The sequence below is a fragment of the Sphaerodactylus townsendi genome, linkage group LG14 (genome assembly GCF_021028975.2).
Source record: "Sphaerodactylus townsendi isolate TG3544 linkage group LG14, MPM_Stown_v2.3, whole genome shotgun sequence".
NCBI lineage: Eukaryota > Metazoa > Chordata > Lepidosauria > Squamata > Sphaerodactylidae > Sphaerodactylus > Sphaerodactylus townsendi.
In genome coordinates, this window is record NC_059438.1 from 20,592,686 (window position 1) to 20,654,806 (window position 62,121).

The 62,121-nt window shown below is 46.4% G+C and overlaps 5 protein-coding genes across 8 annotated transcripts in view; 2 read left to right on the forward strand and 3 right to left on the reverse strand.

Annotated features, from left to right (window-relative positions):
- Positions 1–496: 496 nt before the first annotated feature.
- LOC125443777 (RNA-binding Raly-like protein) lies at positions 497–17,549 on the forward strand. Its single transcript, XM_048516087.1, has 7 exons — positions 497–829; positions 2,588–2,666; positions 13,019–13,063; positions 13,249–13,397; positions 14,538–14,651; positions 16,161–16,315; positions 17,181–17,549. The coding sequence occupies exons 1-7, from the start codon at positions 793–795 to the stop codon at positions 17,217–17,219; spliced, it is 618 nt and encodes a 205-aa protein (XP_048372044.1). The 5' UTR covers positions 497–792; the 3' UTR covers positions 17,220–17,549.
- Positions 17,550–19,956: 2,407 nt separating this feature from the next.
- EXOSC6 (exosome component 6) lies at positions 19,957–21,505 on the reverse strand. Its single transcript, XM_048515233.1, has one exon. It carries the CDS (start codon positions 21,465–21,467, stop codon positions 20,607–20,609), a length of 861 nt encoding a protein of 286 aa, XP_048371190.1. The 5' UTR covers positions 21,468–21,505; the 3' UTR covers positions 19,957–20,606.
- Positions 21,506–23,144: 1,639 nt separating this feature from the next.
- On the reverse strand, positions 23,145–44,824 carry AARS1 (alanyl-tRNA synthetase 1). Of its 2 annotated transcripts, none has more exons than XM_048515861.1 (21): positions 44,748–44,824; positions 42,198–42,358; positions 40,748–40,936; positions 39,638–39,783; positions 38,976–39,167; positions 37,806–37,950; positions 36,885–37,030; positions 35,996–36,104; positions 35,741–35,891; positions 35,446–35,570; positions 33,477–33,621; positions 32,351–32,529; positions 31,508–31,621; positions 30,677–30,883; positions 29,138–29,322; positions 27,746–27,854; positions 26,904–27,017; positions 25,950–26,069; positions 25,348–25,434; positions 24,778–24,891; positions 23,145–23,886 (listed from the first exon to the last, which is right to left on the reverse strand). In XM_048515861.1, exons 2-21 carry the CDS (start codon positions 42,336–42,338, stop codon positions 23,701–23,703), a joined length of 2,904 nt encoding a protein of 967 aa, XP_048371818.1. In that variant the 5' UTR covers positions 42,339–42,358; positions 44,748–44,824; the 3' UTR covers positions 23,145–23,700. The 2 variants fall into 2 exon arrangements, with proteins under 2 accessions (XP_048371818.1, XP_048371819.1); XM_048515862.1 differs by lacking the exon at positions 44,748–44,824 and adding an exon at positions 44,625–44,698.
- A 4,358-nt stretch (positions 44,825–49,182) lies between these two features.
- Positions 49,183–55,293, forward strand: LOC125443231 (C-factor-like). The gene is made up of 6 exons (XM_048515198.1): positions 49,183–49,492; positions 51,315–51,366; positions 52,404–52,591; positions 53,052–53,210; positions 53,385–53,495; positions 54,890–55,293. Exons 1-6 carry the CDS (start codon positions 49,349–49,351, stop codon positions 55,001–55,003), a joined length of 768 nt encoding a protein of 255 aa, XP_048371155.1. The 5' UTR covers positions 49,183–49,348; the 3' UTR covers positions 55,004–55,293.
- A 5,730-nt stretch (positions 55,294–61,023) lies between these two features.
- LOC125443246 (C-factor-like) overlaps positions 61,024–62,121 on the reverse strand; it is a 9,775-nt gene continuing 8,677 nt past the window's right edge. Inside the window, exons 6-7 of one of the 3 annotated variants that reach the window (XM_048515229.1) lie at positions 62,043–62,121; positions 61,024–61,240 (exon numbers count right to left, since the gene is read on the reverse strand). In XM_048515229.1, the coding sequence (XP_048371186.1) occupies positions 61,121–61,240; positions 62,043–62,121 (199 nt within the window). In that variant the 3' untranslated portion in view covers positions 61,024–61,120. Of the gene's footprint in view, positions 61,244–62,028 lie in introns of all 3 variants that reach the window. The other 2 variants (XM_048515227.1, XM_048515231.1) reach the window with 2 other exon arrangements.

Here is a 62,121-nt window from a genome sequence, read left to right on the forward strand (position 1 = left end):
CCCCTCCTACCCTTACGGTTTGTCATCCTTACCTGCCTTGGAATCATAACCTTCCCTCTTTTTTTTTAAAAAAAATCAGTGTTTCATCTCACAGTGGCCCTGGCTGCAGCCTGCAGGTATTAATAAACTGCACCAAATCATACCCATTCTGCAAAATGTAGTCTGCACCAAGATAGGTACGGAGAAGGACAGATAGAAAACACAGTGGTGCATGCATTGGACTCAAGCTACATCTCCTCTCAATAATAAGGTCTCAGGGACGACCAAAGCCAGAGGAACTCAAGGGCACATGACTGACAACATTTGCAAACTTCTGCCCCAAGACAGAAACAGTGGTTGTTTTTTTTAAACAGGGCAGATCAGAACACAGGAAGGATCAGAGCATAGAGTGAGTGAGCTTTGTCCACATCTGCCTTTAATTTGCTTCTTCCCTCCCTCCGAAAAGAGAGGCAGTCACACTTCCAGCATCCTGTCCAAACCCCTCCTCTTCTCTCCCCTGAACCAATGACACTGAGATCACCATTACAGAAATACTTTGCTATTCTGGCTCCGCGCACCCCTGTGCAAGTGCCGGAGACGGTTTGCTGGGCCTTCTCATCCTCCATTTTCTCCCCCCCACCTTCAAAGGACAGATGGTACATTCCTCTGGTACAGCATTCAGACTAGAGATCCATTCTCTAGTAAAGAGCTGCTGGCAACCCAGCGTCTGCTCGCAGAGAGATCCCCTCCGGCTGGGCAGAAGCGATTCCAGAGCCTGGCACCGACCCCTCCCCCATCTCACTCCAGGGTGGCATGACACTTTTTGGCAGCAGAGAAGCGTGCTGGAGATGTAAGTACCGACTGTGCTCCCCTGATCCCATTGTGTGTGTTCTGCATGCATTTTTTCTTGCTGCCTTTCAACCCCCCAAAAAAACAAGATGGCAAAGATGCTGTCTCCAGAAGGCAAAATGAGTGGGGGGTCTCAGAACTGGTGACGCCCCCCCATCCCCCACAGTCCTCGCTTGAACGCTATGCACACGGAGATGTTGTTCCCAAGGGTTAAAAAAATGGGGGTTATTTCATTGCATTTTGATTGGAGTGTGAAGGGTTTTTTGTTGTTGTTGTTCCGGCTTGCAAATGGAAGCTAGCAATTCTGCAGAAAATGTCCCTCACTTGCTGGAAGAAAGTTAGATTGGAAGGGGAATGAGAATGTGGAAGGTCTGACTGCCCTGGAGCCGTTCCAGAGATGGTTAAGGCCACTGGGGTAGTGTGTTTTGCACCGTGGGCTACCAAAAACAAACCAGAAGGGATCCTCTTGGAGGTTTGTATTTGAAACTCAAAATAAATTGACACAGGATGCTGATCCATAGGGACGTTCAATTAAATTTTTTTGTTCTTCCATTCGGGGCATTCTTAGCCTATATCATGAAGATCTCTCTTCCCTATATATATGGGGAAATGATCTGTATACCATAAATTTGTATGCCAAATAAAGCATCTTCGGAACTGAATGGAAAAAGAGAAGCTAAATCAAATGGGGCTCAAGGCAGAGGGATATTGTTTGTAGTTCTGCCACTAACTCACCATAGGGCCTTGGGCAAATCCCTTAATGTCAGATTTCTAAGTATGCCTTTTTTAGATTTTAGATGCCTGAGCCCAAGTTGCAGAAGTGCTGGAAGAATTTAGTATCAATGACAGTAGCAACTACCCCACATTTCTGGCAGTCACGAAAAAACTGTCTCAGGCAGACAGGAATCCCATTGATGTGGGCTCTGGTGTCTAGAGGGGACGTGGGGGAGGAGCATTTGTCTGGGCAAATGAGGGCTGAAGTCGGAGAAAGCAAACTTCATTATACCTATTAAATGTTTCCAAATGGCAACCCCTATTCTCCTGTGTTACATTAATTCTCTGGTCCTAAGTGTATTTACCAGAGATAACTTATGCTGACTTCAAAGTGATTATTTGCACCAGAGTAAAATATGTTCAAGCTTTGCTACTGTAATTAAAATTTTAATTGAAGGTGATATTCTGTTCATTTAAAACAGCTGCAAGAACTAGGAGCTGGTGTTTTTTTTGAACGAAGAATTATTCTTATTTTTATATGGCAACTTTAACATGCACGGGGCTTTTCAGAGTAACAAGACAAAAAAGCCCCTGCCCCAAAGAGCTTACAATCTACTATTTGCATCAGGGGAGGCAAGAGAAGGTGGGGTAAAAGACAGAAGCAAGAGTAAACAGGAATCTTTCCTGGTCTTTCTAATAGGTTTTGCCATTAATTTGAGCCATGGGGATGAGTGGATTTTTTTGTGGGTGAGTCAGCATTATGAGTGAGCAGCGGTCTCCTTGCTGTCCCCTTTGGCACCCCCTACACTGGTATAAGTGCCATCTCCCGGAATACCACCCAGATTTTTTTTCATGAGCCTGAAAAGATGAATTCTCCTACCTGTGAAGCTGCAGACAACTGCATGACCTTTGAGACAGGCCTTGCAAGTTTGTTGGCATCATTTTGCCTGCTTCGTGGAGAGCCATCCTGAGCAGTGCCTTCCTCACCATCCCCACCTCTCCTCTGCTGTTTCTCCCTCTTTGTCACATTTTCCTTTTTTCCTAGATCCAGACATGGCCCAAGAACCTAAGCTGAGCCATACCCGGTCTGGTCAGAAGAGGCAACATAGTGGAGGCCTGTACCAGTGAGTTAACGTAACAATTCTTCATGTGGGGAAGGATGGTGAATAAGGATGGGTCCGTTTTTGGAAACTGGAGATGCTCCGCAATTGATGGTCAAAAGGCTAGAGATGAATGAAGAATTTGTTCATAATTAGTTTCAGGAAGGTATACTCTGTTTCAGATAAAGTTGTTAGTACGGTCAGTTGAGATGCAGCCGTCAAGAAAATGGTATGTTTTCACATTAGAATATAGTCCCGAATGCATGAGTATTTATAGTTCATTGAACGACTATCGTAAAACTTTCAAACGGATAGGGGGGAGCAAGGCTAGGTAGGCACTAGGACCCAGGGAGAGCATTCTACAACAAAGAAGGTCCGGCATATTGAGTTCTGTGGCGGAGGAATATGCAATCTACTAACATCTTTTTGTGAGACAGTCTATAGCCATGTTGGTCATCTGTTAGGGTTTCCTGGTCCCCTCTAGCCTCCAGCTGGGGCCTAGGATTGGCAGCTCCAAGTTGGGGAACTCCAGGAGATTTGGGGGTGGAACCTGCGGAAGACAGGGACCTCAGCGGGGTACAATACAGCAGAGTCTACCCTCTAAACCAGAGGCGTTCCTCCCATTGGGCAAAGTGGGCAGTTGCCCAGGGCGCCAGCTTGTGGGGGGGCGCCAAAAATGCAGGTGGGATTTTTTTAAATTTTCAGTGTTTTTTTCTGTTTTTGGCCTGCAGGGGGTGCAGTTTTTAGGCTAGCAGCACCAAAATTTCAGGGATTTTTCGGGAGACTATCCTAATGATATCACCCAGGTTTGGTGAGGTTTGGTTTAAGGAGTCCAAAGTTATGGACTCCCATAGGGAGTGTCCCCATCCCCCATTGTTTCCAATGGGAGCTAATAGGAGATGGGGGCTACACCTTTGAGGGTCCATAACATTGGACCCCCCGAACCAAACTTCACCAAACCTGGGTGGTATCATCAGTAGGGGCTCATGAAGATACTCTGAAATTTTGGTGCTGCTATCTTAATAATTGCACCCCTGACAGCAGGCACACCCTAAATTGCCCCAGATTCTCCTTTTAAATCCACCCCCTTCCTGCCAATGCTTGTTTTCTTTCTTTCTTTCATTCTTTCAATGCCTACTAAAGGTTGTTGTTGTTGTTGTTGGGGGGGCATCAAACGCAGGTTTTGCCCAGGGCTCCAGTTTGCCTAGGTACGCCACTGCTCTAAACCATTCATTTCCAGGAGATTTGATCACTGTGGTTTGGAGATGAGCTGCAATTCTGGGAGATCCCCACATCCCCATCTAGAGGCTGGCATCCCTATCTGCAGTAGCTTTGAGTCCCAGCTTATACTCTGCAAATATTGTTGATCTCCAATGTACTACTGAACTCAGATGTAGATCTTCACAATTAGGAAAAGGAGGGATTTTGGTGGCTAGAGTTGGACCTGCTCAGAATAACTGGGACGCTCCTGTCTTTTCAAATCAGCATACCAACACATGAGCTTTTCAGGAGTGTGTGTAAATAACCAGGATAGGAACAGGGAGTGTCATGGCCTCAGCGTGGAACATCCAGTTCCCAGGTTCAGGCTCCACGACTTTCTTCAACAGCAGTGAGGCCCATTTCATGCAGAGATGGAAATATATCCTCCCCCCCATCCTCATAAAGATCCAAGAGCCAGTTTTTTGTTGATGCGTCTGAAGATCAATGGGTATCTTTTGAAACAAAGGAATTTGGGTCTTGCAGGCTCAGCAGTCATAGATCTGTGCATAAAATCAGAATAGGCAGAATGTCAGATGGGTCTGGCCAGATGTTTGTCTGTCACAACAAAATAAAGTAACAGTCCAGTGCCAACTCCAAGGCTAACAATATTTATTACAGCACATATGATAAAGTGAACTCTGACTCACAAAAAGGTATACTGGAATAAATGCACTCCTGCCCGGGTCCCTGTGTGCGCCCCCCCGTGCCCCACTTATGGGAGCCAATATGGAGGCCGGGGATTGGGGGGGCAGTTCAGATTGGTGCCATGGGGCTGCCCGCTGCTGAGCCCCGCCTGCCGTCCTCCCTACAGGCCAGCGCAGGAGCCAGCCTGCAGGGGGGGCGGAAGGGCGAGGTTCGGCAGTGGGCGGCTCGGGTGCACACCGCTTTGTCACGTGGCAAAATGGTGTGCGCCTGGCAACATGGGATACCCCATGTCCCCATTAGCAGTACACTACTGAATATATTTTAAGTTGCCACTGGCCTTGTGAAGAAAAGGAAGAGTTTTCATACCCCTCTTTTTCTCTAACTTGAAGTCTCAAAGTGGCTTATAATCGCTTTCCCCATCCTGCAACAGACACTTTGTGAGGTAGGTGGACTGATAAAGAGTTTGGAGAGAATTGTGACTAGTCCAAAGTCACCCAGCAGGCTCCATGTGTAAGAGTAGGGAAACAAACCTGGTTCACCAGAGTCTGCCACTCATGTGGAAAAGTAGGGAATTAAACCTGGTTTCATTCCAGATTGGAACCCACTACTATTAACCACTGCACCAGGGGTGGGCAATTATTTTTTCCATGGGGCTGCATAAGAAACAGAAAATATTGTGGAGGGCCGGGCCAAAAGGCTGAACTCAATTCTGCATAATAGGGGCTGATAAGTGACAGACAGGTGCACAGATCAACTTGGAATCAGTGGCAACAGTTCTGCATACAACACTATTTGGCACAAAGAATCACAGGCTTAACCTACCTGCATAGTTGTCCACTGTGACAAGCAAGCAAGTGGGGAGACTTAAGTCCCTTGACCTACCTTTTTCATCGACTGGTGCTTTTGAAAGCCCCGCAGAAGCCAGTTGCCTTGGTTGCCAGCTTCTGCGGGGCTTTCAAAGGCGCCTCGCTCCCCAGCAAGGCAGGGGGGCGAGGCGCTTTTGAAAGCTCCACAGAAGCCGGCAGCCAAGGCAACCGGTTTCTGCGGGGCTTTCAAAGGAGGGGAATGCCCCAGAAGCCACTGTGCAAGGGGAGTGGCCTTTCTCAGAGGCCGTTTCCGGCGCAGTGGCAAGGTGAGGGGGGAAGGGGGAGGGTTAGCGGAAGAATGAGCGGCGCGGTTCTAAACAGGTCCTCTTAGGCCAGGGCCAGGTCTGTCATACGGGCCAGTCAGGGTCATCCAGCGGGCCGGATGTGGCCCCCGGGCCGTATAATGCCCAGGTCTGCACTACACCATACTGGCTCTCCTGTCTTAACAACCAGAAAAAAAGAAAGCAGAGATTAAAGAAATTGCCGTTTCACCAATAGTTCTGGCTGTGATCGTACATGGCCATTGTACCCCTATAGTAGTTACAGGAACCACATGTGAAAATCCTACAACCCTTGGTTCTCAGCCCCTGGCTGGCTGACCTTGGAATTTAGAATAGAAAGCTAATTTTAGTCCAGATATGCTGATAACAACTGCAAGGGTTTGTGCCTTGAGTCTTTCTTGCTCTTTCCGTATTTCGCCCATGCGAAGAAAATTCCCAGGGCTAGTCTTGATTTAGCATGTGACATATTTCAGCCCAGTGTGGCTTAAAAACTAAGCTATCTACTACGCTATGAGGTAGGCTTTGCTGTTCTAATTCACAAGCAGAAAGAACCGCAACTGCTAATCACCAAACTACTGTGCTTACTGAGAGATTCATGCGTGACTTCAATGTGAATATCTGCTTGACAAAACCTAAACAAAGACATCTCCCCGAAAGCAACCTGAGAAATGTAATTCTGTAAGCTTAGGGAACACTCAGCATAAAATCCCTGTGATCTTAACCCTGGTTATGGCATTGGAAGCACATCTGTAATATAAATGTGCGCATTATTAGGCATGTTTGACACTTATTCCAGTCTCTGTCTTGGCTGCACATATGTTTAAGTGTCATAGGTTAGTGCAGAAAGCAAAGCACTTTTAGTTCAATTCAATTCAATAAGCCTTTATTGGCATATACACGATAGTATAAAAATACAGTTCCAGTTAAAAAGTGAATAGTAAAAAACTTCGCGTTTGTCATACATTCAGTTTACAAACTTCTGACAAAAACTTTGCCACTATAAGGCAACAATGAAAATCCTGACAATTTAAAAGCATAACTACTTTATCTGATTCAGTATAATCAATCATAGGGTCTATAGCTTGGGATAGCAGGCTGGATTGGAGTTCTTGGTATAATAAGCAGTTCAGGAGAATGTGTGGGATAGAATCCAGCTGTCCTATGCTACAGGTACAGAAACACTTTTAGTTCTAGGCTTGCTCCAGTGTCTTGAAGCAGCAGCTGAACACCCAGAAATTTAGAAGGTGAAACATTTATGAGCATGGTGACAACCTGATAAAACTTCACCCTGTTTCATTTTTTCATTGGTATGCTTCTATTTAAGACACAGGAGCTGTAGGCTAAGGGAGAGGGAATGACTGTCCCATATACTCAATGGCAGGGAAGGATTTGATCTGGATCCCTCCAGTCCTAATCCAGTCTCCCTATTCCACAATTCTTTATTGCAAAGAAGAAGAAGAGTTTGGATTTATATCCCCCCTTTCTCTCCTGTAGGAGACTCAAAGGGGCTTACAATCTCCTTTCCCTTCCCCCCTCACAGCAAACACCCTGTGAGGTAGGTGGGGCTGAGAGAGCTCTGAAGAACTGTGACTAGCCCAAGGTCACCCAGCTGGCATGTGTGGGAGTGCACAGGCTAATTTGAATTCTCCAGATAAGCCTCTGCAGCTCAAGCAGCAGAGCGGGGAATCAAACCCGTTTCCTCCAGATTAGAATGCACCTGCTCTTAACCACTATGCCACTGCTGCTCCGGCATATGTGTGCTTTAACAAATGCTGACACAGAATCTTCAAAGCCTTGTTTGTTTGTTTGTTTGTTTGTTTGTTTGTTTGTTTGTTTGTTTGTTTGTTTGTTTGTTTGTTTGTTTGTTTGTTTGTTGTGGTCTGCTGACCCACACAAGTAAAACAATTATGTACAAATCGTGGAAAACAATGACAGTTGAACTGAGCGGCAAATAAATTCTGTAAACCTGCTCTAGAAACAAACTATTAGTCAAAGTCTTGTTAGCAGCAAATGTATCTAGTATTACTATTTTTAACCTATTTAACTATTTTTAATATGCCAAATGCTGACCTCTCAGCAGCAAGGTAGGGAGAAAAGAGCCAGTTGCTTCTCTGGAATATCTTGTTCCCCCATTTTTTCAGAAAAGGACAAACTGAGTCCTGTTTTATCACAGCTTTACAGTTTGGCTCCCACTCAATTGGGGTTTCTTCCGTTGCCAATACAGCAGATTAGTACCCTGGGATTAAGGGGGTTTGTTGCATGTATTTATTTATATAGCTGGTAATGAAAATTATTTGGCTGCAGCTGTTTCAGTCATGAAGGCAATAGGCTGCTTTTCCATCTCCTAGGTGGAATATGGGAGTAACCAGCCAACAGTAACCACAGTCTAATCTTTCCTTGTGTCAAGAGCTGGCCACAGTTTGAACATCATTGAAAAGATCAGGTGAAGAATAGAACTGGAGCTGTAGTACAGGCAAGACAGGACAGGGTACAGAAAACAAAGACCCTACAGAAAGTAAGAGAACAGGAAAGATCAGGAATGGGGACTGGGAATGAAACACATAACCCAGGTAAGGGTCTTAGAAAGAGAGTTCACACAGTTGTCAAAAAGAACAAGAAAAGGGAGTTGGAAGCCACCTATGCTGCTCTTTATGAGCTTCATGGAGAAAGGGATGAGACAAATGAAGTTATGAATTAAAAGTTCCATGCCTCAAACAGTTTGTTTAGCCAGCCATCCTTATTGTTTCCTGAAGAGTACAAAACCCTGATTTGGGTGGCCCAGGCTAGTTTGATCTCATCAGGTCCCAGAAGATAAGCAGGGTTGACATCCATTGCAATGGCGTACTTAGGAGGGGAGAAAGGGGGCAGATGCCCCAGGCTCCACTTTCAGGTGTGACGTGGGGGGCACAGATCAGCCAGTTCTCCCTCCCCCATATCACTGTGGGGGTGGGGACAATTTTACTGTTTGCCTCCAGGTACTATTTGCTATACATACGTCACTGGCTGGTACTTGGATGGGAGATCACCAAGGAATATGAGGGCTGTTATGCAGAGGAAGGCAATGGCAGACCACTTCAGTTAGTAGTTGGTGGCCTTGAAAACTCTGTAGGGTTGCCATTCGTTGGTTGTGAGTTGCTGGCACTTTACACATCCACACAAGATTAGGGGTGGTCTTTAAGTCATGTTTCTACCAAGCAACTGTTTTGGTTATGTTCTAGATTTTCCTCTCCCTTTCCATTCTCAAGGGAACATCTGTATTCTATACATTCATATCAGTTTTATATGATCTGTCTGTCCCAGCTCCCCCCCCCCCAAAGGATCCTGGGAACTGTAGTTCACTGAGGGTGATGAGAATTCTTTGTCGGAGATATTCCATACACAACTGTGTTTCTCAGGGTTTCCTAGACATAGGGAAAGACTGTCAAAACAAAATAAGAGCATAATGTGACCACACCTAAAGCAGTGTGATGAGGGGAGGGTAAAATGATTGCTGAAAAATGCTTAAATGCTCAGGTGCCGAACAGCTGCCTTACAGTTCTAAATGGTCCTGCTGACAAGCTAAGAGATGGGACCAGCGGCCTAACAGATGGAAACTTGGAAAACAAAAGGACTGAACAAAGAGTCCCAAAATAACTTCCAGGGGAAAACAATAGCCACCGCACAACAGCTTTTCCCAGATTCCTGGCTTCAGCTCTTCCTGTGCCTGCCAGTATGCCGCCTAAACGTGCCTTTAAAAGGAGGAGTGTTGCTATTGCCGGCCGGCGTGACCCATTGTTAAATCCCTCGGACATACCACAGGTATCTTTGTCCTGGAATCCACAGCTACCCATCTGGGGAGGTAACTCATCAAACATTCCCAAGCTTTCAGATCTCCCTTTCCATTTGGGCGCAGCGTGGATTTGGCACTTCTGAAGTGTTGGGCTCTTCCCAGACATACAATAAAGCCTGTGAAAGAGGAATAGGAAAAATATAATTCATTCTGGCCGGATCATTCACAAGCAGCCCCCTCCCTACTGCTGCCTCGTGTGTCTAATGCCATGCTTTCTCTCTGAGGCTGTTGTTTACAAGAGCTTACGCTGCAATAATTTGTGACCATGAGCGTTGCTGCTATTGGGTGCTATCTGCTAAATGCAGCTGCTCTCTTAGAAGTGGCCCTTGAATTCTTTGGTCTGCTGGGGCAGAGGAGCAAGGATGTGACTCAGAGGAAAACATGCCGAAGCACAGCTGCATGTGTGTTCTGCTCCCAAAATAATCACGAGCGCACACAGACCTGTGTGCGTATATTTGGCAGAATTTATCCTGCTTTTGCTGAGGGCAAAGAGGTCTGCCCACTCACTGGAAATCCTACAAGAGCCTCCATTCAAGTTTTTGAAACTTTGCCAGGCGTTTCCAATGCACTTTCAAAACCTGTTCATGTGGTTATCAGGATTAAAAACCTGCTTTGCTATTTTGCTTTTTGTGGTAGCTGAATACTCAGAATGATGAATTTTGCACACATTTTTGATACCAAAAATCACCGTGACCTGCATAAACCCACAGAGGAATTGAACACAGGAGATGCGATATACTGAGACAGAACACTTGCCCATCTATTTCACTCAGCCAAGTTACTCTCATAGTTAGTAGCTCTCCCATACAAGAGAAACTCCTCAAGGAGTGCTCTAAGAAGCTCATGTGCATACGGAGTCCCCTCCCCCAGCCATTCAAGATGTACAAATGAAACTCTGTTTGAAGTTCCATCTTATATGGAGGTTTCTGCACAAGAAGCAGGGCCTCTTCTGTGGTAGCCCCAGAATTCTGGAATGTTCTTCTGCAGCAGTTACATTTGCTCCCCACCCTTGTTGTCTTTTGGAAGCAAATTAAGACCTTTGTGTTTCACCATCTTTGGTTATCTTTTTTGCTCTGCTGTTTTTGTTTTAGTTTTAAGCTATACTATTTTTAAAAAATATTGTGTTTTGGTTGCTTTTAATTTACTTTGGAACTTTGCACTGGAAAATGGTAAGAAAAATCTTGTAGAATAGGATAGGATTATCCCATAGCCTCTTTTACCTTTCCAAATACAGCCATTGGCTTCAAAGAGCCAGGAGGTGCCTCGTTTGAACAAAATTGTCCTTAAATGTCACCTCAGGATCATTTTGACTTTGTAAGGCTGAGACAAAGAAGAAAGTGCAGAAAAAGGACTTGACAACTCTCCGAACTACAGATTTGTCAGCACGGTTCCCTGATTTAAATGACAATCGAGGGAGCCACTATAGGGAGGACAAAGGCACAATCCAAAGAGCGCACTGCACGGTGGCAGGGGCATTTCACCGCAACAATTGCTGAGTAGAAAAAGCTAGGCAAACTCTTCTCTTTTGCCGTCAGCACATAAGCTGCTGAGATTGATGGCAAAATCATACCGAGGGGGAGAGGCTTCTAGGAGGAAGTGAAGCTGAAAAAAATTTCAATTATTCTGCAAAACATTCCAAGCATATGTCTGGCAACTCGGCTCCCACGCACTCCCTTGTGGGTTGACAATCACTTTCCAGCTACATGGATAGAATTTTTAAAGAAAACTTAACTTGAATATGTGACCCAACAAAAGATGGCAGGAATGCAGCTTCCTCAAAAGAACCCCTGCCCCTCAAATTCTGGGCATATTTCTGGGTGATGAAGTGGCTTTCCCCCCTTTTTTTGTGTAATCTGTTGTGTGGTGGAAGGAATTGCAGGGAAGAAAAGACTGTCACATGCAGAATTCAAGCTTATTCCAAGACAGGGCCCAAACCAGCTTATTTCCTAGGGAATCAAATTAAGCTGTTAAATCAAACGAAGAGGGGAAGCCTGTATCCTCAAATAATTGTGTAGAAAAGGGAATGTTAGCAGGTTCTCTTTGCTGCATTGCACCTGTCAAAACCTCCTCTTCTACAAGGATATTAAAGCCCCATTCTTTCCCCATTGTCAGCTATCACTGCCCAGTACCAAGTTGGCCCACAAGTATTTCTCCAGAACCTTCCTTCTTCCCCCAAAGTGTGACAGGCATGTCAGCTTCCTTCAGGCAGGTATTCTTGCAGATAGCTTCTTCATTCGGATCTGAGGGGCAGACACTTTGTGAGGCAGAACTACCGACCGTGAAATTTAACTTCGAAAATCTCTAACTGAAGATCTGCAGAGTGACAGGGCCCGTTCCGCTCCTGCAGGGACGAGATTCTTCATTGAAACCCAAAGCAGCTTCACCCCAGAGTCTCAAAGAAGATGCTAAGGCATCCCGGGTGTGAGATCTAGGGAACCCTGAAAAACCCCTTTCTTCACACACAATTCTTGTAGATTAGCCCCCTTAAAGAACTCCAGGATTTACCTTCTCATCTCTTCAATCTTCTCTGGTATTCCAGGGCAGATTTTACTTCAAAAACAAACTGAATCAGATAAGAACACACAAATGCCCCAAATCTGAATTGTGGAGGTTGATTGATCTGATATCACTTTGTTCGCTGTACACAATATTCTGTCACATACCCACAAGGTTTACCCGTTCCAAAAGGCGAAGTATTCTTTCTTCTTTTGTAATCTTCCCTTGATTTTACAAAAAGAAAAAAAGAGTCCTAGTGGTTTCTGTGGTCCAGAAGTTAAAAAGCTGTGATATGTGTGAAGAATTTGCACTGAGGTTGTAACTTGAGGTCCATTTGAGAAAAGAAAGGGAACATGTAAACTGCAAAAGACTAGCAAAACTTACACAGGTTGAACACACGAAGTTCACAGGTTGAGCATGTCTTTGCATGTGGAACACCCCCACCCACCCCCCAAATTCAAGCTGTGGCATCTCCAGCTAAAAGCCTCAAGGATAGCAGATTCAGGGAAAGACCCTTCTACCGAAGACCCTGAGCGGTCCCGCCAGTCAGAGCAGACAACATGAAACAGGATGAACTAATGATTTGACATGGTATAATAGTGGGTGGGTGGACTGCACATTAGTCAACCAATCCACTCAGCATCCAAGGCTAACACACTTGTATAAATACAAGGTTTCTTTCAACCATTTTTTAATAATGTGAAAATATTTTAAGTTTGTTTACAAAATGTGGAAATTAATTTCCACATTTTGTAAACAAACTGAAATATTTTCATATTGTAAAAAAAATAATTAAAACAAACTTTGTATTTATACAAGCGTGTTTGCCTTGGGTGCCAACTGGATTGGTTGACTAATGGACATGGTGTAAGGCAGCGTCACGTGCAAGTTCTTACTATATAAGATGGTACCATTTGAGAAGTGACAGGGTGACTAGTTTTGGAAAACTTGAAAGTGGTTTGCATTGAATTACCTGCATTCTTTCTCCTTTTGCAACAGCTGTGATCTGGACTATGAAGTATACAAAGAGGATTTTCCATACAGGTAGGTTTAGTCCTTTGGCCTCCCCCCCTTCAGTATCTACTCTTCCTATTCTTTGGGTATCATCACAGTGAAAGATAACACAATTTTAACCAATTACAGGCCTTAATATCTACCCTCCTTTAATACGAGCTGCTATATTTGAAGAATTGTCAAAATGGGCTTTCTCCCCATCTTCTCCTCTGTAGGGTCTATGAATACCAGAAGATCCCTCCTCTTATCAGTCATATCCCTGTCAAGACCAAGCGAAGCCACCTAGGGTCTGGGGGCAAGAGCGCTCTGGGCCCTCACACAGGGTTGAGGAGCAGCAGCAACTCCATGGCAGGCCGTACAAAGTGTGAGTGTTTTGACAAAAAGACTATGGAAAGGGTTTTTGATGTCAAGGTCCCTTGGGTCATCTTTACTGTTAGCCTATTTGGCATGGTGGTCCTTCATTTTATCCTATCCTACCACCTCTATGCTATATTTGTCTTGTAACAGCAAAGCCGCTGGCATAGATTAGGCTGAGTGAGTGAAATAACATAGAATATTCACTAACATTCCAATTGCTTGCTGGACAAAACGGTGAGTATGCAGTTCAGCTTCTCTGAGGTAGGGGGAAGCCTTCAAAAATCGAAAGGAAACCCAGTAAGAAACAAGATGTGGATTGCTGCAAGCTCCATATTGAAGTTTTACAGGTCCTGCAGAATTGAGATAGATCCCTCAGGGCCCAGGTCTCATTTGAAAAAGTGTTTCGCCAGGCTGGGGCCAAAGTTGAAAAGGCTCTGGTTCTGATTGAGAACACCCAGACACTTTTCGAGCCAGGCAACGCCAATAAGATGTTATTGGCTGAGCATAATGCCCTTGGAGGTATACTGGGTCCTCTGCCACCTCATAGGACCCACCCCCTCATTCAAACTTGCCACCTCATGACTTCTGGGGGAGATGGTGCTTCGGTTGCTTTGAGCTCTCTAGAGCTCCCTGCCACACATTACTGAAAAGGGCAATTATGCCTGCATAACAGCAGACAGGTTTGACTATAGCCTCCCTAGGAGCTCTGGGGACCTTTAGTTTGACAGGGGAATTAGTCAATAGAGCCACTAGTTCTGGAAACATCCAGGATCAGTAGGTATGAGCTTTCGGCTTTCAGAAGTAGACTCCCCGACCTTTCCACTCATTAGTTCCGTTTTCCCTGTGGTTTTTTTTAAATTTTCATTTGTTTCTAATCTTTTATTCTTAAATCCTTTTTAGGTTTTTGTAACTCTTTGTGAAAAATAATTTTTTTTAAAAAAACCCTTGCAGCCTAATTAGCCTGCTTTTGGCCTTTTTAAAGAAGTCAGTTTTATGACTTCCTAACACACGTGCCAGTGATTTATGATTTTCCTTTCCATGACAGACAAATGAACTGCAGTCACAATTCTGTAGCTCCACCCCTCTCCCTGGGCATTTGAGAAGTAGTGATAGTATAACTTAACCCAGCCATGCCATATCTTTGCAGTACGAGCAGAAGAGCTACACTCCATCAAAGGGGAACTAAGTCAGATCAAAGCCCAGGTGGACAGTTTACTGGAGAGCCTGGATCGGATGGACCAAAGGCGGGAGCATCCGACAGGTGAGGAGATTTGCATGTGTTTAAGAAGCCAGCATTGTCTTATTGCAGAATTCAGTGTATGAATTAACACCTCCTCCCCCACCCCTCAGCCTCAAAGCAATTGGGCGTCTTCCACCTTGGTAATACTCTCTGGTATGTTTTTCATTTGCATTGTTTTCCAGTTCATCAGTCCCAGTCTCCACTTCGAGATCTTCACTTTGATAGAATTGTTTTTAGTTATATTTCATAGTCTGCCTCAAATCTCCATGAGAAAGGCAGGTTATAAATGAAGTTCATCAATATTATATTTAGCACCATCGTTATGCCTGACACTTTATAGTGTAACATATGAAAAATAATAATAATTAAAGAGAGTCCCTGCCCCAAAGAGATTACAGTCTATTTACAGCATGGGAATAGCAACAGAAGGTGAAAAAGGAGAGAAAACTATGCATTTACCGGTATGTAGTGGTGAAAAGGAAGCAGTGTTGCCCAAAAAAGAGCTTGCAAAACAAATAGGTTTTAAGGACACAAATACAGCAGGTACTCATAACCGTTTCAACATGCAAGAAAGTTGTGGCGCTTAGAAGAAGAAGAAGAAGAAGAGTTTGGATTTATATCCCCCCTTTCTCTCCTGCAGGAGACTCAAAGGGGCTGACAATCTCCTTGCCCTTCCCCCCTCACAAAAAACACCCTGTGAAGTAGGTGGGGCTGAGAGAGCTCTGAGAAGCTGTGACTAGCCCAAGGTCACCCAGCTGGCACATGTGGGAGTGCACAGGCCAATCTGAATTCCCCAGATAAGCCTCCACAGCTCAAGCGGCAGAGCTTGAAAAATATCCAGTTCAAGTCAACATTTGGGGCAATTCTATAGTGGCAAAATGCTGCATTTTGGCAGTGTAACATCTTTGCAAACACAGACCATAGATAATATCTTTTATGTTCTTATCAACATTTTATTTATCTATTTGAATATTTTTAGTCTTCCTCCCCCGCCCCCTGCCCCATAGGGCCTCAAGGCCTACCCTGCAGGATTACAGATAATTTTAGCCAGCTTCACAACAGATTTGTGAGGCAGGCTAGGATGAGAGACAGACTGGCCCAGTCATCCAGTGAATTTGAAGACATGATCAGCTATATTGAGTCTCTTCAACTTCAGTACTGCCTGGTCTTTTCAACTGGAAATGCTGAGGATTGGACCAAGGACTTTCTGCATGCCAAGCAAATGCTGTACCACTGAGCCACAGCCCCTCCCTTAGCCAGCTTCATGACTGCGGGGAGATTTGAACCAGAATGTGCCCAGGGCCAGCACAACACTGTATTACACCACACTCATTATATAGACGTGGTCTTCGGGAAGATGTCTTAGAAGCTTAGGGGGGTTTGGAGGCTCTTCAGCACTTTTCATGCACCCAACATAACTTTGCAGGCCTGAGCACCCTTCTCAAGTGCTCGCACACAACTTCACTAGGCCTAGGAAACTTATCTGGTGCTACCACCCACCTCTGAATCACCCTCCTCCTCCTCCCGCAGGTTCCAAAGAAGGCAAGAAGAAAAACCTCTCCAGTGGGGAGTCTTCGTATTCACCTAGTGATACATCCCAGAAGAAGGAGAGCGCAACCAACGACAGACACACTGCTACACAGGAGGTCGACAGTGCCGACGAGAGCACAGATACCGAAGAAGCGGTAAGGAGATCACACCGAGCTTTGCCCTGCCAGAGTGAAATCTCAAAGATAAAATAGGCAGAAAGAAATGTTGTTTCCCTCTCTCGTGGAAATTCAAGTGTACTGAACCATGAACAGTGATGATATTCCATGTTCTACCAGGCAAAGAGACAACAGACCGCATCCAGTGGTAGGATCCAAAAATGTTAATAACAGGTTCCAATGGTGGTGGGATTCAAACAGTGGCGCCGCCGCACACACGCACCTCCAGTCCCTATTGGGCAGGGAGGTTGCTTTAGTAACCCCTTCTCGGCACTCAGAAAAAATTAGTAACCACTTCTAGAGAAGTGGTGAGAACTGGTTGGATCCCACCTCTGACCGCATCTACCATATAGTCACCAGATCTAGCCGTGACCTGACTGAATCAGACCTTCCATGGCTGTGATATTCCTACACCAAACAGAATTGCCCACCTATCCAGAATGCTTGCCATCCTTCTAAATAGATGTTGCAGGACAGAGTGAATAGTCCCAGCACACACCCCACCGTTGCACCTGAAATTTTGAGATTATTTATGTCCATCCCACCTTTCTCTCCAATGGGGACTCAACTTCTCACTTCCATTTTATCCTCACCAAAGCCCTGTTAGGCTAAGAGTGCGTGACCGCTCCCAAGGTCACCCAGCAAGCTTCCTTGACGGTGTGCGTGTGTGGGGGGGGGGGGGGGGGTTTCCCAGTTTCTAGTCTGATACTTTTAACAGCTACACCACGTTGACTCCTGTATCTCCCCACCCCAAACAATCCCATCTGCAAACTGTGGTTTTAAAAATCCCAGAGTTGTGACTTCTGAAGAGAAGGGTGGATAAAAGCATCTTGTTTCTTTGCAGGCAAGAAATCACAGGTTGGATCCCGAGAGCAGCCAGTAAGTCCTTCAGAGCACCGTAATCCCTTGCCCTGCATTCCCTTACCTGTGTTTTGTATTTCTTTCAATGCGTCGAAGTTAAACAGTGCTTTAGTTACGTCAGCAATCGGTTCTGGTGCGGAGAAGAGCAAGGATTGAGCCCCGATCAACCAGCTCCTTTCTCCGGTCTGGAAGAGAGGCGAGAGATTCGTAGGACGTGCAGGAGAGGAAGCAACGTGTTCTTTGTTGTGAAAACTTAAATATGCCAACCTGGGAGGAGGGTGGGAAAAGCAGGCAATAAGAGGGCCCAACTGAACCTGCCCACCATGAAACAGAAATAAAAACAGTAGCAGTCTCCTATGGCTATTATGTGTTGTTTAGGTGTGTGGCTTCGTAAATATCCTGGGCAGCCATTAACTTTCCTGTCTTATGTCACATCAGAGATGCTTGCATTCTACTCTCACATCTTATTAAAACATTTTTACCTTGCCTTTCCTCGTGGTTCAAGGAGGCGTACAATACTAGTGGAAAACATTTTTAGTTTTCAGTCTCCCACACGGACCTTGTGATCGGCTACTTCCTAAGATCCGTGTCTCGAAAACGACCGGATAAATGACTAAGCAGAGCACTTAGCTGAGGCGTGAGACTGTCGATTATTTGATCGCAGTCCATGAAACCAAGAATACCCTCATGTAGGAGTCGGCCTACCTTTTAAAAAATCACCTTATAGCATCGTCCAACAACAAATGGAGGCATCTGTTATCTGACTGCACTGCGGAAGTATTTTGGATCAAAGGCTCATTATTGAGAGCTCAGGATGTGGTGGGCTGCCCCTCTCCCTCCAGCAGAAGAGCCTCTCCCAGGTAGCCACATACCCCATCCAGAATCTTCCCAGCAAGGCCGCTCTGTGGTTGGGAAACCATCTTTTAAAGACGGTCTCCTCCTCAAATAATGAGTCTAGACCAGTGTTTCCCAACCTTTTCGAGGTCAGAGTACCCTTGACCTCACTCTTCATATCTCACGGTACCCCTGCCGCCACCCTCCACCTTCTCCTCCCATTGCCCCTGCTTGCCACACACCCCACCTTTCCCTCCCAGGGTGAAGGGTAGCACTGGGGGTGGTGGTGGCTGCTGACCTTGTGGCAGGCCCTGCCCCATGGGCCAGCTCCATGTCCTTGCTGGCGCCGGTGGAAGACACCACAAAAATGAGGGGGGGGGGAGGTAGTGTTGCCACAGTACCCCTGGGACATGCTCACGGCACCCCAGGGAACCCTGGTTGAGAATGGCTGGTCTAGACAGTGTTCCCCTTTGTGCTTCTGTAGCAGTTTCCAGGAGCGTACTTCAGCCACACAGACTGTTTTAAAATATTTTAAAATGCCAAAAACCTTTAACCACCCTTTAGGAATATCTAAAAATCCCTCAGTGGAGGTGCCTTCTCTTCTAGCCTGGCTGATACACATGAGAACAGTGTCCTTTTAGTCTAGTCTAAATTCAGTGTGCCAGGGATTTTATTCATTACTGACCCATGTGGTGACATCATATCATGATGTTTACTAAGCAGACTCTGTTTATGGGGTTGTTTGCCATTGCCTTTCCCAGTTGTCTACACTTTACCCCAGCAAGCTGGGTTCTCATTTAATGACCTGGGAAGGATGGAAGGCTGAGTCAACCTTGAGCTACCTGAAACCCACTTCCGTCCGGATCAAACTCAGGTCGTGAGCAGAGCTTTGATTTCAGTACTGCAGCTTATCGCTCTGTGCTGCAAGGCTCCTACTTTAAGGTTTTACAGGATATTTACTGGTGTTTTTTCCTTCTCACATGAAAATAATTGTTTTCCTCCATACATGGAGTCCCCACCAATTTTTCAGCTTCATACAAACCTTTACACTACAGTGAAATGTAAAAACCAGAGCCAGAAAATTGTGAAATAGATTACCAGTGATTAGGCCTCTTATCAAAGTCCGCCCACAACCACTCTAAGTCTGTCTTCTAACTGTTACTAAGTCTAGCTATTTATATTTCCCTGAACATCCCCTGCTTTCTTGGTTCCTTTACTAAGTGCCAGTCTTTGGGCTGGGATGTAGCACACATTCTGAAAAATGTTGCGTATACTGATATTAGATCAATTGTTATCTAATATCCAGTATGCTTTTCCTTCCAGGATAGATTCTCAAAACATGGTTATGAGATCCACTGATCCCAGGAAAACAGGCCTGAGTCAGTACACTTACTACACATTTAACATGAAGCTAATTACTAACCTCTGCTATAACATGACTCTGTATCATTTACTGTATATACATTTTCCGATGCATATCCCACTTCTTCAGGAAGGAGCCCAATTTTATTTTAAGTATCCTACTGGTGGTGAGCTTTCTAGCTGTAAAATTTAATTTGTCTACCAACCCCCCCCCCCAAAAAAAACCCCCCCTGCTGCACAGAGCTGTTCGTAATAACAAAAATTCCCTTTTTAAGGAAAAAAAGAAACTCAAGGGGATTTGCAAATGCAAATTTGTTTTAACTGCCCAGAAGCTTGAGAAGAAATTCCCCAAGAGGCAAAAGTGTTTTCCTTTGATTTTAGCAAAGTGTTAAAAAAATTTAAATTAACATAAACCATCTGGAAAACATTTAAACAAATTTACTGGCACCGTAACTCGAAGCATATCTCCCTGGGGAAAAACACCTTTGAAACTACTGGTACTTTGGCTGAAGTAAGAGGAAAAACACATACAGACGCCAGGCTTTGAGTCAATGCATTTTTTAAAAAAAACATGTTTAATGTGTGACATTTTAAAGACCTCCACAACCAGGCGAAAATGCAGCTTTTCAGGGTCAGTCCATGGAATGTGCCTTCCAGAACCAAAAGCTCAGTCAACAAATCCAGAAGTCCGTCTGCCACAAACCACTAATTCTGTTTCCTCTTCACTGAAATAATAACAGCAATTCAAAAGCTCTTCCCAGTTTCCCCTAAATCTCTCTGAGCAAACTACAAAAATAATAGGGATTCAGCAGTCTTTCAACAGAAGGCTGGAGATGCTGTTCCTGGGTTTCAAAAGCGTCTCCTGCAACTGTTCTCGAATGTCCTTTAATGCAGCCTCCCTCTGGAGTTTCCTGGCATCGACAGCTCTGCTCTGAAAGGCTGATGCCAGTTGCTTCGGTGATGACCAGCAGAGGAAATATACAGCTGGTCCCTCACGAAGGAAGGAGTCGCGCGCTGGGCACAGGGTGGTGCGCCAGGGAGCTTCAGGCGGATTAGTGGCATTGCCCCAACCCTGCTCCAGGTCTTTGGATTTCGGAGTCCTTGCCAGAGCAGATTCCCGGGGAGAGCGAGAGAGATGGCCGGGCGGTGGACCCCAGCAGCGCCTCGTCTAGTGGTGACCACCGGGTGCCAAGGATGCCCAGATGCCTCTGGTTCAAGCGGTGGGCGCAGCAGGGGGCTCCCCCGTCTCCCCCTCGGACGGCTCTTGGGTCGTCTGGGCGCTTTTGCGCTTGGCGGCGCGCAGGAGGCTTTGGCGCAGCAGCGGGTAGAGGCGCTGGCAGCCGTCGAGGCCGAGGCGCACGGCCTGAGCCCAGCTCTCCGGCTCCCCGCCCTGCCCGCTGCCCAGCAAGCCCGAGACCTGCCCCAGCGCCGGCAGGAGCGCCACGGTGAGGCTGGCGGCGGCGCCGCGCTCCTCGGCCTCGCCCGGCTGCAGCAGCCACTCGCCCCCCGAGGGCGGCCGGCAGAGCGCGCAGGCGGCCACCAGGTCGTACAGCTCCACGCCGGCGTCGGCCAGCGCCAGCCCCGCGGCGCACAAGGCGGCCGCCAACGCGGAGCCGCCGTCCTGCAGGAGCAGCGCGCTCACGTCCAGCTGCGCTCGCGGGTAGCGCGCCAGGCGCACGGCCGGCTCCAGCGCCTCCTGCAGCGCCAGGCTCAGCTCCGGCTCCCGGTCGCTCGGCCGCCCGCGGGCCCCGCGCCCGGAGAACGGCGCCCGGCGGAACTCGCACGCCAGCCGCCCCCGAGGCTCGCCGCCGCTCGGCCCGCCGCCCCCGCCGCCCCCCGCTTCGCGCGGCCCGGCCACGGCGCACAGCACTTTGGTGCCGCCGTCCAGCTCCACGTAGGCCGAGCCTTTCGCCTGGCTCAGCAGCCCCACGCGGGCGAACAGCGGCTGCAGCGCCGTCGGGTCCCGGCGCGCGTCTCCCGGCGGAGGCTCTGCATCCTGGGCTGCCGCGGGCACGAACAGCAGCGGCGCCTGCGACTCCTCCGGGCCGGGCACCCGCCTGTGGTCCAGCGGCATGGTCTCTCCGCGAACCGCGCTCCGGAAGGGACGCAGCGGGGAACCTCCCACCGGCCGGCCCGCGCGCGCCCTCTGGCGGCTCCCGCGTGTACTTTCAGAGAGCGAATCGTAACCGGAACCACTGGGCGCTGCTGGGGAGACTCACAACGTTGGTGCCAGCCTAAAGCGATCTGGCTCAGAGCAGCCTTTGTCAAACGAGTAGTTTCCACGGGCAAATCCACAAAATGGTTGGAATAAATGCTGTTAGCCTTTGACGTGCCCCTGGACTCTTGTTTCAGATTACCCACAGTGCAATTTTGTGCTTGCTTTCTGGGGGTTTTTTTGCTGGCAAATTGACCCTGGACTTCCTTGGGTGGACTCCCACCCAAATGCGTACCAGGGCCAAACCTGCTTCTTGGCTTCTGAAATTGGATGAGAGTATGCTAGCCTGGGCCATTCAGGTCACGGCACTGATATTTGATCCCACAGACTTCAGTCTGTTTAGACTAGTGCAGCTTTAAATAGAATTGTACCATAACAGGACTATGCCTCTGGGTGATGCTTGTAAGGGGAAGAAAAAAATCTCCCTTGTATGTGACGGAACTGCCTTGGAACTGCTATGTTTTGGAAAAAACTAACAAAAGCCACAGTCTCCCAATTCAATTTTTATACCACTTTCATGGGTCATTAAAGAACCCCCCCCCCCCAATAATATCACAAACAGACTGCACCAGCAGTAATAGTCTTGCAGCTTGGGCTTCCTGGATAGGCTTCACTCGTACCTTTCCCTCTCTTCTGTGGCTGGGCCCTGAACAGGCTGGTGACTAAATGGCACGAGATCTGCTTTGCAAGGAGCTTGTCCAGATTCAGGCATCTCCATCTGCAAGACCTTACAGAGCTGCTGCCAGTGAGCAGGCAATACTGACCTCAGTGGACCAATAGACTGCCTCGGTACAAGGAAGCTCCATGTGTGGGTTATTATGGGATGATGCTATGGCTCAGCGATAGAACATCACCTTTGCACGCACCATGTCTCACGTTCAGTCCTCAGCATGTGATGCCACAAACCTCTACTTGAGACTCTGAAGAGCTGTGACTAATCAGAACAGACAATGCTCAGACCCTAAAGAAGGATATTTGACAAGCTGGAATGTGTCCAGAGGAGGGCAACCAAAATGGTAAAAGGTCTGGAATCCATGCCCTACGAAGAGAGACTAAGGGAGCTGGGGATGTCAAGTCTGAGAAAGCAAAGGTTAAGGGGGGACATGGTAACTATGTTTAAATATTTGAAGGGATGCCATGTCAAAGAGGGAGCAAGCTTGTTTTCTGCTGCTCCAGAGACTAGGACACGAAGTAATGGATTCAAGGTGCAGGAAAAGAGATTCCACCTAAACATTAGGAAGAACTTTCTGACTGTCAGGGCTGTTCGATAGTGGAATTCGCTGCCTCGGAGAGTGATGGAGTCTCCTTCTTTGGAGGTTTTTAAACGGAGGCTGGATGAACATATGTCGGGAGTGCTTTGATTGTGTGTTCCTGCATGGGGGGGGATTGGACTTGACGGCCCTTCCAACTTTATCATTCTATGATTCTAAAGCATCACCTTTTTTAGTTTACAACACTATAAAAGTCACATCCTTTATCAAGCAACTGCTCGCACAGACACTTTGTTTTGATAGCCACAAATGCCCAAAGACACACTTGCATCTTTACTTTTATTTAGCAGTCAACCTAGTGGCCACAGTTCCCCATGACGAAGAGAATGAGCCCACCTAAGGCTTTGCTACAAACAACACAGGTTAATACTACGATTAGCAGCCAGAGCAGCCACAGTTACAGAGACGAGAGCAGCCTTGAAGTTCACACCTCCGTCTCATCACGTGACAGCAACCGTCTCAAGTGCCAAAGCACGGACGAAAGTTGGGAGTTCAGAATCTTGGACACGATTCTTTAAACTGCGCTGGGGTTGGGCAGCACTTCAGAGCACTGAACTTAACCATCTCAGGAAGCAAATGACAAACATTTGGGCACAAAAAAAATATCTGAGGGAGGTAACTGATGGCTGGCTTCACAGGGCGGGTCAGTTAGTACCACAAGACTAGATTAGAATCTGTGCAGTGCTGGCATTTTGTGCTACATCTGGGTCACTGTCTGAGCTGGCGTATTCAGAAGGGCAGCAACCCCGTAGCCTACATTCTCCACTAAAAGTCAGCTCCGAACCTTACAATTCCCTTCTTCGGTGGGTGCCAGATTGAGGTCAGTTCTTCAGCTCTCCCAGCTTCAGGTTAGCAAAGTCCGTGGCCACCTGCAGGGCTTCCTCAAGGCAGTCGACGTTTTTGCCGGTGGCCTGAGCGGAGATGTCTTTGCCGCCTCCTTTGCCGTCCATCAGCCCCGACACCTGCTGCACCCACTCGCTGGCTTTCAGCCCGTTGCTGGCCACCTTCTGCAAGACGAAGGGAGAAAAGTGTGCAAGAGAACATGTTGGTGATGATGGAAATTGCCATCAAGTCGCAGGAATTTATTGGTTTTTTAGTTTGGATTTATACCCCACCTTTCTCTCCTGTAAGGCAGCCTACAAACTCCTTTCCCTTCCTCTCCCCACAACAGACACCTTGTGAGGTTGCTGGGGCTGAGAGAACTCCGAAGAACTGTGACTAGCCCAAGGATCCTCTGAAGGTGCCAGCCACAGATGCAGGCAAAACGTCAGGAGAAAATGCTACTGGAACACGGCCATAAAATCCGGAAAACCCACAACACCCTGCTGTTCTTTAATTCCACAAAGCTCCTACCAAGCAGAGTCATGCGTCCTGACTCTCCCCAACCCACGGGCCAACTTAATCAGCATTGATTTTTTCTTCCACTGGGCAGCTATGCTACTGTCACAAGATGTACTATTCTCAACTGTAGGACCCACATTGTGGAACGATCTTCTGGAGGAAATCCAGAGATTACCCTCTGAGACAGTTTTTTCAAACCGCATAGCATAGGTGTCAAACTCGTGGCCCTCCAGATGTTATGGACTACAGTTCCCATCATCCCCTGCCAGTTGGAGGGCCGCGAGTTTAACACCTATGCTGCATAGCAAGTCCTTTCTCACTGGGAAGGCATTTAACGATTAACTGGTCTTTAAGCCTTCCTGTTGGATATCTATAGTCTGTTGCCCGATTGGTTTTTAATTGATTTATTGTTATTCATCAGCATTTACAGAGTAGTTTTTCTCAAGGTGTGTCACAATTAAAACATTTAACCTAAAAGCATCTGTGAAACAATATGTTTTGAAAAGCACCCCGGTTTACAAAGAAGCCCTTCTGAAAAATCTAAAAGTCCACTTTACCTGAGGAACTTGGCATAAGCAGATGATCTTGCCGGCTTCGTTATCCACTGTGAAAAGCATGGCGGCTGTCTCGGGCGAGTGAGTCTTAAACAGCTTCAAGGATTCATTCAGGGCCTGCAGTAAGACATACTGTCTGGTTGGGTAACAAGCATGCTTCTGGAATGGGCGCTTGCTGTGTGAATTCATACCTCTTAAGGGGGCTGCATTCCGCACTTGATCCTCTAATTTACAAACCAGGTACCAGTTCTCATAGTTCCCCATGATTGCCAGAAACTCCTTGACAAGGGAAGAGGTGTCCCAGGCAAATGAGATGTCTGCCTTTGCTTTGGACAATTTTTGTCAAAAACCTGCCATCAGGTGGCATACCTGTATATCTTTGGACTAGGGTAACTTCTGATTTTACTGCACTGGAAAGGCACTGGATACTCCCAAATGACCCCCAGGGAATGTCTTGTGCTACTGTCACCCTTCCAGGCCTACATCATGTTTGCAAGCAAGAAAAATAAACCAGGCTTCTTTATGCTTGTGGAGGCAGGGAAAAGGGCTGGTGTGGCCATTCAACTGGATTACCTTTGCAGAAGCGCCACTTTCCATTTCCAGTATGACCAGCGGCTGGTTGGGGTGAGACTCTATGAGTTGTTTCGTCTTGTCCAGAACCTGGACGATAATAAGGAAACATTTAGACACAGGCTGGGTTGTCTGTAGATATGATCACTGCTTATTAACAGGAATGGACCCCCTCCTGGATTTTATCAGACACCCAAAAGAAGCACCTTGAATGACTGCCTTCTAGTTTACAACATAGATATCCTGCTCTTCTTCTGTGGAACTCAAGATGATGCACATGAAGCGTTCTCCCTGTGGTCTCCCATCTGGGCACTGATAATATCCAGAACTGCTTAGCCTCAAACAGGGTGCATCATGTGACTTCAAGACAATTTTACTGTGTTGTCAGCAAGAATGAGGTGCACACCAGACACACAATAGGAGCTAGTAGTGCAGAAACTGGTACGTTTCCTTTTAAAGTAATAAAAATGGAGGCACAGGCCCTTCCGGCTCACTCTCTGTGTGTTACAGCAATTTCTGTTTGTTTGCAGTTTTCATATATGACACAGCTGGGGAAAGAGATGAGAAAGGGGTGGGTGGGAGGGGCACAGAAAGGACAAACTCACTCGCTTCTGGACGTCCGCTTTGCTGGAACGATCCAGATCATCCATCACCTTCTTCAGTGCTTTGAGGGCCTCTCTCAGCTCATCCTTCTGCCACTGAGGAACGACCGCGGTGGCCAGGGTCTGCAAATGGAAGAAGGAACTTGGAAGTCCTGCTCTGACTTCACAAGACAGCCAATCGTATTGTATTCTTATTGCAACAGGCAGGACTTTTGTGCATCTGAGCCAGACCAAGTAGGTTGATGAGAATCAAGCACTCCCCAGTGAGTTTGGAATTCCCAGAATCTCAGCTCCCATTTCAAAACGAACAAGCATCTCAGTCCTATGACTTTTTTGGATAAGATAAAAAGCTGCTGGGTAAAGTAAATCTCAGTAAAGCCCTACGAAGGAGAGTGAGACCCTATTTCAGTGTCGGACATGCCTTCTTGTTCATCTCTCATGGCTTCTAACCACATAATTTCGCAGGGCTGACTTATGAAAACATATTCCTTAGCATAAATGCATGACACTCTAGCTTTTCTGGGAAGGGCAGGTCCAGTGGGTTGTACAACACTTTGGTTCACAGCTTCCAGGAATGTAATTATGCAATTATGGAAAATATATTACTTTGCATACTGAATTGCAGGTGTTAGAATCGGTTTCCCTGGGAAGGACCTTCAGAGCGTGATACGGTTCTTTACATAAAAACCTGCTCTTTCGAGGAACATAAACGATGCAGCATAGTGTTATGACAATATCTTATTCTGTATACTGAACTTGGCTTCCCTGCCTACAGATCCAGGGTTATAGATGGTGCATTGCATTGCATAGCCTTGCTTATAAGTCTGTGCCGCACAACCAGCAGTCTCTCCGGTTCAGCCTTCAGCAAAACAGCACTGACTTCAGTGGCCAGAGAATTCTGGAGTAGGTGCAGCAATTGCCTTTCCCCCACCAAGAGTATCTAAGCCTGTCTCGTACCTCGCTGAAGTCTGCAATCTCACGCTGGACTTCTTTATTGGGAGCGGTCTGCACCTTCACCTTAGCTTCCAGGTCGGAGAGCAGTTTCTTAAGGCTGTCTGCTTTTCTCAGCGCCTTGGGAAGAGAAGTTCAGCAAAATGAATCTTTTGCTTACAGATAAGTACTTCAGGAGTAGCTCCGACTGCTGCTCTCAGCCTCACAGCTAAATGGGGCCTGTGCCCATGAGCATAATGCATGCACACACAAGCTTTGAAGGAAAGCAGTTTTTTTTCAACTTGATCTTGACATACGGAGCTACCTGGTCACTGTTCAACCAAGCCACAAATTGGCTAGAGGGGTGCCCAATCTTTTTGAGCCCGCAGGCACAGATGGAATTCTGACACAGCACTGTGGGTGGAGCAACAAAATGGCCTCCACAAAATGGCCACCGTAGGAGCCAGCCACAAAATGGCTGCCACAGCTTTACTTCAGCAACACAGTGCAGATCCTTGTGCTGTGGTGGCAGCTGCTGCTAAAGCAGCATTTATTAAAAGTCTGCCCAGCTAATCAAATCTCCAATAGGCACAAGCCCTACCTGGCCCCACCTGCTTTCTAAAAACATTTCATGGGCATCAGAAGAGATATCAACAGGCAGCGTAGCACCAACGGGCACAGTGCCGGGGATGCCTGGCCTACACTGTGTGCTAGCAACTCTCTGAGGTTTCCAGGCACATGTCTTACCCAAGATCCAGGGATCAAACTTGAACACTTTCCACACCAATGCAGATGCTCGCTGGCCAAGGTATTACCTACGTGAGCAAGCCCCCCCCCTCCCGATGCCCCCCCCCCCACTTTCCACTCACTTTCTGGGCTTCTGCTCCAGTTATGGCCACTATCCTCCGAATACCTTTGGCAATCGCTTCCTCTGATACAATCACAAATGAACCAGCATGGCAGGAATTCTGCAAGTGCCTGTGGAAACATCAGGAGGGGGGGGGGGGGAAGGTATTGTTTTCTTTCACCCTCTTTCTGTTCTAGTAAATTCATTTAGAAACTCTAGTGAGAGACCCATTGAGAATAGGCAGATCTTAGCTTTGCTGCAAATTCTTTCATTGACAGAAAGGCATAATGCCTGCATTACTTTGGCCTCTTCCGCACTGCACCGGGACAGTGGGTTGCAGGTGGAATAAAGTAACCCGCTCTCCTGCTGTCCTGTGTGCATCCCTACGAGCAGGCAGTGAACAGAGCCTGTGGAAGCAGTGTGGGCTGCCATTGTGCCTTCACACGGAAGTGCATCTTTTTTAAAAAAAAAAAACTCACCTCCCATGCTGCGTAGCTGCACAGGGAGGACCTTCAAAAACCAGGAAGCAATTGCTTCCCATGGCAGCCATTCACTCATGAGCGGCTGCAATTTGTGTTACAACTAAAGAATTGCAGAAAGTGTGATTTCTTGAAAAACCTGGCTTGGGGTGGAAAACGCAGAGCAGACTCACACTAGGAGTGGGATCCATGCGAAGTTCCCCCCCAATATGGGTTTTGTCTTGTGGTTAGCCTGGGTTTATTGGCCCGTGCGGAAAGGGCCTTTGTTTGATGCCTTATGGCTTTGAATGCAGAAGCAAGCTCCCAAGGTTGCCACTGCTTCAACTGAAATAAATTAATAAGCTGCCCTATAGAATACATGGTAACAGTAGTGCCATGATCTCTGCCCCACGGGGCTTTCAACCAAGATGAGGAGGATAGAGAGACTTTGAAACAGGCAGAGCCTGGCAAAGATAGGATGTAGGGGTGAGCCAGCGATCCCAGCAGAGTCTCAGAAAGTGCACAGGAATGCCTGCGTCATCTGTTCCCTTCTGGGCGCACACGCACACCCATCACAAGACCCCTCTGACTCACAGGTCACAAGATACCCCAGACAAAGGGTCTCAATACCCCCAGGTATGGATTAGCCCAGACAGGAACGTTTCGTCCCTCACGTACGAAGCCCCAATGAGTCATGAATTGTGCAACCTTCTCCCGCTCTCCCGCCTTCCCAAACCCTTAATAAAAGGTGCCAGGGACCCCAGCTCAGCAGATTAGCCTGCTGCTGGCTTCTCTCCACCGGATGTTATCGCTGCGTCTCGTCTCTTCATTGCATCGCCCGTAACGACTTCAATAGCTAAACTAGATTTTAAGCCTCTCCCTTCTACAGGAAACCCCACATTTGCACAACCCCTCTTCCTGCGGATCTGAACCCCTCTTAATTCTGCAGTACTTACGTTCCACCACAGAACTCGACAGATGTGACCGCGCCAGCAGCACTGGACGGGTCAGCCAACATGTCCTCCACAGGGATGCCAATTGAGACGACACGCACAGGGTCAGGGTACGTCTCGTCAAACACAGCTCGCAGACCCTGGATGGCTTTTGCTGCTGCCAGAGGGCAGTCTTTGGCATAGACCACCTGGAAAATGGACCACAAGAAGGTGAGAGCCCTGTTCACTTGTCACCGTGAAGGAATGCACATCCTGCATGTATACATCTGTTTGTAAGAAAGAGTCAAAGTATCGTTGCTTTACGAATTAAACTGAAGATTGGTACTTGGATAAATGTGTGGTTCGTATCACAAGTCCAGTTGCACATGCATTACATAAAACATGAAAATGACTCTGCACCTTTAAGTGTACACTGTATATGTGTTCAGTGTAACCCGTGAAATGCAGTAACTCTGTCCAACATAACAGAACATTTCCATGCCATGGGGGTGTTTCTAGAGAATCTTAACAGGAAAAGGGGGTAGGCTTTTAAAAACACCCCAACGCTGGCAGACTCCAAAGCAAGCCCTCCAACATTTTTGACCTCGTGGACACCTTTGAAATTCAATCTAGGGTTGTGGGCACATCCCCGAAATGTCTGCCAAACAATGTGGAGCCACATACACCTAAGAAGCCCAAGTGAAGGGGAGAAGAGGAGTAATTCAAAGAATATACTGAAAAGAGGAGTGAAAGAGAATAAAACGACACTGTGCCAACAGCAACACCAGACACATTATTTTAATCTGCACAGCCAATCAGATCTCTAGTGGCCAATCAGAAGCACTGCTAGGCAAGAGCCCCTCCCACTTTCTAAAAATGTGATGAATGCCAGGAAAGGTATTGGTACCCCTGCTCCAAAGCCAAGAAGTTAAAAAAAAACCCACGTTAAGGATCTGAGAACAGGCCTTTCACACAAGCAGAGTGCAGGAAAGTTGCTGAATACCCTAAGGAAGTGGTTCTCAACCTTCCGCAACCCTTTAATACAGTTGGAGCAGCAGTGGCGTAGGAGGTTAAGAGCTCGTGTATCTAATCTGGAGGAACCGGGTTTGATTCCCCGCTCTGCCGCCTGAGCTGTGGAGGCTTATCTGGGGGATTCAGATTAGCCTGTGCACTCCCACACACGCCAGCTGGGTGACCTTGGGCTAGTCACAGCTTCTCAGAGCTCTCTCAGCCCCACCTACCTCACAGAGTGTTTGTTGTGAGGGGGGAAGGGCAAGGAGATTGTAAGCCCATTTGAGTCTTCTGCAGGAGAGAAAGGGGGGATATAAATCCAAACTACTATTCCTCCTACTCCTCCTCATGATGTTGTGGTGACCCCCAACCTTAACATTTATCCATTTTACAGATGGAGAACACTGATGCAGAGAGTCTTAGGCGACCCCTGTGAAAGAGTTGTTCGACCCCCAAAAGGGGTTGCGACCCACAGGTTGAGAACTGCTGCCCTAAGGATTTACAACACTAAACATAACTCAGCCCTGACAATCAAGTCACTACGCACCATACCTTGGCTTCCTGAATCATCTGATTGGCAATCTTTTCTGTCTTCTTGATTTCCTTGGTTGACATGGCTCCCTTGGCGGTGAAGTCAAACCGTAGCCGATCCGGGGCAACCAGGGACCCTCGCTGGTCGGCCTCCCCCAGTACAGCACGTAAAGCAAAGTTGAGGATGTGGGTGGATGTATGGTTGCTCATGATGGGTCTTCGCTTTGACTGAAAAGCAAGGATGGTTATGAAGGAGGGAGGTAGGAACTGGGGTCCTGCAACCAAGTGGCCTAAATCACACTAAATCGAACTCCAGAGGCGATTTTATTTAACTCTTTGTGGTCTTGCCAAATTTTAACCACGATTTGATACGAAGGTTTCACCAAAAAGTGATCATGTTTTCAGAAATCCAGGAAGGTTAAAGGCCAGTTCAAATATGCATCAGTTAACTGTACATCACTTAAATGTGCATCTCTTCATTTTTCTCACGCTTCATAGCTCAATACTGCATCTCCCCTTGAGGTTCATATGTCATGTCCCAGCTGTGCTCGCGGTGCCTGCACTCCACAACAGTAGAGTCCTTAAATTTACTAGACAGATTGGCCACTCGTGATTGGTGACTGGATGGAACAATCCATCTCCGGACTCCAAGCCGCTCAGCCCACAGATGTGTTTGTTTACAAAATTTTATATCACACCATTTTGCTTTCAAACCAATTCACAAAAGATAAGGTCCAGCCAAAGACTTGCCAGTATTCCCAGTTCAAAATAGGAAGGGAACTTAGGTGAAAACAACTAATGTGGGAATCCAGGAGAATGTTCACGGGATCCCCGCCTCAGTGATCTGCTCACCTCATCCACATACAGCCGAACGGTGTCTCCTACTTTGAGATTGCCGTAGACTGTGCCTATGTGAAGCACGTAGCCTCCGCGCACTTGGACGTTCTTCACCGTGAATTCTGTCTTCTGCAGATACCAAAAACAGACAGTAAAAGTCTACACTGGCAAAGGCAGGAACAGAGGGAGGCAGTGGGACTCCTACAACTGCCCACCCAATCACAGAAGCAAAAACCTTGAGAAGGACCCAGATTTCAGGACCCAACATTATCTGGGGGGGACAGATTTTATTTATTTATAAACATCTAGATATATACCCCGCCCATCCCCAAAGGGCTCAGGGCAGCAACAAGATCAAACCAATACAATAACATAGAATAAATATTTAAAATACAACTGTATAACAAATCAACATTTCATCGGCAACTTAATCCCCGCTATCCCATGGGAGGCCAGTAATAGTAAATCTCAGCCTGGCTGGTCCCTAAGAAACGCCCGGCAGAAGAGTTCTGTCTTGCAGGCCCTGCGGAAAGAACTCAAATCCCGCAGGGCCCTGATCTCACTCGGGAGCTCATTCCACTAGGTGGGGGCCAGGACCGAAAAGGCGCTGGCCCTTGTTGAGGCCAGCTGGATATCCTTTGGGCAGGGATTACCAGCAGGTTCTCCTCCGAGGAGTGGAGGGACCTGATTGGGCGATCTGGGTAAAAGCGGTCCCCAAGATATGTGGATCCAAGTCAGCTCACAGCCTTATGTAGGTGTCACAATCAGCAACATTAAGCCAACAATGGAATAAGTGTTCAGTGATTCCCTCCGACAAGACCGCCCTCCCACAGTGCCAAAGTCACAGCAGCAACCTACATCCTCACTGCCTTCGTCTTCCTTCACAAGATAACCCTCGTCGTAGATCTGTCCTCCCTGCTCGGCATAAAAGCAAGTCTGATCCAGGATGACCCCGCACTCCTGGCCAGTGGACACTTCCTCCACAAACGTCTTGTCCCGGCGGAGGGCTTTCACCGTAGCCACAGGACTGTCAAACTCTGCACGTTGGGGGCAAAAAAGAGGGGTGGAGTTGGAGAGGAACAGAACTCTCTGTATTTAAACAAACCAGGCAGCAAAGAGGGCAAAGTAAGAAGCTGGCAATTGGAGGTCATCAGGCCTTTTCAACAGGCTTAGAAGGGTGCGACTTGTTTATTTATTAGATTTGTAGACTGCTCTACCACATGGAGACGGGCACAGAGTGGTTGTTATTATTATTAATTATTTTATTATATTTATACTCCACACTTCCCGGCCTAAGCCATACTCAGGATGGCTTACATATAAGTTAAAACATTAAACATTCCAATATTATAATATAAAATCCCACTAAAAATTCCAATATTATAAGATAAAAACCTAAAATCCACACAGGTGGCGACCTATTAGGAGTCCTAGGATCCCAAGCCTAACAATCTATTTGCTGGTTGGCAAGCGGGAAGGAGGGGAAAAATTAGGATCTGGGGATTGGTAGATATAGGGGTAAACAAGGTGCCTCATTCAAGTCCTTGCAGGCTCCCCATTGTGTAACCGGGCCTGGCCTGGCAGCCAGGACTATGCAACTGGGTTACAGTTCCTATGGGTAGAGGATGCCACAGGAGAGAAAGCTGAAGATGGGAGGGCAGAAAAAGGTTAATGGGCTGTTGGGTGGGAATGGGAGAAGGAAGCAGGGAAAGGAAAAAGACTACGGGGCCTGCCAGGGGAGGGAAAGAGGAAACAGTGAAGGACGGGGAAGTGAGATGCCCCCACAAATCATTGTGGGTTCTCGCTTGTAATCTATTAATTCAATAAACCGTTAAAGTTCCCAACGGCAGAGGCTTTTGGAAGTAGTGTAGAGGAAAGAAGGCACAGAAAACTAGAGAAAACCCCTTGTTATCACTGCCAAAACACTGTGCCAACTTCGTGAAATCCAACATTCTACATTAAAAGAGAGCAGCCTAGAACATACCGTATGAGCCGCTGGGATCTGATGTGTAGCTGTACTTGAGAGAGTCATCTGTAACCTCCAGATCCCTGGACCGGAGTTCTTCAATGGCGTAGATGTCCAACATGATGAGGTCTTCGTCACCGCCTCCCCTGCCCTGGGATTTGAGCTGGGAACAATAACAAACCCCAGAGTGAAAAGGCAGGAAAAGGGAGCCTCAGTAGGGCAGTCTTGGTGACTAGAAAACAGCACTGAAAAAGCTGGGGCAGATACGCTGATGAAGCAAATTTCAAATCAGCTGTTGTGGGTTTCCCGGGCTGTTTGTCTGCGGCCGTGGCATGCCTCCGAAGATGCCAGCCAGAGATGAGGGCAAAACGTTAGGAGCAAAAACTGCCACAGCTCAGCCACACAGCCCAGAAAACCCACAACAGCCAATTGATTCCGTTGGTGAAAGCCTTCAACGACACAAATGACAAACGTTGCTAGGCTTTCGGATTGTCCTTCTCAGCTTTCTAACCATCACCAGGATATTAAGGCTGCCATCTGAAGCATCCCTGAGCTAAGGATTGCACTGTAAGGCCAGAAAGGCTGAATCCAATAGCTCAACAAGAAAACCTTTCGTAGTGGGAGAGTTCCATATCTATAGAACAGGGGTCTGCAACCCACAGTTCCAGAGCCACATGCGACTCTTTCAGCCTTATACTGTGGCTCCGCATGGCCTGGAGGTCAGAGGTTAGTGTGGGCGTGTCCCTCCAGCCCTCCAGAGCAGCGCTGGAAGGAAAGGTGAGTGGAGGGGCTCCGTCGGGCAGAGGGGGTTTCCCTGCCCAGTGCTTCCGCCTCCCAGCACAGGAAGGAAAGGTGAGTGGAGGGGCCAAACCGGAGGCGGCTCCGTGTGGAGCCGCCTCTCTGGCTCAGTAGATCTTTGTGGCCATGGAAAACAGGTCCAAATGGCTCTTTGGGTGGTAAAGGTTGCCGACCCCTGCTATAGAAGGAGGGATACAGTTTGTGGTCAACCCTTCAAAAGGCTTTGCCTCTTCATAAGCACGGAGGCTCCCATACACTGGCACAAAGAGAACACACTGATTCACAACAAAGCAGCTCATCTCTTTCCCTAAGCGCTCGGCTACCTGGACCTTGTCTATGCAACGATTCCCACTGGATTCATTCCTCCTTGTTCAAGCGAAAGCTAAGGTGCTTTTATCCCTAACGAACTACTGTCACATTACTTTGTGCAGCGTCCTCAGCTAGAAGTTAGAACTGAATGTTCTCATTTTCCCTTCCTACAGGAATCCTGATTAGCATTTCTCCTGTTTTCTGGCTTTTTGTGAACTGGGCAAGTACACACCCACCACCAACACCAACACCTGTTAGAGCAGAATAAAGTGTGTTATTTCTAAGGAAATAATACATGAAGAGAGAGAGAGAGAGAGAGAGAGAGAGAGAGAGTGCGTGCGTGCGTGCTCTGATTTTCATTGTGTCCCTGGCTGCTTTGAATACATTTAGCACTTTAAAAAAAATCTGCATTCCTATTTAGAATGTTATTTATTGATTTAGATCAGGGGTCTTCAAACTATGGCCCTCCAGATGTTCATAGACTACAATTCCCATGAGCCCTACCACCTGACCATGCTGGCAGGGGCTGATGGGAATTGTAGTCCATGGACATCTGAAGGGCCATAGTTTGAAGATCTCTGATTTAGATATTTCTACAATGCTTTTCTCCCCCAAATGGACCTGGAGGAGCTGGACACAGCAAAACAAAATTATGCCCTGAACTCCCTTCCTGGATCCAGAAGGTGACTTCACAGGCACAAGTTGTGAGCCATGGGTGAAGGGAGGGACTTTGCACTGTGTCTCATGCCCAGGGCTCATGCCAGAGCTCTGTAAGGCAGACAAAGTGAGATGCACATATTTTAAAACCAATTGATACACGGATCGACATATTCAATCAGTGCCCCCAAAGAAGCCTGAATTAGTCGCAGCTGAGACGTACCTGGGCAACCTTCCTCTCCTCCTCAAAGCTCTCCATGTCAACTGTCAAGCCTTTCTCTTCTGCAATCAACCCAGTGAGGTCCACGGGGAAACCATAGGTGTCGTACAGCAGCCAGGCAGTGTCTCCTGGAGGCAGAAAGGTGAGAGAGACAACAGTGACACTGCTGGAGTAGCACTAAAGCCACGCAGTTTCCATGGCAGAGTAGCGATCTGAACTGGAGCCTGCGGGATCCCAGTTCGACACTGTAACCCCACTGTCTGTCAGAATGGTTGAATTCTGACATTCGGTTTCATACCAGGAATGGTTTTACTGTCTCCTAGACTCTGAATCTTCCTGTCAAGAATACGGCGGCCTCTGTTGAGTGTCTTTAGGAACTGGACCTCCTCTTCGTTGATGATGTCTTTCACCATGTCAGGGTCCTTCTTCAGTTCGGGGAAGGCACCACCCTAAAGGGACAGGGACAGTTTATTCAATACAACTCGCTCGCTCTTCCTGGCCCCACCTGCCCTGAGCAACATTTTAAAATTGACAGAAACATAAAAATTTTTACCAGTGACTCCACCACCACGTCGACCAGGGTTGCGAAGAACCCTTTCCGAGCGTTCAGCTTCTCATGGGCGTAGCGAACGGCACGGCGAAGGATGCGCCTCAGAACGTAGCTGCATGAGAGGAAAATCAATGGCACTCCTAAAATCCTTCGATCATGTCAAGAGTTGTTAGCTCCGGATAACAGCCTTGAGATAATCATCTCTGATGCTTCTTTATGTTTTAAAAAGGGCTGCATATGGCTTGGCCTAGTGATTAAGCCAGCGTGGTGTAGTGGCTAAGAGCAGGTGAACTCTAATCTGGAGAGCCGGGTTCGATTCCCCGCTCTGCCACTTGAGATGTGGAGGATTATCTGGTGAACCAGATTAGCTTGTGCACTCCAACACATTCCAGCTGGGTGACCTTGGGCTAGTCACAGTTCTTTGGACTCTCTCAGCCCCACCCACCTCACAGGGTGTTTGTTTTTTGGGGGGGGGGGAAAGGAGATTGTAAACCCCATTGAGTCTCCTTACAGGAGAGAAAGAGGGGATATAAATCCAAACTCTTCTTTTGCTGCTGCTCTGATCAGCTGAGCCATGTAAGCATTCTTGAGTTAGGATTCTAATCCATTCTTGAGTTAGGATTCTAATCCATACTTGAGTTAGGATTCTAATCCATTCTTGAGTTAGGATTCTAATCCATTCTTGAGTTAGGATTCTAATCCTTGCTTCTGCTCGTCTCATAATAAAGGATCAGCATTTTCTAGGGAACCGAAAAGCACCCCCTCCTCAATTACTAGGAAGGATGCGAATGGATGCAAGGGTTAGGATCCATGTCTTAGGCCCCAAGCCCATACTAGGTCCATACAACCCATATGGCCCAGATTGAACAGCTGAACCCCAGAGCTCCCTCACCCTCTGCCGGTGTTATCAGGTCTGCCACCATCCGAAAGGGCTATGGTGATGGTTCGGGCATGGTCAGCCAGGACGCGATATGCCATGTCGATGCCATCCGCATCTTCCTCACCAACCTTCCCAGAGTACGGCCTGCAACCTGTACCCTACGAAGAAGAAATAAGGTGATTGTCAAGAATTGCATGAGAAACGTGTAGAAGATCACTCTGCTACGCTTAAAAACAGCTAAGGCTGCTCAGCTGGGAACAGGTCACATTGCTGCAATTAAAATCTATGCCAGGGGTCCCCTAGTGGTGCCTGTGAACACCATGGAACCAGTGGTAGGATTCAAATAATTTAACCACCGGTTCCGAAAGGACTCAGTGGTGGGATTACAACCAGTTCTCTGAACTAGACAAAAAATTAGCTGCCAGTTCTACCAAACTGGTGCGAATCGGCTAAATCCCACCACTGCATGGAACCTACCAACACCCTTCCTGGTTCCTTTCAGAAAGTGGATGGGATGGAGGCTTTTGCCCAGCAGAGCTTCTGATCGACTGTACAGATAAAAAATGACCATGCCAAAAAGAGCTCCTTCCTGAAATATTGAAGAGTTACTATTACATAAGAACATAACAACATAAGAAAGAGCCTGCTGGATCAGACCAGAGTCCATCTAATCCAGCACTCTGCTACTCGCAGTGGCTCACCAGGTGCCTTTGGGAGCTATTAGCGTTCTATATCACCTTACTTCCTGACATTTTGTGGCTGACTTTGCCTCCTGCAGCAGCCATTTGGTTATTGTGCTCAGAAACCTGGGTTGGAATTCCAAAAGGCTGGGGACCCCGACTGAGGCTCACAACATGTTCTCTGGAGAAGGACAGATTACCCACAGTCAATCTACCGATGGATGATCACCCACAATGCATCTGGGCCAGGTACCTTCTGGATAGCCTCAAAGTAGGGCACAAAGAGATCTGTGTCATAGTTGGACATCTTGTTCTGCAGCACGGACACCAGCCTCTCCAGACCCATTCCAGTGTCAATGCTCTTCTTGGGAAGAGGTTTCAGGATCACGTCGGACTCCCTGTAGAGCGGAAAGAGACACACCTTTGTAATGCAAGAGACAAGAACAGGGACCTAGTTCAAAAGCACCTCTGGATAAAATAAAGTCACAGCATGTGTAACCTGGAAGGACCTATAAATATAGGTGTAAATTAAAACCAATCCAACCCAAAGGAAATAACATCTTGCTAACAAAAAGAAGTCTGTAGCCTTGCTGGTCCGAAAGCAAAATCCAGAATTGAGAACACAATCCATATAATTTTTGTAGTTATTGCTCTCATTGCACCAATGCTCCCGAGACGATGCTGCACATTTTATTTGATTGTCCTAAATATGCTGATTTTAGACCTGATTTTCATTGTATTACCCCTCCTTTGCTAAGGCATAATGTTTGGGCTTGTTTTCTGTTAAATAATAGCTCACCCATGATACTGGAGACGGTTGCAGATTTCTTAGGAGAGGTCCTGGTATGCTGATAGGCTGTATTTCAGATCCCTGTGCTGATTCTTGTTTTCAATTTTGTTTGTTTTTAATAATGCCTATTAAAGGTCTATTGTTGTTGTTATTTTTCAATTAGCACTAGCACTAACACATACATGTGAAAGCATCCTCAAGGTTCGCCAGAACTCTTCATTCAACCTCAGGAAGAATTCTGGGGAATCTGAGTCCTGCACACTCTTTTGGGCTGGTCCTAATAAAAGGTATTATGTGGGTCACGTTCTTGTTTGTGGATTCTTCCAGATCAAGGGATACAATCAATGGGGAGCAGGTGATCTAAGGCAGGAGTTTTTGTATATATGGACAATTTCTAAAAAAAAAACGTTGAAGGGGAGCTGCAATAAAATAATAATAATTGGCACTATTTAAAAGGCAGGAGGAAAAAAACCCTAACTCTACAGCCAACAAACTATAATTAACATGAAAGCCTAAGCAAATGTGCCCTAAAGACCCTAGTAGGGAGGTTTTGAATCCCAGCAGGCAACTGGCCCCACAATCAATAGAGAAACACCACATGAGCAGATTCGGGGAGGGGAATTCTCACATCACCTGTTGAACTGTATGAACACCAGGTTCCAGACTTCTAGCACGTTAGGATCGTCCTGATTGACAAGATGTGCAGCGTCTCGGTCCCCGATCCGGTCGTAATGGATCTCGCTGCAAGGCCCGCAAGGCCCCGTGTCTCCCATTTCCCAGAAGTTATCCTTCATGCTGCCTGGAAGGACCCTGCTCTCTGCCAGACTACGGAGGAGGAAATGCCCAGTGAGCAACAGAGGAGTAAAAAAGAATGGGGGAAGTGTCTGTAATGGACATTGTATACATTTAAAAGGAACCAGTAGTGGTTTTGATTACAAAGACGACTCTGGATCTCTGGGACCCGCTGAGCTGAATCTCATTTTTAAAAGAAAGGTTTAGCAAATCTATATCTAAAATAATATCAGCAAGAAAGAAAAATCAGGAATGCCTGGCAATGCCTGGAAACAAAGGAAATTGAGAACATGATTCTGAGATTCTAATTGTGCTTTGATGCCTCTTTTTTTGCCTTCTCTCAGTTTTCTGGGCAGGGAAACCCCAGGACGATTCTGATGGTTTACCTCTTGCTTTTCCCACTTGGCACACTGTAAATCACTGAGCAGAGGTTTTTGCTGTTCGAAACACACAGCCAACTTTCAATGCAGACTGGAGTTCAATGCAGACTCTGCACCACTTACCCTAGATCTAGCCAGATCTGTTTGCATTCCAAATCTGGCTGCAAGCCAGCAGCCTCGTGTCCACCAAAGTAAGTGACATATAGCCTCTCAATGGGAATGCCGAATTCTATGGTGAGCAGGTCCAGGGCAAATTTGCAAGCCAGTTCCTGAATGGAGAAGAAAGAAGGTCTAATGTACTCAGCACAATCTAACAGCGTTTCAGAAGAGCTTTACATATCACCTCTCCAGCCCTAACAGTGCAGCGGCCAACATTCATAGAAGCAATGAGTGGACTGATATAAATTTCACAACGGTATTACACACTCTTTTCTGTGGTTGTGTATATTTTGTGCATCTGCACATGGTATGAACTCAGCTTTCACTTTTCAGAACCATCATATTTTCAGTATTCATACAATCCTGGTTCTCAATGGGGTGATACATTTGTGTCCAGATAGTACCACCTCAGATTGCTATAATCCTGGTATACTAGGTTTCTACGTGCGGGAGTTCTCTTTGCACATAGAAGCAATCAATTATGCACAAGTTGGGAGGGAACCACCTGATGAGATACTTCCATATGAAAAAAGATTCCTGCAAATCGAAAACTCACAGCTCGGAGAGAAGCATTCTACACTGTACTTGCAATCAGAAGTGGTACTGCTAGAGATTTAGAACCAGAATTGCATGAATTATGCACAAGTTAAGAGCTTTTGTCCCAACAGAAGTTGAAGATCATGCTGTGTGCAGACTTGCCATCGATACGGGCAGAGTTGCAGGGAAGAGCTTGCAAGCCTTTATTTAAAATATTGATTTACCTGCCTTTTCCCCCAAACAGCTCAGAACCTAAGGCAGGTGACAACTGGCTGGTTACCTGAAGCCAGTTAGAACGGTCTCTCGCCCCACTCAGTGTTATAACTGTGGTGGTGGAAAGTGGCATCAAGTCACAGCCAACTTTCGGCAACCCTGTAGGGTTTTCAAGGCAAGAGACAAACAGAAGGGGGTTTCCATTGCCTGCTTTGCGTAGCTCTACAGAATTCCTCCAGTTCAAGTACTAACCAGCACCGCCCCTGTTTAGCTTCCAAGAACTGGCCAGCCTGAGCCATCCAGTTCAGGGCAATATAATTGTACCTTGAAGTAATCGCCAAAAGACCAGGAGCCCAGCATCTCAAAGAACGTGTGATGGTAGACATCCTTGCCAACATCATCCAGGTCGTTGTGTTTCCCGCCAGCCCGAATGCACTTCTGCGTGTTGGCTGCTCTCGTCAGCTTTGCCATGGGATGGGAAGGGTCAATCGTGTTGAGGAAGATGGGTTTGAACTAGGAGAAAAATAGAGAGGCTGACTTCAATTCCAAAGAACTACCTGGACACAGAACGCCTTCTGGTGTAAACAAGTTGATATGGAACCAGTGGCAAAATCTGGGAGTCTTGAGTTCAAGACCTTACTCTGTAGAAAAGTAGCTCCCAACCTGGGGTATGCATACCCCCAAAAGGTAATGTGCCAGAGTGTTTGGGGGTACATACAAAAATTACATAATGAGTTTGCTAATATGGGGGTACAGTTTTAGGGAAATGGGTTGCCAAGTGGTATGCGAGTAAAAGAAGGTTGGGAACCATTGCTGTAGTGTAGAGGATGCAGGCATTGTCTCTCTTAATCTGTACAATGGGAGTAACAATGGCCTCTCTCAGAAGACTCTAGGTTCAATGGCAAATCTGGACTCGCTTCTGTATTAATGTGTAAAACAGCTGCAAAATACAGCCTGTTGCTCCTTGTAAGTGGTTTTGGGTCCCAGTGAAGTAAATAAATAAGTATTGCCAGATATTTATAGACTATAAAATTGTTCAGTGTTATAAGGTTCAGTTTCTGCTGGGGGGGGGAGCATGGATTAAATGTCAGATCTAGACCAGGGGTAGGGAACCTGCGGCTCTCCAGATGTTCAGGAACTACAATTCCCATCAGCCTCTGTCAGCATGGCCAATTGGCCATGCTGGTAGGGGCTGATGGGAATTGTAGTTCCTGAACATCTGGAGAGCCACAGGTTCCCTACCCCTGATCTAGACAAAGTTTCTCTAGTACAGAAGAGACCTTTCCTGCCTCCCCATTCCCACTGCAGCCCGTGGCTGTCCACTGATCTTTACAAAATGCAGCTCCTGGGGGAAAGGGGGGTCTGAGAGATGACATAAGGAGGTCATGCAGTGGATTTGGTAGAAATTACTAATTTATTCTGGATCCAACCCTAAATTTAGAGGCGAGACCTGCTTCAAAATGTTTGAGATCCACCACCCTTAACTAAAAATAGTTCTTTTTTCCAGTCTGCACTAAACCTAGAGCTAATCCATTTCAGTAGACAACCCACAAATTCTAATTGTCAAAGAAAAGGAGAAAATCCCCTCTCTTCACACCACGCATAAATGAAAATTGCCATTCTCTGTGCTGAAAATGCCTCTAAGCTGCTATAAATGGTGTCCACATACTTTCTGAAGCTTCCTTCTGAAAGAGTAGGACTTTGCCATGATTTACGATTGGTGTGTAGATCAATTAAACAAACTGCAACGTTCTAAATCTTGACAATGTCCAACCTGATTCATGCCAGCATTGGCAAACAGTAGAGTGGGGTCATCCAGCGGGACTGTGGCTGAAGAGTGCACATACGTGTGCTGGTGCTCCACGAAGAAGTTGATGAACCTTTCACGGATCTGGCTGGCTGTTAAACCCTCCATCTTCAGAGCACCACTCAGTACTGGTCAGAGGAAAAACAAACAAACAAAAAAAGCAAACAAGACTTGAGGGCAAGGCTAAATTTCTATATAAGGATAAGCCGCTGTGCTCAGATCTGGAATTTCAGGTTGCAGCAGTAACCGTTACGGAGGCAATCGGAGTAAATGCAAAGAGGTTGCAAATGTAGTGACGTTCAGACCTAATAACAACCATCTATTTCAGAATAGTCTTCCCTTCCCCACATATCTGGTGTGATATGAAAGGAGGGGGGGGGATTCCTAAAGATATCTAAACCATCCTCCAGACAATGCTATTTGTGAACCAAGTCCATATAAAGAGTTGCTCTCAATTTAATCTCTGCCTCTCTGCATTTGGCCATTTCTAGCAGAATGACCAATGTATCTTCCAAAAGCGCCATCATATTTTTCAAGCAGGAATGCTTTTTAGTGGCTGCAGTTATCCTTGTGACCAATCATTTTTGATTATGGGAATGCATATAATTATAAATGACAATGCGGATACCTGGAAATATATTTATTTACTTCACTTATATCACACTTTCTCTCTCGATAGGGACCCAAAATGACTCGTTACAATCTCTTCTCCATTTTTATTCTCCCAACAACCCTAACAGCCCTAGACCGAGGGGGTGACTAACCCACGGTCACCCAGTGCATTCCCACAGCTGATTGGCAACTTGAATTAGGTCTCGCAGACACTCTAACCACTACACCATGTTGGTGTTACACCGGAAGCAAGATACAAGTTGACTATAAACTTGCTATATTTACACACCTTTCAAAAAATTAACAAAGAGTAGTACCGGGGGGGGGGGGGGAACTAATGCACAATGCAGAAATGGCCTGTTTCCTGCAGTTTAGTTGCAGTCTCGACGGTCAGCCATTTCTCCCTGATGACAGCTCTCTACTCTGTGAACCCACACAGTGCTGCAACACTGATATCAGTGCACACCTGCTTTCAGGGAAATGATGAGCCAACAGAAAGAACAGATCTGAGCCTTGTTTCCTAAGCAGACACTACTCAAGCCAGAAGCCTCCCAAAGCTACAAGCAAAGGCAGAAATCTCCAGCGCAAAATCCACATGGCATTTGTAGAACAAACATCTCTCCAAATAGCTCCAGCCAAAATTATGTCTCAGCAAACATTTTCCAAGATTCATCACCATTTCTTCTCAGATCCCGTTCTTAAAACCCACCCAGGAACCCCTTACAATGGAGATGTTAAAATCATACAACCCCACACCATTTTTGTGCACTATTAGCCTCGATTTCCCATGGGGCAGAAAAAAATGGGAAAGAAGAGATGGGGAAGAGGCAAGATCCTACATTAAAAAAAAATTCACCTGCCCAATGAGTCACAACCATGGGACCAGAATAGAAATGACGCTACATCAGCATGTACCTTTGGAAGGATGATCAAAAACTAACAAAGCAGTGGGCTGGTTTAGTGGTTAAAGGGGCAGATTTTGGAAGACACAACTTCAAGGAAATTGATGTTGTAGACCTCTTTGGGTCCCACTGGGGAGGGAAAAAAAGGAACTAAGTACCAAAATAAATACAGGGAATGATTTGCAAACTGATAAGTTAACCATGGTGCGCATGAAACCATTCAGGAAACAGACATGATCCATTTCCCAAGTGGTTTCATGCATGTATGTAGATCAGTGGTTCTCAACCTTTCTAATGCAACAACCCTTTAATACAGTTCCTCATGTTGTGGTGACCCCCAACCCTAACATTTATCCATTTTACAGATGGAGAACACTGATGCAGAAAGTCTTAGGCGACCCCTGTGAAAGGGTCGTTCGACCCCCCAAAGGGGTCCCAACCCCTAGGTTGAGAACCACTGATGTAGATACATAGCATCTAAACTATAGTAGGGAGACCTCACTTGGTCAGATTCCTGAAAAAAGTATAGAAAGATCCCACACTACCACTGGGGGGAGGGGGGAATGCAGATGCCCGGTTTACCAAGCGCTTTACACTGACCCCATAACAAGCTACCACGTGGCAAAATGTCATCTTCATTCGGCCACGCAGCCAGGGACATGCATTTCTGCCCCAGTAAAAGCAAACTACTGGTCTGTACTGCTGGCTTTAGATTACACCCACCCACCCCTTATGAACTACAAGGATTAACCCTCATATCACACTTTGCTTCCCAAGCCAAAGACACACACATCACACCGTCTTGGCAGGAACCAAACTCCCAGCATTCTCTGCAGCTGTGGCCCTAGTGCAGGGCTTATGGAAGAATCTGGGAACCCACTTTATCTTGTAATGCAGAGCAAGACTCCTGAAGGAACCTCCGCAGAATTTCATTCATTCGTTCGTTCTTCCGCCCCTCTACCCCACAACACAACCACACCCCGCTTCCCGATCCCAACCCTACCGGTCTCCTAGCAGGCTTTCCTCCACCAGCTGCTGCAACGCTGCCACCGTGCATCCAAACCTGTTACGGCATTGCCCCGCCCATCCCATCAGCAAGTGACAGTCAGAACTGGCTTGTAATTGGGCAAAAGCAATGCCTGTCACCATCCCACTCCCAGGATTTGCAGAGTTGCAACCGTCATAGTGAACCAGGACTTTGGAGCGGCTGATGCAACGGCTTTGAAAGAGTGATCACGTGGCCAACAAAAGGGCTGAGGGCAGGCAGGAGGGGCGCCATTGTGGGCAAAGTTTCTGACTGAGGAGAAATGTCGTTTTCTTTTTTAATGTCCTGTGTCCTGTCTCGTTTTTCTGTTCTTTGTAAGCAGAAGACCACAGGGAAACTACAGGGGTAGTTATTCAAGGAGTAGTTCTGTAACTGTACCGTTTTGGCAACGTCATGTCTCCAGCTATAATGGGGAATGATGACCAACGTTTCAATTCTGCATCCATGCAATAATTCCCACTTGTCCCACACATATTTTTGCACTTGAATGTTGGAGAAGGAGGTGGGATTCCTTTCAGTTATACCCAGTAGTCTTTGATTTGCTCACTTTTTAATTTTCTCTTAACATGCTGCATGAAAATGGTTTGGCCGATTCTGCGCATGCGGAATAATGCACCTTCAATCCACTTTCACAATTGTTTGAAAGTGGATTTTGCTATTCTGCACAGTAAAATTCAGCTGCAAAGTGGATTGAAAGTGCATTATTCTGTGTGTGCGGAAGGGAACTTTGTGAGGTACAGTACAGATGCCCTTGATCTAGTGATGGTGATCCTTTTGGCCTTGGCGTGTAAAAAATCTGGAAAACGCCTAACTTGACTCTGTGGCGTGAACAAAACTACTATTTACATATTCATTTATTTTAAAAAATGCAGTCCAGTCATGTGTGGCACTATGTATTAAACGTCAAATAATTACAAAAATGACTTCAACAGGAATAATAGTTGTTGCTGGCTGTTGATGAATGCTGGCATGTCACCTTTGACATGTGTCATAAGTTTACCATCACTGATCTAGAGCAATGTAAACTGTCTGTGCTCTTCCAGCTCTAGCAAAATATATTTCCTTTCTCCCTGAGAGCCACAATGAGCAGATTTCCATTGTTCATGAGCATTTATATCTAATCCTTCCTTAGAGTTAGAGTGAGTATAGTACAAATGGGAAAATACAGACGTTTCAGAGTAGACCTAAGGTTATTTGATATTTCTTGCGGGGAAACCATATCAGTGTGGACAGGACAACTGAATATTCTCTTTGTCATTTATAGAAAACCTGTACAGCAGGAAATTAACCGATACAAAATTAAAATGGAGATTGTGTCTTGAACAGAAGTGAAGACTTAGGACCCAATCCAGATGTGGGGGCAGAACAGCTTGCTGGAGCAGTGGAGGGCAGCATGTTTGCCCGCGCCAGCAGAGGAGCACCTATGCTGATGGAGAGATCAAAGATGCTGTTGTGCGGGTGCTGCACAACTTTGTGGCGCCCAAACTCGAATGTGTCCGCTTAGCAGATTTCTGTTGCCTGGAGATCAGTTGTAACTCCAGGAAACTTCTTGAAAGTTGGCAACCCTAGTCAGTGCTGGGATGGGAGACTGAAGGAAGTCTGGGGCTGCTATGCAGAGGAAGGCAATGGCAAATCACCTCTGCTCATGTCTTGCCTTGAAAACCCTATGAGGTGGACCTTCATGGAGTCTCCATAAATCAGTGGTGACTTCATAGCACACTTTACCTATAATCTCCAGTAAATTATATGGTAACTAGAAACGCTGAGAGGGCTTCTTGGTATTGAGTTTAATCACACCGATACTATTTTCCTGCCTGAGGTCTTACCATTTGGACTCAAAGCATTATCTCCTATAAAAGCCACATTTAAATTTTACAATATCTGTATGTGATCTCTACATATCTCTACTAAAAATCTGCCTACTTGATGTTTTTCTCTTAGGGCTCTGGTTTGACAAGCACTTTCCTCATCCATAAGGAGGAGTTAATGACCATCACGAGATCAAGGGCATCTGTACTGTACCTCACTTCCTGCTTTTGTCAGCCTCTTTATGCAAATAAAGGGACTCCTCGCTTCTCTCCACCTATATTACAGTGCCCCAAAAGTATCGTGAGTCAAGAGAAAATATGTGGCTTGTGTAAGGAAGACCTCAGTGGAATGTCAGGGTGGTTCAGGGGGACAGGCAGAGCAAAACTAGAGACAGACCTACTCCCCCAGCCTTCCTAAAGTTGTTTGGCTAATGCTATTCCTTGCCCCAATGCAATAGAGTAGACGCACACTCTCAGTGGGTGGCCGCCACCATGCCTGTTGCAAAGAACTTAAACAGAATCTGACAGGCCCACCTCTATCTCTCTTTCTCACACATACCCCCCTCATTCAGTCAAACACTCAGCCTGGTTTAATTGAGAGCTGGCATTCAAGAACCCAAATTTTATTTGGAAGACAAGGAAAGGGTTGCATAAAACTACTTACATGGAAAAAGAAGAGTGAGGAAGGATTTCAGACATGGGGAGAATTAGAACCAAAAAAATCATGGTGGCCACTGGCCAGGATGGAGAATATATGGTTGCCATCTTCCAGATAGCACCTGGAGATCTCCCACTGTTATGAAGGATCTCCAGGTGGAGATCCAGATGGGGAAATGTCTGCTTTTGAAGGTGGACTTTATGCTATTATACGCTGCTGAGGTCCCTCCCTCCCTCCCTCCCCAACCCCCACCCTCTCCAGGCTTCCCCCCTGCCCCCGCCAATCTACAAGTATTTTCCAGCACTGAGCTGGCAATCCTAAGTTCCTGGCAGCCAAGCCATGGTCAGCAAATCATTACAGGATGGCATCCTTATTTATTTATTGTAGGGCGTTGAGCACAATAGCCAAGCTAACTTTAACAGGCTTGCCAGGAGGAGGGAGAAAGTCTGGAAAATTCAGAATTTTGGTTGGTGCAGAACAGAGCCCAAGGTGGAGTGGCAGCTGGTCACTCCTCCAATCAGAGAAGAAGAGGAGGAATTAGAGATGTGAAGGAGGCTTGCGTGGTTTATTTGAATGAGAGCTGGGTAGGAAGAATCTAGTTTAAATGGGAGATTCTTAGTATGAAGGAAATCAACGCAATCCCTTGATTATATCAAAATATGCAACATAATCATCATGCTGCTTTGGGTGTGCTGGGCTGAGTTCACTAACCAGGATCTGCATTTCTGAGGTCTTTCTTTGATGAGTCACCCATTGTCTCAGGGACTCATCCAGCTGCGTGGGTAATCTCTACATTCCTTTGACTGTTCCACTTCCATTTCCCCCTAGAACCGTGGTGGCAAACCTATGGCATGGGTGCCAGTGGTGGCACTCGGAGCCCTCTCTGTGGGCACGCGCAGAGTCGCCCCCCCACACACACATCTAGGCTGGCCTGGGCCGCTGGGCTTGATTATTAGCATTAAACTTAAGACCTAGTTTTGGGGAAGCAGTGTAGGTAACCCTGTTAAGCACTGTTAAACCCCACTGATTTTCATGTGAAGAACTAAAGCGTGATCCTTTACCTGGGAGTAAGCTCAGTTGCTGGCAATGGGGCTTGCTTCTGAGTAAATCCTCCTAAGGTCGTGATTCACCAGTTGGAAGAGTTGCACGGTTGCTTCAAAGCAAAGCCACCAACTAGCACCGAGCTTACTCCCAAGTAACACACACCTCAGAGCCAACCGTTTTTTCTAAACTAAAACCTCAGTATTCAGGTTAAATTGCCATGTTGGCACTTTGAGATAAATAAGTAGGTTTTGGGTTGCAATTTGGGCACCCGCTCTCAAAAAGGTTCTCCATCACTGCCCAAGAATTTGTAAAATCTAGCAGACCACTCCAGATCTGGCAAAGGCAGTTTGTCCAGGGGCTAATCAAAATGGCAGGGAGTCATGCCAACAAAATGGAGGTAAAGCAGTCTGTCGGCCCCCATCTTATTAATGAGAACTGCTTTGCAATAGAAAAGACCACTAAGAATGTATGGATGACAAGTGCCCTTGCGTGTTTGGAAAAATCAACCATTATACCAAAATCAAGTAACATGTCAACATGTACAATATGCCCAAGCCATGATAATCATGAACAAAAGGCCTGTACTTCCCCGAGTTATAAAAATGTTTCTTCAGACATCAAGGCTTCTTACTGAATATCCATCTCATTTGTTCTCAAATCAACAAAACCAGTGTCTTGCAGAGTTCAGAGCTAACTATGTGCCAAATCATGAGATACTCTAAACTAGTGCTGTCTCCTCTGCTTGGCAGTAGCTTTCCCAGATCGACAGAGATTAAACTTTAAACAAACAACATAAATGTTAGCCCCTCCCTCCTTCCCTCCCTCTCTTCAATTTCACCATACCAGGAACAATATTTTTCCTTATAGCAAATTCACAAGATTGCAAACCTAGCCCAGCTCTCCAGTGAGTAAGATGCTGGTGTTAGAGCCTCGGGAGGCACAGCTGCAAATAGGTGTACACACCCTTGCTATTGAGCCTCACTGATTTATATTTATCCAGGCAGGGGAACAAAGTCCAGTTATTCTGGGAGCGAGAGCTACACAGCACAATGGCTCAACTGGCTCACAGCGTCCTGGTGACAGGCTCCAACCGGGGAATTGGACTAGAAATGGTGAAGCAGCTTGTGGAGATGACAGATCCTCCAGAGCACATCTTTGCAACTTGCCGGGATCCCACCGGACCCAAAGGAAAGGTCTGTAGAAAGACAAAGTGTATAGAGTTGGAAGAGACCACAAGGGCCACCCGCTACGTGTTCCTGAATTGAAGGGGTTGGACTTGATGGCCCTTGTGGTCTCTTCCAACTCTATGATTCTATAAATAGTGTGTGTGTGGAGTGAACAGAGGATTTTGACCAGTATATTCTGGGGTAGGCAGAGTTCCGCGGTAATCCAGTAACCTTTTTATGGTTTGTGTAGTGACACAGTAAGGTCTCTGATTACTACGATGGCACTCAGAATTCACAGGTTTAAACCAGTGGTGGGATTCAAATAATTTAACAACCGGTTCCGGTGATGGGATTCAAGTAATTTAACAACTGGTTGTTTTACAAGTATCATTTTAACAACTGGTTCTGCCAAAGTGGTGCGAACCTGCTGAATCCCGCCACTGGTTTAAACGCACAGAGATGACAGACTACATCTGATTGGAGCAGCAAAGTTGGCAAAAGGAAAGTCCTCAAGGGCATCTGCTCCCTCACAGAGAGAGGGGAAACCTGGCCAAATTGTCTGCACAGTTCGATTGGCAACTGGGGAAAAAATGGATTGGATGAAACTGCGGATATCCATTTGGATTCGACTATTTACAACCCAAATGTGAATGAAATTTACTTCCTCATTTGCAGGTCCAAACTTGATCTGGCTTTTGGGTTTGTTTATGTTTTTTTTTGTGGTGCCACAATGACTGTGTTTGCTCTGTGCTTTCAGTTTTCATTTCCCCCCTTGATAACTGTAGAGGTAAATTTCCCCAAGGAGGCAAGGGACAGTGGAGGGACATCAAGGGGAGAGGGGAACAACAGGGTCACTATCCAACCAAAACATTTACCTCATGTTCACACAGCAGTGGTTCATCCCTGCTTAGAGTTCAAGTGCACACTGTTTCCCCCAGTTATTTTGGTTTGGAGTGTTCCTTTGGAGTGTTAAAGATCTTCCAGTTTCTGGGTGCTAGCCAGATATATTCTTTTACGAGAATAGCATATGTAGGCAAATGAAGCGAATGCTCAGATGATCATTATTGTTCTGATTTCGAAAGCATTTAATTTTGCTCAAGCAATCCTATCTGCTCATCACTGAATACCAAGAAGTGTGTGTGTGGGGGGGGGGGGGGTAAGAAAAATGAAAGGAATTAACATAGCACTGAGTTCATGCAAGTGAGCAGAGTTTAAAAGGGGGGACATTTAATCCCAACAGGGGAGGAGGGTTACAGAAGTGAACATAGGGTTGCCAACCTCCAGGTGGGACCCAGAGATCTCTTGGAATTACAACAGATCTTGTGATTACGGAAATCAGCTGCCCGGCAGAAAACTGCAGCTTTGAAGGATGGATGTTATATCTGACTACACCTTCCCTTCCCTCCCAAAATCCTCTCCTCTCCAGGCTCTCCAGGTGTTTCCCAGCCAGGAGTTGGCAACCCTATAGCTACCATACTGGTTAACTAATCCAGACCTGTGCAATGACTACTTAAAATAATATAAGATTATCAACAAATAAAATAACCAAACCTGACAGCCTTCAGACTGGGCCAGTTTGGGGAATACAGTCCCCCAAAGGTCAATAACATGGCATGGCAGTAAAGAAATTAGATGTCCCAAGTAGTTTAATGCTATTTAAATTAATTTGATATTATTTTTTTTACTGTGTACTCTATCTGTATGTTTTGTTCACCTCCCTGAGCCCTTCGGGGGAGGGTGGTTTATAAATATAATTAATAATAATAATAATAATAATAATAATAATAATAGTCTGTCTCTGTTTGACATACTATTCTTGTCTCAATTACCTCTTTGTTTCCAATTCCAGGTCCTGCGTGATTTGGCAGATAAACACTCCAGGATTCATGTGATTCAGTTGGGTATGGAATATATTCTTTCCCCATCCTGTTCCTGAAAGAACCCATTCATTTCCTAGATGTCATGCTATCTATTGCAGGGTAAACTGGCCTTTTCAATGCACTTTGATAGCTCTAGATGCAGGGTCTCGAACCTTCTCTTTAATGAGAGCGAAACTTGTATAATAAAAAAATCCCCAGCTACTCCTCCCCCAGGATGAGCACATGAAGCAGCCTTATATTGAATCAGATAGAAAGAAGGAGGAGGAGGTGGAGGAAGAGGAGGAATTTGGATTTATATCCCACCTTTCTCTCCTGTAAGCTCCTTTCCCTTCCTCTTCCCACAACAGTCACCTTGTGAAGGCTGAAAGAGTTCCAAAGAACTGTGACTAGCCTAAAGTCACCCAGCAGGAATGTAGGAGTGCAGAAATACATCTGGTTCACCAGATAGGCCTCTGCCACTCAAGTGGAGGAGTGGCAATCAAACCCGGTTCTCCAGATTAGAATCCACCTGCTCTTAATCACTACACCACACTGGCTCTCATAGACTGGAAGCAGCTGTCCAGGGTCGCTGTCCAGGGTCTCAGTCCTGAATTTCTCACATCGTGTATTGTCAGATCCTTTAACTGGAGGTGGTGTGGATTAAATTGGTGACCTTCTGCATGACCAGAAGATGCTCTACACTGATCCACAGCCCCTCCCTGGCATATTCCCTGGAAACAGGACATGAAGAGCACCCGAAATATATCTATCAGTTAAGCAGCACAGAGAAGAATTCTGACATAGAAACGCTTTTAAAAGTTCTGGATCAAATTTTTTTTAAATAATCCTTTCCAGGATCTTCTAGAAGGTGTGTTGAGATACAGCAGCCAACGACCTGCCGGCAACTCGCAAGCTAGTTGTTCTAGATGTATACTTATTGCTGAGTGCATTTGCCACATCATTATCAAAAGCGTTTCCCACATAATTATCAAAAGCCAGTATTGTAGGCAGTACACCACATTGATCTTTTCATTTCCACTCTGATTCCTGTCTCATCTGCTCACCTGTCTGCACAACAGAAGTGGAAGACCAGTCCAGTGTGAAGGCTTCCGTGGCACTGGTGGAGTCCCATCTAAATGGCAAAGGCCTCAATTTGCTCATCAACAATGCTGGAGTAAACTCTTATGCCTCCCTGGAAACTGTGCAACCAGAAGAAATGCTGTCTGCGTTCAACACCAATGTAGTAGGTCCCATTCTTGTGGTGAAGGTGAGAATTTCCCCCTTTGTGTTATAGAATACTGTTTATTGTTTAATCCTGTCCAATTCGGTCTGCAGCAATATATTATAACCTGTATTATGATAATGCACTGCTGAAATCTTTGTTTCCCCATCCCCAGTTTTATGAAGTTTAACTTGACATCTAAATATGCTGCTATGCCTGTTAGTACCATTTCTCTCCAAATAATACATTTAGTTTGCAAAAGCAGTGGCAGGGAAGATATACGGCCCTGCATTACAAATGTCTGTACTGTTAATAGCCTGGAGTTTTCTTAATGATTGGGACGATCATTGCTTTCACATCCTGCATGTGCGCTCCCAAAGGCACCTGGTGGGCCACTGCGAATAGCAGAGAGCTGGACTAGATGGACTCTGGTCTTATCCAGCAGGCTTGTCCTTATGACAAGAATCCCTGATTTCTGCAGCCTGCTACTTGATCTACCTTGTAGGAATTCCTGCCCCTACTGAAGAAGGCAGCAAAAGCAACGTCGACGGAGGAAATGAGCTGCAGGAAGGCAGCCATCATCAATATATCCTCCAAACTGGCCTCTATTGGAAGGGGATTTGAGGTTATGTTGAACCCAATGTTGCCGTACCGTGCAAGCAAGGTATGCCTGTCAGAGAACTGGATATTCCATTATTGTGTGGAAGCCCAGGATTTAATTAATCATGCAGACCTCCGGTCCTCTGTCCTAGTACCTTTCAATCAGTTTGAATCTTGGGGAATTGGAAAGAAAGTCTGGAATGAGACTGTTTCTTCAAAGTCTGGTTTCATTTTGCAGGTTGCATTGAATATGGTGACTGTATCCATGGCGCTGGAATTGAAAGGAGATGGGATCTTGTGCACAATAATCCATCCTGGGTGGGTGAAAACAGACATGGGAACCGAAAAGGTATGTAGGATATGAGGAAGGATGCTATATCCCTACATACCCCACCTGCCACTAGAATAGGCTTGCCATTTGCCTACCAATGGACGCCGGGGGAAAGAATGATGGCTTGGAAGCCATAATTTACAACAGTGATTCCCAAAGTGGGTGCCACCGCCCCCTGGTGGGTGCTGCAGCGATCCAGGGGGGCGGTGATGGCCACAGGTAGAAACATTAATACATATATCTTTCTGTTTAATTGCTATTAAAATTAAAAAAAATAATTTCCAGGGGACGCTAAGTAATATTTTTTCTGGAAAGGGGGCGGTAGGCCAGATAAGTTTGGGAACCACTGATTTACAATGTTTTCATTACTCAGAAGCAAAAAGGTTTGCCTCTGTGGTCAATAGCTTTACTTGATAGTTTTGCACCAATAGAAAACCAGCATGCTAGGGAGTATGATAGGAAAGTAAAATTATGCTGGACAGCTAGGCAAATTAAAATATATATATATATTGCAAAGCTTCTCTTCAGGAAAGCCCCCTGTGTGCATGTGTAAAATGGAATTGGTCATGAGGCCAGTCTTACAAAAGGAACAAGGCTGTAGTTTTGCATGTTTTGCACCAATTTGCTAAAAGTTTTGTAATCCTCTTTGAGTCTTACTGAGAAATGCAGACTATAAATGAACCCTACAATGAGGCTGAATCCATCTTACTTCCCTCCATCTGAGTGGAGCCGAGATTGTCTAGAAGCTGGAGGTGGAGACAAGTCCAAGAAGGAGTTTGCCCTCCCTGGCCTTGTCGCCACCCACAGTGAGTTTCTGGGCGGGCCTCAGAACACTCGACTTGAACTAAAATAATATGACTTTTAAAGGCACCAAAAGGTGGGGGGGGGGGAGTTTAGCTGGGGCACACCTGTGGGGAGCACGTTTTTTTAAAGCTACGTCCCTGTCTGCTCCCAGCCGCCATTAATCAGCTGGCTGATGTGGGGACTTACCAGCGATGGAGGGAACCTAGGCTGGCATTACAGTAACAGTGACACTTCCAGCATGCACCAGAGGTGACATCCTCATGTTGCCAGTGGAGGGGGATGATCTAGTATTTGGGCAACAGCTCCGTGGTACAAACAGCATCTTCCATAGAGTTTTTCTCCAAATGCCAGAGCGTCCTGGGTGATCAGCACTACAATGATGTAGCTTGTGGGGAATGCCAGAAGTGACGACATGACTGACATGCTGGCCTGGACCTCCCCCTGCTGCCTGTGTCCCACCTCCTGCAGCCTGCCAGTTGCCAGAAGCGACCTGTCAACCCTATAATGAGGCAAATAAGTGCCCACTACATTTGCATTCACTCTGAGGACTGGACCAGTCCTTGAAGGTCTTCTTCAGGACAGTAACTCTTGCTTTTCTTCTCTCAAAGGCACCTTTGTCCGTGGAGCACAGTGCGCAGGGCATCCTCCAAGTCCTTGCTAATTTATCCTCATCAGAAACAGGAGCTTTTCTGGACTGGGAAGGAAGGCGCCTCCCTTGGTGAGGGAATTCTGGTCAGAGATCCAAGGCTGGCCACATCTCCTCTAGCTCTCAGTAGCCCCTGCACACCAGCTCTACAGAACATGATTTTGGTCCTCAAAACCTTACAAAAAATTCGAACGATCACATTTAAATTCAATGAGGGTTAACATTGCCTGGGTACAGTTTGCTCAAAGTCTTTCCTAAAGTCACTCATACATTTTAGTACATATTTGATTTTTTTCTTTGAACTGAAAATGGCTTCCAGAAAAAGCTGTTTAGCTTCAATGAATAAACTCATGCTCAAAAGTAAAAGTGGTTTTCAAGTGCATTTTTTGACAAACTCTAAAAGCACACCATAGTGCTTGTCAATTGAAATTCCCTGTATAAACCACAAAACGCACTCTAGCGCTTTACAGTAAGAAATCACCGTATACAAGCAGAAAGTCTATGCAAATACATTCATCAATCTACTGCCCACTAAACTGACCAGATCTTGGTTGTTAACCGGTCTCAATACTTCAAGAGGTCTCAAATTCTAATGCCACAAAATGGCTTCCCTTTAGGGGCACAATGAAGATCCTTGTGCGGCAGTGGCAGCTGCTAACAAAGGCCAATAATCTTGCACAGAATTATAATAATGGGTTACATCCATTTTTTAAAATACAGGTCTATTTTATTCTGGTTTTGTCTTTCGCATGGGTGCCCGTTTTCTGTGAAGGAAACAATCTGTTTTCTTTTTACCCCGTTGCAAGCACATACCCAGGGGGATGATCATGACTGCATGATATTGAGCCGCCAAATTCTTCAACTACTGAAGGAGACCAGAGAGTTATGACGATGTAACAGACAGTGTCCTGGTTTGTTTGATACCGGGTAGGAAGGAAAGCCTTGACCTAGATGGTTACGGTAGCCTGCTCTTTGTCAGATCTCAGAAGCTAAGTAGAGTCAGCCCTGGATGGGAGAACACCAAGGAAGTCCAGGGTCTTGACAACAAAGCAGGCTATGGAAAAGAACCTCTGGACAAATGCTACATTCATCCCATGATATTTCAGAATATGTTTTATTCTCATAATTTCTAACATCCAGTATGATTATCATACTAGCCTTTTAAAGCCTGTTGGACAAATGGCTGAATGGAAACCAAACTCTTTCTCTAACTGCCTTTAGTCCCAAAACAAAAGATTGATTAAAGTACATTAACTAACCTGAGTTTAAGAGGTTGTGTGAACATTCACCAGGATACCAAACCTACAGGAAGCTTGAGAAACTTTTCTTGTTTGTTTACAATATGAATAAAAATAACTATTATGGAAAATGCATCAGAGATCCTAGTTCCAAAACTCCGATTAGAAGTTTTTGCCAAGTCCTTTGGAATCTCCCAAGGTTGAACTGCCTATTTTTGCTTGGGAAATTTCTTTAGATTTAGGAGTGGGGAAAACGGGGTTTGAGGAGGGGAAAGATTTCAGCAAGGTGTACCGCCACATCCTCTAAAGCAGGGATCTTCAAACTATGGCCCTCCAGATGTTCATGGACTACAATTCCCATCAGCCCCTGCCAGCATGGCCAAGTGGGAGGGATCATGGGAATTGTAGTCTATGAACCTCTGGAGGGCCATAGTTTGAAGATCCCTGCTCTAAAGCATAGGTGTCAAACTCACAGCCCTCCAGATGTTATGGACTACAGTTCCCATCATCCCCTGCAACCATCATGCTGGAGGGGGATGATGGGAACTGTAGTCCATAACATCTGGAGGGCCGCGAGTTTGACACCTGTGCTCTAAAGCATTCATTTTTCTCCAAGAGAATGGATTTAAGTCATCCAGAGATCGGTTGTAATTCTGGGAGATCTCCAGTTCCCACCTATTGAACCCAAGCCCCCAGTTCAAGGTGTTTAGATGCCCCAAACTGCCAGCTCCCTATGTCCCTGCATTCCCCCTGCCCCAAATCCAGGCCAGGGCATCAGGACAGGAGTTGACATTCCACTTCACCACTCTCTCCCAGTTTGGTACCCCAAGTGGCCAATCAGATCTCTTGGGTAGTGAACTGGGGCCCTGGAATCTCCATCCACTTGGGCATGTTATTCTTAGCACGGAGGTGACACCCTTGTTCAGGGTCCCATTCCAGGGTACCACACCGTCTGCCCTGATGCTCACTTGGGCACGTGGTCCCTCTGGGCCACAGCACAGATCCATTGTGACCAACTGGTTTTCCCCACCAGCTGCCGAATCAGCCCCTCCCCGTCCATCAGGGCCAGCGAGGGAGAGAGGGAGGGCGGCCAGAGTCCCCCCACCGACTACGACGACCCACCACCAGCAGCAGACGCCGCCAACCCTGCAGAAGGGCCCCCTCCTTCTCCCTACCGGCCACTTCGCTCATGGGGCCCCCTGGACGCTTCCGCCTTTACGGCCCCGCCGGCCAATCAAGCGGCAGGAGGAGGAGGAGGAGGAAGGGCGGCGGCCCAATCGGCGCTCTCTCTCGGGACTCGTCACCCCGGAGGCGACGGGGAGGGAGGGGCTCCCGTCATTGGGTTCAACCCCCCCCCCCCAACTTCGCCTGGCTCCCCTGGGACCCCCCTCCCCCCCGTCCTGATCGGGTATCGGAGAATCTGCTCCACAGTGCTCGGGAGAGCCCCCCTCCCTCCCCTGGACCACGCCACGCTGACCGCCGCCTTCGCACGAGACCGCACGTGGATGTTACGGGGGATTCCGCTATCTCCCCAAGCCTGTTTGAGCTTGGCACCCCGTTTGGACAATGTAGCCCAGGGGCCCTAGGAGGGCACCACCTTCGCAAGAGTTCCCCACGTCCAGGTTGTGGCGTGTCCGAGCCTCTTTGGGCAGGGGAGCCGCCCGGGATGCTGCTGCTGCCCTCCAGTGGCCAAAGGTGTGAATTACAAGCGCAACCCTCCCCCTCACCACCACCACCACGGGGCATTTCTCATGTTATAGTTGCTATAATGTGGCATGTCGGGGCCCCTGTGGGCGGGGGAGCCGCTGCGGAGAGCTCTCCGAGAGCGCAGTAACGCTCCCTGATAACGCCCGAAGAGCATTACAACGCTCTTTGGACATCGCTAGCATGCTCTCAAAAACGTTAGCGCGCTCTCAGGAAGCCTTAGCGTGCTCTCGGGAAAGCGTTACAAAGCTCTCAGAAAACGTTAGCGTGCTCTCGGAGAGCTCTCCGCAGCGGCTCCACCCTGCCCACAGGGGCCCCGACACGCCACATTACAGCAACTATAACCTGAGAAATGCCCCGTGGTGGTGATGGTGGTGGTGGTGAGGGGGGGTTCCGCTTGTAATTCACACCTTTGGCCACTGGAGGGCAGCAGCAGCATCCCCAGCGGCTCCCCTGCCCAAAGAGGCTCTGACACGCCACAACCTGGACGTGGGGAACTCTTGCGAAGGTGGTGCCCTCCTAGGGCCTCTGGGCTACATTGTCCAAACGGGGTGCCAAGCTCAAAGAAGCTTGGGAAGATAGCGGAATAGTTGCTATAATTCTTTGCTAAGGAGATGGGGCTACCCTTTGAGGGTCCATAACTTTGGACCCCCTGAACCAAACTGCACCAAACCTGGGGGGGGGTCCCATCAGGACAGTCTCCGGATGATATCCTGAAATTTTGGTGCTGATATGTCAAAAAATGCACCCCCTGCAGGAACATTCCAGAAATTTGCCCAAGAATCTTTGTTCTGAATGTAGTTTTCTGCATTGCTGTCAATGGGGGTTGCAGGCTGGGGGGGGGGGGCACATTTCTGAAGGCACAGTCTCAAAACTTTCAGGTTCTCATCATCATCAGGAGACTGCCCTGATGATACCCCCCAGGTTTGGTGCAGTTTGGTTCAGGGGTGCCAAAGTTATGGACCCACACTTGAGAGCCACTCAGATTCTGCATTTGGCTGCATGCTAGCATTGCTCAACTGATCAGGATTTTATCTTTTTTAGTGGGGTATGTGGGTTTTTGCAAACACTGCCTGGTTAAGTTTCGGGGGGGGGGGGAATTGTTGCATATCAAGGCAAGAGATAATACAGAGGAAAGAAAAATAAAGATGCTGCCAGCACACCATTGATTTGTGCAGACTTCTCGGTGACCTTTGGACTGTTAATTGATTTCCATGCCCCGCTTCTTCAGCAAACAGCAAAGGCAAGCCGTTCAAATGGCAACATCGGCCTATTACGCACGGGAAACTTACTGCGACCCCAAGTAGCATGCACCCTTTGTTTTGCTGCATATCTGCTATTATTTCTCACTGCCCAATTTCCCCTGACTGCAGCAGGACAGCCATTACCCTTTACTCTGGACTTCTGCGGTATATCTTGTGGTAGATTTTTTTTGCTTGCATTTACTGGAAGGCAGGCAGAATGAGCACAAGAGGAATGGCCAGCAGTGGTTGGCTAGTATTTTTAAAACAGGATTATTCTCTCAGTTTGCACAAATAAGTACAAAGTTTAACAAAGATTTTTTTTCCTGGGTTGCATATGCTCATTGGCATTCATCTGCAATGTGCCAGCCAATGCGTGCGCATCCCAGGAGGGATGAGGAAAGCCAGGCAAGATTGCAATAAGTGGCAAACTGTCTTACATTGCTTGTACGCATGTAAGACAGGCAGCAGGGCATCTATGCATTCAGATATAACCATCTAACAAGAGATAAACTGTCTTAAAGGAATTTTCTAGTTCGTTCTATGTAAGTTCACTGTTCTCTGATTGCCACAAATATTATGATATGCTCTGGGACGGTTTACTATATGTTCCAAAGAGTGTTAGGATTCCCGTAAGTAAGATAATTACCAGTAGTTTTGTTATTTTTGTAAGGAATTTCACTAGAAGGTTTATGATTGTAGTTCAGAGCACAGATTTCAATCTCAGGGGCCACCATTCCATTATTGGACCTGTCATTCCAGTCCCAGAAGAGTTCTGCACTGTGCATTTTAGGATTGTCAAAATGTGAGGTTACATTCTCAGGTAACTTTAAATTATAGATCTATGAAGAAATCCTGAGGCAATTTTTAATTAAATTCAAAATCTATCTGTGATATTCAGTTTTAATAAATAGGCAATTGTTCTATTGTTTCTGTTGAATTCCTTTAAATGAACTTCTCTGGCCCATTTGATATAATTTCACATTCTGGATGTAAGCAAAACACCAGGCAATCAGATTATTTCCATGTTGTAACAAAACACTGACAAGTAACTACCAGCCTTTGCACTACATAATGTCCTACATTAGAATTGGGACGTAATTACTGAGAACCAGTTGATGATAGTGGTAGACAAGGCGAGATTTTGATTGTGTTCCTGCATTGCAGGCGGTTTGACTTGATGACCCCCGGGGTCTCTTCCAAATCTATGGCCCCTTCCGCACACGCAGAATAATGCGCTTTCAAACCACTTTCACAACTGTTTGCAAGTGGATTTTGCTATTCTGCACAGCTTCAAAGAGCACTGAAAGCAGTTTGAAAGTGCATTATTCTGCATGTGCGGAAGGAGCCAAAGATTCTAGGATTTAAAATTTTTAATTACTTGGCCTTCATCTAGGTTTACTATCAGTAGTGGGATTCAAATAATTTAACAACTGGTTGTTTACAAGCACCATTTTAACAACCAGTTCTGCTGAAGTGGTGTGAACCGGCTGAATCCCACCACTGCTTACTACGTAATCTTGACGAAGTCACTATAGCTGACTATCAGGGTTCTTTTGAGTTCCTAATAGGAACTCGAAGTAAGAAATGGCCTTTCTCCCAGGGCCTACAAAAACCTAGAACCAGCCCAGCTCTTGTGCATCAGGTCTTTTGATCACTTAACCTTGAGGACAACGTCTGTGATCCATTTTCATGTTGGTACAGTGAACGACAATGGAGTTGCGTGCAGAGTTTTGACTGCAGTGACCTGTTTTGAGAAGGCAATGTTGGTACGAAAAGAAGGATCAAAATTATATATACTACACACACACACACACACACACACACACACACACACACACACACACTAATAAAAGTGTAGTGAATTTGCAACTAACTTTCCTCACATAGGAGAAAAGAGTTGAAATACTTCAGCAAGTCATGGTAAAATTTATTGCAAATGAAGGCATTCGGATCCCTGTACGTGGATTGTCCCTCCTGCACAGCAGCCAAAGAGGGCCGTTCAATCTGTCACCAAGGCAACGTTTCCCCCTCCCAGTTCAGAAAAGTGCCGCTGTCTTTCTCAGAGAGATGGCCGAGGGTTTTCAACATCGCCTGCACACTGTCATCCACTGTCAGTGGAGCTTGTCCCTGCTACAAAGAGAGAATTTTATTCATGGGGCTTAATTCCAGGAAAGCCAAAGTGAGTTAAACAAGATGCAATTTTGCGTGCAAAAGAGAGAGAATGACACACCAATTGGATTGACAAATACTATACATGACAACATTAATGTACCATACATTCAGATATCACAGGCCTTTTATGCACGTCTGTGCTCCTTCAGTTTCAGCATACATTCTTGTCAAGTTTTATTTTGTAATGCACATGTTTTTTTCCTCTGACCCCGCTTTCAGCTCAGCAATTCCCTGCATTTTCTAAGTTTGCAAATCAACTGCTTCTCAGCTGCATGGTAAATAGTACATGCATAAAGCGTCACAGGCAAACTGAGAAGCATTTGTAAAACTTATTCCACGCTTATGGAATTTGGTTCCTCAGGAGGTTCATCCAATGTGAGCCTGGACACATTTGTACAAGGTAATAAACTTTTGCAGCAGGCCTAGTATGTGGCAGTTAGAAAGTTCAAACACTGAATATACAGAACAAAACAAAAATGAAATTAATGTATGGATTTTACAGTTGCAGGTTAGGCTGTAGACTATTAGCTTAGATGCTGGTTTGGGAACATTCAGGAAGTGGGTTTGGGAAAGTCAATAAAGCAAAGTGGCGATTCTAAAGGCTGAAAGCCTTTACCGTCAGATGGAAACCAAAGATATAGATTCTGGCACCATTTGACGGCTGTTGGAAAGTGTGTGTTTGTTGCCAGATTGGCAGCCACAAAAGCCAACTTACTCACCTCTCTGTACAAATGAGATTACACCATGAATGACTTACTGCGGAATCTCCCATGTCTGTTTGTACCCATCCAGGGTGCAGCGCAATGCACAGTATCTCATCTTTTGCATATTCCAGG

What these genes read in the sequence shown, in the direction of transcription:
- EXOSC6 (XM_048515233.1), bottom strand. Translation starts at nt 21,467, where the DNA reads ATGCCGCTGGACCACAGGCGGGTGCCCGGCCCGGAGGAGTCGCAGGCG.
- LOC125443777 (XM_048516087.1), top strand. Translation starts at nt 793, where the DNA reads ATGACACTTTTTGGCAGCAGAGAAGCGTGCTGGAGAT. An exon ending in CAGAGAAGCGTGCTGGAGAT is followed by an intron (nt 830 to 2,587) that starts GTAAGTACCGAC and finishes CTTTTTTCCTAG; the next exon opens with ATCCAGACATGGCCCAAGAA. An exon ending in AAAGAGGATTTTCCATACAG is followed by an intron (nt 13,064 to 13,248) that starts GTAGGTTTAGTC and finishes TCTCCTCTGTAG; the next exon opens with GGTCTATGAATACCAGAAGA.
- LOC125443231 (XM_048515198.1), top strand. Translation starts at nt 49,349, where the DNA reads ATGGCTCAACTGGCTCACAGCGTCCTGGTGACAGGCTCCAACCGGGGA. An exon ending in TGCCGTACCGTGCAAGCAAG is followed by an intron (nt 53,211 to 53,384) that starts GTATGCCTGTCA and finishes TTCATTTTGCAG; the next exon opens with GTTGCATTGAATATGGTGAC. An exon ending in CAGACATGGGAACCGAAAAG is followed by an intron (nt 53,496 to 54,889) that starts GTATGTAGGATA and finishes CTTCTCTCAAAG; the next exon opens with GCACCTTTGTCCGTGGAGCA.
- AARS1 (XM_048515861.1), bottom strand. Translation starts at nt 42,338, where the DNA reads ATGGAGGGTTTAACAGCCAGCCAGATCCGTGAAAGGTTCATCAACTTC. An exon ending in AGATCCCAGCGGCTCATACG is followed by an intron (nt 32,530 to 33,476) that starts GTATGTTCTAGG and finishes CCCAACGTGCAG; the next exon opens with AGTTTGACAGTCCTGTGGCT. An exon ending in AAAGTGGCGCTTCTGCAAAG is followed by an intron (nt 24,892 to 25,347) that starts GTAATCCAGTTG and finishes GTCTTACTGCAG; the next exon opens with GCCCTGAATGAATCCTTGAA.